Source organism: Gadus morhua, chromosome 4 (genome assembly GCF_902167405.1).
Source record: "Gadus morhua chromosome 4, gadMor3.0, whole genome shotgun sequence".
NCBI classification, from domain to species: Eukaryota; Metazoa; Chordata; class Actinopteri; order Gadiformes; family Gadidae; genus Gadus; species Gadus morhua.
Window position 1 is genome coordinate 22,581,526 of NC_044051.1, and position 67,395 is coordinate 22,648,920.

Below are 67,395 nucleotides of genomic sequence, written 5' to 3' on the forward strand. Positions count from 1 at the left end.
ACCATCAGGCTCGGCTTCCTCCGCCTTCACAGGCTACGCACCTGGCACGTGCCCTGCTACCATGGCTATTGCAGTCCCCGCGTTAGCCCCCGCAGCGTATTCTCTCTCACAGCTCTACCAGTCCAGCTTCAGGATGCGGCTCCCTCGGTCGGGTTAGGGGGTTTCTTCCAAGGGCAATGGTTTGCTGAGAGATGGCCAGTCGAAGCTGGCACGTTTGCCCTCGGGTCGAGTCGTCTGCGCTGTTCGAGCTTTACCCTATCGTAGCAGCTAGCGTTCTGTGGGGCAAAGCATGGCGGCGTTAACGTATAACCATGTTTCGCGATAACAAAGCAGCGTCAAAACGGCTGGGAAGGTGGTCTTCCACAGCATACGGATTTTACATCCGGTTGAATTCGGTGAGTTCGTTGCACACGTCGGTGTGGTACAACACAGAACTCTACGTTCGCAATCAAAGGTTCATAATTATCTTTATACCGTGTACTAAAAAATGTGTAAGTTTCTCTTCATAACGCCACCTCAAGCGTTTTATTAGCCGTTTTCTGTTATTACTTTTTGCTGGAGAAGGAGGGGTGGGCAGCTGAAAGGAGTCGTAGCGAGACATGTTGTTTCGGCCTGGCATTCGAGAGGGCCTAGTGCACTGTTCGGTTAACTTCTTGTGTCTGAGGTTTTTCACTTTAACATGAATGAAGTTGATGGGTTTTAGGCACTGTGGTAACTGAATATCACTAAGGTTTTTATTGACGAAGTGACTTTTAGATTGGTTCAGCTGCTGCTCACTAACTCTCACGTTCCTCACAGGTACATTATGGTATAATTTTAAATTATTATTTATAGTCTTATTGTTAATAGCTTCAGTCGCGTTGGTATTTAATTTTTCATTTGCTCGTTTAGCTATGTATGACAGTTAACAATGTTGGTGTATTACAATTATTTACGCGTGTAGGCCACTCCAACTCTCGATATTTCAAATGGATTAGTGTGCTCTCTCAGAGCTGGGAGATTTCATCCTTATTTTAACATATTACTCGAGACGGTGTTTCTCACAGCGTTCTCGGGTTCATGCGTTCATGCGTCCATGCATACATGTCTCCTACTCAGACTTTTCCCCTACACGGGGTATTTAATTTTTCATTTGCTTGTTTAGCTATGTATGACAGTTAACAATTTTGGTGTATTACAATTATTTATGTGTGTTGGCCACTCCAACTCACACTCGATATTTTGAATAGATTAGTGTGCTCTCTGGGAGATTTCATCCTTATTTTAACACATTACTCGAGACGGTGTTTCTCACAGCGTTCTACGGGTTCATTCGTTCTACGGGTTCATGCGTTCTACGGGTTCATGCGTTCTACGGCGTTCTACGGCGTTCTACGGGTTTACGCGTTCTACGGGTTTACGCGTTCTACGGGTTTACGCGTTCTACGGGTTTACGGGTTTACGCGTTCTACGGGTTTACGCGTTTATGCGTTCTTGCGTTCATGTGCAAATGCGTACACGTCTCCTACTCAGACTTTTTCCCCTACACGGGGCCTGACTTTCGCCGATGTCACCTTCTCTTTCTTGCAAGGCATTTTTCCATCTAAAAGCGATAGCCTAGGCGCAGCTGTTACTATTATCATTTCAAGAATCAACGACTCTCTGTCCTTACGCTTCCATGTTCCTTTATCTCAAGCTTCGGCAATGCACGTCCCCGAATCACCTGTTTATTTGCGGCCTGCCAATGCCTCAAGGGTGGTTCAGAGTCCATCTTGCGACGGTGGTAGAAGGGTGCGGCCTACCATCTCCCCTCTACACTCAGTGGCGCCACCATGGGGTGGCGAGGGGTGGCTACTGCCACCCCAAAATCATTCTTTGCCACCCCATTTGCCACCCCTAAGACAATTTTTATTATGCATATTTATTTAAAATATATAATGTAGTCTAGATTATATTATAATGTAGTCCCCCCCCCCCCCCCCGGCCAACAATCGCTGCCCGGGATGTTTATAGATTTGCTGTGGCCCCCATTGGCCACCCCTGGAATAATCTTCTGGAGGCGCCACTGTCTACACTGGCCACTCCTCCCGGATTGGAGCGGCAACCACAGCCGCTGAACAAGGGTTGCCGGTCGCGTCTATCAAACGGCTGGGAAGGCGGTCTTCCACAGCTTACGAATCCTACATCCGGTTGAATTCATGGTTCTTCCTCCAAGCGCACACGATGCTCTAACGTCGGTTAAGGCAGGTTTATCACGTTTGCTACTACAGCTGTTTTTGGCGGCCTGTTTCCATTCTAGTTTTAGTCTTGGTGTCAAGGTGTCATTTTTGTTTTTATTAGTTTAGTCACGTTCATACTCTTTCCAGTGATATCGAAATTCCGTTTAGGTATTATCAAAGATACAAGTGCGTAGATTTGTTAAATAAGGTAAACGGTCGAAAATTGATGTCGTTATGTCTCTACAGTTGAAGTTCCAGTTGGACAAAATAACGTATTACAGTTTATCGCCTAGTTTAGGTCAACGGAAATGAAGACATTTTAGCAGTCTTATTTTGTAAAACACTTTCAGTCTCGTTTGTATTCGCCAACAACATTGCACTACGTATTTAATTATAGTTATTGTCATATGACCAGCATTGTTCTCCTCACGCGATAAAGGTTTGTTGATGACGACATTTAGTCATAATTTTCGGTGTCAAAAGCAACACTATTTGCAACTACTGGTGGTGGTGGTGGTGGTTATCAGGTACTAAACTCATAAAGCAAAATTTGGCTATATAACTCAAGGTTAACCTGCAGCAACCCCGGCAAGTTTGACCACGTCGGTGGATCATCTAGAAAACACTCTTGAGTTCGGTGTCACGTTGGTGGCATATCATGGAAAAAATAAAACTCAAGGTTCGCAGCGGCGACCCCGGTGAGTGCGTTGGCCAAAGCGCAGCGGTAACAACTCGGGCACTCGTAACTATGACCACGTCGGTGGCACGTTATCTATTACTCATGGTTGACTGCAGTAACCCCGGTGAGTGCGTTGACCATGTCAACGCACAATTGGGGCACAACTCAGGCACTCGTGAGTTTGTTGCACACGTCGGTGCGGTACAACACAGTACTCAACGTCCTACATCCGGTCGAGTTCAAGGTTCTTTCTTCAAGCGCACACGATGCTCTCTAACGTCGGTTAAGACAGGTTTTACACGTTTGCAACCATAGCTGTTTTTGGCGGCCTGTTCCTTTCTAGTGTTAGTCTAGTCTTGTGTCAAGCTGTCATTTTAGTTTTTATTAGTTTTAGTTACATTCATACTCTTTCCAGTGTTATCGTAATTCCATTTAGATATTATCGAAGTTACAAGTGCGTAGTTTTGTTAAATAAGGTAAACGGTTGAAAATTGATGTTATGTCTGGAACAGTTGAAGTTCCAGTTGAACAAAATAACGTTATAAGTCTTTATCACCTAGTTTAGGTCAACGAAAATGAAGACATTTTAGCAGTCTTATTTTCGTAAAACACTTTTTAGTCTTGTTTTATTCGCCAACTATATTGTACTATGCTTTTAATCACAGCTATTGTCACACGCCCAGCATCCACGTTGCGTCCAGTCTCGTTTTTCTAACGCGATAAAGGCTTGTTGATGACGACTTAGTCATAATTTTCATTGCCAAAAGCAACACTATTCTGGCGGCCTGTTTCCATTCCAGGGTTATTCTAGTCTTAGTGTCTAGCTGTTTTAGTCTATTCGTTTTAGTTACGTCTATATTCTTTCTAGTGTTATCGAAATATATTGCACTATGTATTTAACTACAGTTATTGTCACACGCCCAGCATGCACGTTGCGTCCTGTTTGTTGTTTGTTTGTTTGTTTGTTTTTCTTTCTCACGCGATAAAGGTTCGTGATGACGATATTTTGTCATTATTTTCGTTGCTAAAAGCGACATTATTTGCAACTACTGGTGGTGGTGGTTATCAGGTACTAAATTCATAAAGCAAAATTCGGTTTCATAACTCAGGTTAACCTGCAGCAACCCCGGCGAGTGTGACCACGTCGGTGGATCATCTAGAAAACACTCTTGAGTTCGCTGTCACGTCAGTGGCGTAAAATAGGAAAATAAAACTCAAGGTTGCAGCGGCAACCCCGGTGAGTGCGTGACCACGTCGGTGGCACATCAAGGGCACTCGTGAGTATGACCACGTCGGTGGCACGTTATCTAGTACTCATGGTTTGACTGCAGTAACCCCGGTGAGTGCGTTGCCCACGTCGGTGGGAACAACTCAAGCACCCGTGAGTTCGTTGCGCACGTCGGTGCGGTACAACACAGAACTCTACGTTCGTTGCAGCAAATCCGGTGAGTGCGTTGCCCACGTCGGTGGGAACAACTCAAGCACTCGTGAGTTCGTTGCGCACGTCGGTGCGGTACAACACAGAACTCCACGTTCGCTGCAGCAACCCTGGTAGTGCGTTGACCACGTCGGTGGGCACTACTCAGGCACATGCAAATTTAATTACCACGTCGGTGGCATAATATCAAAAGCTCAAGTGCAGGGCACTCGGAGTTCATTGACCACGTCGGTGTTTAACACGGAAGTTCACAATATTTGCTGCAGCAACACCGGTGAGTGCGTGACCACGTCGGTGGCACAGCAAGGGCACTCGTGATTTCGTTGACCACGTCGGTGTTCAACACGGAACTTCACAATATTTGCTGCAGCAACACCGGTGAGTGCGTGACCACGTCGGCGGCACATCAAGGGCACTCGTGAGTTCGTTGACCCCATCGGTGTTTCAACGCGAAAGCACTCAGGTCACGCAGCGACCCCGGAGAGTGAATCGACCACGGCAGTTGGTACAGCACGAAAGCACTCGTGGCTCGCTGCGTAACAGCTGCAGAGTGCTCTAAATTTTAATTGATCTCGCTGAGGTATTTTAAGTCGACTGCTTTTACGTGATTCATCGATCTCGCTGACGGTTTTAAGCTTATCGTTTTATGGTATGTATGATTGACTCTTAATATGTCGTATATTGGGTATGCCTTTTATCTTCCAGAAGCAGTATAGATCCTTGTCCACTTCTTCTACGCGGGTATGTATGGTCTCATTACCCCCTTTCGCTATTCTATTTTTGGGGTCGGCTCCGCCCCTGCCAGTCCCGGCAGGACATGCCGAGTTATCTCCTACTTCTGGCGAAGGCCTACGTCCTCTCTTTTGGGGAAGGCTCCGCCCCTGCTAGTCCTGGCAGGATACGCCGAGTCCGCACGTCACCCTGGATCAGTGACGAGGCTCATGCCAAAGATTTACCATGCAAAATATTCCCATGTCGTTATTTAAATAAATCCTGTTCATACTTATCGGTGATCGAGTCTTTATGGGAGAAATGTTAAGCTTGCTGGTAGTTCTACCAGGAGGACTCAAATCACGCGCGGCTGGCCACCAATCACCTGCCTACACCTGCTCTATAAAGAGTAGTCTAACATATGTCTTTGCTGCTCAGGTCTTCGTTCGACGCACCTCCATCCACCCCACCACCACCAGGTCGGCCTCAGTCTACTTGTCCAGGGGAAGGCTCCGCCCCTGCTAGTCCTGGCAGGATACGCCGAGTCCGCACGTCACCCTGGATCAGTGACGAGGCTTATGCCAAAGATTTACCATGCAAAATATTCCCATGTCGTTATTTAAATAAATCCTGTTCATACTTATCGGTGATCGAGTCTTTATGGGAGAACAAACCGTTTGAAAATTTAGCAAGTTATGGTTATTTAAAAAGTACATGTACATGTACCACTACCAACAGCAGCTGACTGTGGCAAGTTGGCCGCCAGTGCGGACGTTCGACTCCATTGGCCAGCAGAATATGCATATATGAGTTTTTTAAATGACATTTTCTCAAAATTCGGTCTATAGCTCACTTCAAAGTGCTGACATAATGCAATTTGCAAAGGCCAAAATATGCATATGTGAGTTTTTCAAAAGACATTTTCTCAAATTCTATACAGTAAAATCACATGGTTCCTTGTGCACAAGTAGTCTGTACAACAGTTAGTATGTTCATATCAGTCAGTGCCTGAACTTGTGTGAAATTCGGTCTATAGCTCACTTCAAAGTGCTGACATAATGCATAATTAGCAAAGGCGAAAATATGCATAGGCTATGTGAGTTTTTTTTATATATATATAGCTATATAATTGGGCTTAAAATAAAGTATTTCTGTACACCTTATTGTTGTTAAAAAATCCTTTTGGCGTTAAAGGCGACGCAATGAAAAATTTGGGTGCACCTAAATTTTCTGCTGGTGCACCTAAAAAAAATAAGTTAGGCGCACCAGTGCAACCAATGCAAAATGTTAGTCTGGAGCCCTGTCGGTGTATACAATGAGGGGTTTCTGACCTGTACATAGATTAACATCAAAATGTTGTAGTTCTAGAATGAGAGCTAATAGCTCTTTCTCAATTGTTGAATAGTTTATCTGATGCCGGTTGAACTTCTTGGAAAAGTATGCAACAGGATGCTCAACATTGTCATTCTCACCATGTTATAACAACACAGCCCCAGCGGCATCATCACTAGCATCTACGGCCACTGAAAATGGTTGACTAAAATCAGGAGACTGGAGTACAGGGTAATTACATAACATGGACTTCAGTTTGTCAAATGCCTTTTGGCCAGATTCGTTGCAGACAAAATTCTCTCTCTTCTTGAGCAAGTTTGTTAATGGTAAGGGCTTTCTTATCAGTGGGAACAGCAAAAGCCATAATTGTCTGATCTTTAACATCAACAGGCACCACCTGACCTAGGTCAATAACGTGTCCAAGATAAGTTACATGGGTACATCCAAATTCGCTCTTGGACAAATTAACTGTTAAGTTCTGAGGGAAGAGTTCCTTCCTTTCGTGTCTGAGGGATTTGTTTCTCCAAGTGAAAATGTGTAAGCACTGGTATTGGGCAAATCTTTGATCACAGAATGAATCATTATTTGGAATGTTGCTGGCGAATTCTTCATTCCACATGGAAGAACATTGTATTCGTACAGCCCAGAAGGTGTGACGAAAGCAGAGATTTCTCTGCCACGTTCAGTTATTGGAACACACCAATAACCTTTTAACAGATCAATCTTAGTGAGAAACTTTCACTACCCTACTTTGTCAACACAATCATCAACCCTTGGGATTGGAAAAGCATCAGTCTTGCTACCAGCATTAACTTTTCTATAGTCAGTACAAAATCTTGTGCTGCCATCAGGCTTTGGTACAAGCACACATGTCGAACTCCAATTGGATAGTGATGGCTGAATGATGCCGTGCTTTAACATGTAAACCAATTCCTCTTCAGCTAACTTACATTTCTTAGGACTAATCCTATATGGATGTTGTTTGATTAGTTGAGTGTCACTTAGGTCAACATCATGGACTGCTACATGGGTTCTCTTAGGAACGTCAGGAAACAAATCTTGATACTTAAGTACCAAGTCCCTCATTTGAGCTTGTTGCCAAGGCTCTAAATGTGACATTTTCACATCAAGGTTCTGCAAAACCTCAGAATTGGACAATTTACAAGGAATGACTTCAGGTTTGATGGAGGGTTTCTCCTCCTGACAATGATCATCTACAGAACTCGCATCCTGGCTAACAACTGAGACAGCCTGTACAGCTCTGTCATGGTAGCGTTTCAACATGTTGATGTGGCACAACTGTCTTGACTTTCTCCTATCTGGAGTTGTCACAATGTAATTGAGGTCATTAACCATATAATAGATTTCATAGGGACCATGAAATATAGCCTGCAGGGGATTGGACTGCAGGGGGGACCAAACAAGGACTTTTTCTCCCGGCTTAAATGTCCTTGTCCTAGCCTTGCAGACATACCAAGTTCTCATCTTCTCTTTAGTTGCCACAAGATTATCCTTGGCTAGCGCACAGGCTCTATATAACCCTAACCCTAAAATTCAGGACATAATCCAACAGATTGACATGAGTCTCTTTGTTAGTCCACTGCTCACTCAGCAGGGCCAACGGTCCTCTTACCTGGTGTCCAAAAACCAGCTCAAAAGGGCTGAAGCCCAGGGAATCTTCAATTGACTCCCTAGCCGCAAACAACAACAAATGAACTCCTTCATCCCAGTCCTTCTCATTCTCATAGCAGTACGTCTGAATCATGGTTTTCTGAGTGGCGTGGAATCTTTCCAACGACCCTTGTCTCTCAGGATGATAGGCACTTGAAGTGATCTGTCTAATTCCTACCTGATAAACAACCTGCTGAAACAATCCGGTGGTGAAATTACTACCCTGATCGGATTGGATCTCCTTAGGCAGACCAAACAAAGTGAAAAACTTAATCAAGGCCCTAGAAATAGTAACGGCTTTGATATTTCTAAGTGGAATTGCTTCAGGGAACCACGTTGAAGCACACATGATAGTCAGCATGTACTTATTTCCAGTTCTCGTTCTAGGTAAAGGTCCTACACAATCCACAATAACCCTGGAGAAAGGTTCACCAAAGGCTGGGATAGGTTTCAACGGTGCCACAGGAGGGTCTAACTGGTGTTTACCCACCACTTGACAAGTGTGGCATGTGCGACAGAAGGTTGCAACATCTTTGCGCAAACCTGGCAAGAAGAATTGCTTCATTATCTTGAAAACAGTCTTGTTAACACCAAGATGACCACCTAGAGGTAAACTATGTGCCATAGTAAGTATGTCCTTCCTGTAAACTTTAGGTACAACAACCTGATTGACGACTGCCATATCTTCATTGGCAGGAATATCAGGGGGATGCCATTTTCGCATCAAAACCCAATCTTTAAGGTAATAACCAACTGGTAGACAATTTCGTCATCTGGGAGAGCTTTTTCTCTCAATTCAGCAATCTCAGGATCACTGCTTACTCAGTGATCAACTGCTTTCTTGACAAAGATAAATCATCAGACACTTGTAAATCATTCCCAGCGTCTTGTGGTGACCTACTACTGTCCTTCTCAAAGACTGTACTAAGAAAAGTATCTGACAACTCATCAAAACCTGAACTCTTACTAGAGCCACTATCTGACCCCTGCTCTGAATGATCATGGTCTTGATTCAACAAAGTGCTAGATTGCAGAGTCCTCCTCTTCTTTTGCCTTTTTGACCATAGCTCGAGTCACTGCACATGAAGGGAAAATCTCAATGTCTAAATTAGACTCATCTTCAGTGCTCGGCTTAGAGGTTAACTGAACCGAGGGGACGACTTTTCCACCAGCTAGGTCGTTGCCGAGTAAAAGAGAAATACCTTTGATAGGGAAGCTGGACATTAGCCCCACTTTAACTTGTCCTGTTACTAAGTCTGACTTCAGAAAAACAGAGTGCAGAGGCACAGTCACAATTCTCCCCTCAATACCCTGAACAAGAATGAAGTCACCCATTTCAGTGTCTTCATTTCCACAGGAGGGCAATGCACGTCCCCGAATCACCTGTTTATTTGCGGCCTGCCAATGCCTCAAGGGTGGTTCAGAGTCCATCTTGCGACGGTGGTAGAAGGGTGCGGCCTACCATCTCCCCTCTACACTCAGTGGCGCCACCATGGGGTGGCGAGGGGTGGCTACTGCCACCCCAAAATCATTCTTTGCCACCCCATTTGCCACCCCTAAGACAATTTTTATTATGCATATTTATTTAAAATATATAATGTAGTCTAGATTATATTATAATGTAGTCCCCCCCCCCCCCCCCCGGCCAACAATCGCTGCCCGGGATGTTTATAGATTTGCTGTGGCCCCCATTGGCCACCCCTGGAATAATCTTCTGGAGGCGCCACTGTCTACACTGGCCACTCCTCCCGGATTGGAGCGGCAACCACAGCCGCTGAACAAGGGTTGCCGGTCGCGTCTATCAAACGGCTGGGAAGGCGGTCTTCCACAGCTTACGAATCCTACATCCGGTTGAATTCATGGTTCTTCCTCCAAGCGCACACGATGCTCTAACGTCGGTTAAGGCAGGTTTATCACGTTTGCTACTACAGCTGTTTTTGGCGGCCTGTTTCCATTCTAGTTTTAGTCTTGGTGTCAAGGTGTCATTTTTGTTTTTATTAGTTTAGTCACGTTCATACTCTTTCCAGTGATATCGAAATTCCGTTTAGGTATTATCAAAGATACAAGTGCGTAGATTTGTTAAATAAGGTAAACGGTCGAAAATTGATGTCGTTATGTCTCTACAGTTGAAGTTCCAGTTGGACAAAATAACGTATTACAGTTTATCGCCTAGTTTAGGTCAACGGAAATGAAGACATTTTAGCAGTCTTATTTTGTAAAACACTTTCAGTCTCGTTTGTATTCGCCAACAACATTGCACTACGTATTTAATTATAGTTATTGTCATATGACCAGCATTGTTCTCCTCACGCGATAAAGGTTTGTTGATGACGACATTTAGTCATAATTTTCGGTGTCAAAAGCAACACTATTTGCAACTACTGGTGGTGGTGGTGGTGGTTATCAGGTACTAAACTCATAAAGCAAAATTTGGCTATATAACTCAAGGTTAACCTGCAGCAACCCCGGCAAGTTTGACCACGTCGGTGGATCATCTAGAAAACACTCTTGAGTTCGGTGTCACGTTGGTGGCATATCATGGAAAAAATAAAACTCAAGGTTCGCAGCGGCGACCCCGGTGAGTGCGTTGGCCAAAGCGCAGCGGTAACAACTCGGGCACTCGTAACTATGACCACGTCGGTGGCACGTTATCTATTACTCATGGTTGACTGCAGTAACCCCGGTGAGTGCGTTGACCATGTCAACGCACAATTGGGGCACAACTCAGGCACTCGTGAGTTTGTTGCACACGTCGGTGCGGTACAACACAGTACTCAACGTCCTACATCCGGTCGAGTTCAAGGTTCTTTCTTCAAGCGCACACGATGCTCTCTAACGTCGGTTAAGACAGGTTTTACACATTTGCAACCATAGCTGTTTTTGGCGGCCTGTTCCTTTCTAGTGTTAGTCTAGTCTTGTGTCAAGCTGTCATTTTAGTTTTTATTAGTTTTAGTTACATTCATACTCTTTCCAGTGTTATCGTAATTCCATTTAGATATTATCGAAGTTACAAGTGCGTAGTTTTGTTAAATAAGGTAAACGGTTGAAAATTGATGTTATGTCTGGAACAGTTGAAGTTCCAGTTGAACAAAATAACGTTATAAGTCTTTATCACCTAGTTTAGGTCAACGAAAATGAAGACATTTTAGCAGTCTTATTTTCGTAAAACACTTTTTAGTCTTGTTTTATTCGCCAACTATATTGTACTATGCTTTTAATCACAGCTATTGTCACACGCCCAGCATCCACGTTGCGTCCAGTCTCGTTTTTCTAACGCGATAAAGGCTTGTTGATGACGACTTAGTCATAATTTTCATTGCCAAAAGCAACACTATTCTGGCGGCCTGTTTCCATTCCAGGGTTATTCTAGTCTTAGTGTCTAGCTGTTTTAGTCTATTCGTTTTAGTTACGTCTATATTCTTTCTAGTGTTATCGAAATATATTGCACTATGTATTTAACTACAGTTATTGTCACACGCCCAGCATGCACGTTGCGTCCTGTTTGTTGTTTGTTTGTTTGTTTGTTTTTCTTTCTCACGCGATAAAGGTTCGTGATGACGATATTTTGTCATTATTTTCGTTGCTAAAAGCGACATTATTTGCAACTACTGGTGGTGGTGGTTATCAGGTACTAAATTCATAAAGCAAAATTCGGTTTCATAACTCAGGTTAACCTGCAGCAACCCCGGCGAGTGTGACCACGTCGGTGGATCATCTAGAAAACACTCTTGAGTTCGCTGTCACGTCAGTGGCGTAAAATAGGAAAATAAAACTCAAGGTTGCAGCGGCAACCCCGGTGAGTGCGTGACCACGTCGGTGGCACATCAAGGGCACTCGTGAGTATGACCACGTCGGTGGCACGTTATCTAGTACTCATGGTTTGACTGCAGTAACCCCGGTGAGTGCGTTGCCCACGTCGGTGGGAACAACTCAAGCACCCGTGAGTTCGTTGCGCACGTCGGTGCGGTACAACACAGAACTCTACGTTCGTTGCAGCAAATCCGGTGAGTGCGTTGCCCACGTCGGTGGGAACAACTCAAGCACTCGTGAGTTCGTTGCGCACGTCGGTGCGGTACAACACAGAACTCCACGTTCGCTGCAGCAACCCTGGTAGTGCGTTGACCACGTCGGTGGGCACTACTCAGGCACATGCAAATTTAATTACCACGTCGGTGGCATAATATCAAAAGCTCAAGTGCAGGGCACTCGGAGTTCATTGACCACGTCGGTGTTTAACACGGAAGTTCACAATATTTGCTGCAGCAACACCGGTGAGTGCGTGACCACGTCGGTGGCACAGCAAGGGCACTCGTGATTTCGTTGACCACGTCGGTGTTCAACACGGAACTTCACAATATTTGCTGCAGCAACACCGGTGAGTGCGTGACCACGTCGGCGGCACATCAAGGGCACTCGTGAGTTCGTTGACCACATCGGTGTTTCAACGCGAAAGCACTCAGGTCACGCAGCGACCCCGGAGAGTGAATCGACCACGGCAGTTGGTACAGCACGAAAGCACTCGTGGCTCGCTGCGTAACAGCTGCAGAGTGCTCTAAATTTTAATTGATCTCGCTGAGGTATTTTAAGTCGACTGCTTTTACGTGATTCATCGATCTCGCTGACGGTTTTAAGCTTATCGTTTTATGGTATGTATGATTGACTCTTAATATGTCGTATATTGGGTATGCCTTTTATCTTCCAGAAGCAGTATAGATCCTTGTCCACTTCTTCTACGCGGGTATGTATGGTCTCATTACCCCCTTTCGCTATTCTATTTTTGGGGTCGGCTCCGCCCCTGCCAGTCCCGGCAGGACATGCCGAGTTATCTCCTACTTCTGGCGAAGGCCTACGTCCTCTCTTTTGGGGAAGGCTCCGCCCCTGCTAGTCCTGGCAGGATACGCCGAGTCCGCACGTCACCCTGGATCAGTGACGAGGCTCATGCCAAAGATTTACCATGCAAAATATTCCCATGTCGTTATTTAAATAAATCCTGTTCATACTTATCGGTGATCGAGTCTTTATGGGAGAAATGTTAAGCTTGCTGGTAGTTCTACCAGGAGGACTCAAATCACGCGCGGCTGGCCACCAATCACCTGCCTACACCTGCTCTATAAAGAGTAGTCTAACATATGTCTTTGCTGCTCAGGTCTTCGTTCGACGCACCTCCACTCCATCCACCCCACCACCACCAGGTCGGCCTCAGTCTACTTGTCCAGGGGAAGGCTCCGCCCCTGCTAGTCCTGCAGGCGACATGCCGCGTATCTCCTACTTCTGGCGAAGGCCTACGTCCTCTCTTTTGGGGAAGGCTCCGCCCCTGCTAGTCCTGGCAGGATACGCCGAGTCCCGCACGTCACCCTGGATCAGTGACGAGGCTCATGCCAAAGATTTACCATGCAAAATATTCCCATGTCGTTATTTAAATAAATCCTGTTCATACTTATCGGTGATCGAGTCTTTATGGGAGAAATGTTAAGCTTGCTGGTAGTTCTACCAGGAGGACTCAAATCACGCGCGGCTGGCCACCAATCACCTGCCTACACCTGCTCTATAAAGAGTAGTCTAACATATGTCTTTGCTGCTCAGGTCTTCGTTCGACGCACCTCCATCCACCCCACCACCACCAGGTCGGCCTCAGTCTACTTGTCCAGGGGAAGGCTCCGCCCCTGCTAGTCCTGGCAGGATACGCCGAGTCCGCACGTCACCCTGGATCAGTGACGAGGCTTATGCCAAAGATTTACCATGCAAAATATTCCCATGTCGTTATTTAAATAAATCCTGTTCATACTTATCGGTGATCGAGTCTTTATGGGAGAACAAACCGTTTGAAAATTTAGCAAGTTATGGTTATTTAAAAAGTACATGTACATGTACCACTACCAACAGCAGCTGACTGTGGCAAGTTGGCCGCCAGTGCGGACGTTCGACTCCATTGGCCAGCAGAATATGCATATATGAGTTTTTTAAATGACATTTTCTCAAAATTCGGTCTATAGCTCACTTCAAAGTGCTGACATAATGCAATTTGCAAAGGCCAAAATATGCATATGTGAGTTTTTCAAAAGACATTTTCTCAAATTCTATACAGTAAAATCACATGGTTCCTTGTGCACAAGTAGTCTGTACAACAGTTAGTATGTTCATATCAGTCAGTGCCTGAACTTGTGTGAAATTCGGTCTATAGCTCACTTCAAAGTGCTGACATAATGCATAATTAGCAAAGGCGAAAATATGCATAGGCTATGTGAGTTTTTTTTATATATATATAGCTATATAATTGGGCTTAAAATAAAGTATTTCTGTACACCTTATTGTTGTTAAAAAATCCTTTTGGCGTTAAAGGCGACGCAATGAAAAATTTGGGTGCACCTAAATTTTCTGCTGGTGCACCTAAAAAAAATAAGTTAGGCGCACCAGTGCAACCAATGCAAAATGTTAGTCTGGAGCCCTGTCGGTGTATACAATGAGGGGTTTCTGACCTGTACATAGATTAACATCAAAATGTTGTAGTTCTAGAATGAGAGCTAATAGCTCTTTCTCAATTGTTGAATAGTTTATCTGATGCCGGTTGAACTTCTTGGAAAAGTATGCAACAGGATGCTCAACATTGTCATTCTCACCATGTTATAACAACACAGCCCCAGCGGCATCATCACTAGCATCTACGGCCACTGAAAATGGTTGACTAAAATCAGGAGACTGGAGTACAGGGTAATTACATAACATGGACTTCAGTTTGTCAAATGCCTTTTGGCCAGATTCGTTGCAGACAAAATTCTCTCTCTTCTTGAGCAAGTTTGTTAATGGTAAGGGCTTTCTTATCAGTGGGAACAGCAAAAGCCATAATTGTCTGATCTTTAACATCAACAGGCACCACCTGACCTAGGTCAATAACGTGTCCAAGATAAGTTACATGGGTACATCCAAATTCGCTCTTGGACAAATTAACTGTTAAGTTCTGAGGGAAGAGTTCCTTCCTTTCGTGTCTGAGGGATTTGTTTCTCCAAGTGAAAATGTGTAAGCACTGGTATTGGGCAAATCTTTGATCACAGAATGAATCATTATTTGGAATGTTGCTGGCGAATTCTTCATTCCACATGGAAGAACATTGTATTCGTACAGCCCAGAAGGTGTGACGAAAGCAGAGATTTCTCTGCCACGTTCAGTTATTGGAACACACCAATAACCTTTTAACAGATCAATCTTAGTGAGAAACTTTCACTACCCTACTTTGTCAACACAATCATCAACCCTTGGGATTGGAAAAGCATCAGTCTTGCTACCAGCATTAACTTTTCTATAGTCAGTACAAAATCTTGTGCTGCCATCAGGCTTTGGTACAAGCACACATGTCGAACTCCAATTGGATAGTGATGGCTGAATGATGCCGTGCTTTAACATGTAAACCAATTCCTCTTCAGCTAACTTACATTTCTTAGGACTAATCCTATATGGATGTTGTTTGATTAGTTGAGTGTCACTTAGGTCAACATCATGGACTGCTACATGGGTTCTCTTAGGAACGTCAGGAAACAAATCTTGATACTTAAGTACCAAGTCCCTCATTTGAGCTTGTTGCCAAGGCTCTAAATGTGACATTTTCACATCAAGGTTCTGCAAAACCTCAGAATTGGACAATTTACAAGGAATGACTTCAGGTTTGATGGAGGGTTTCTCCTCCTGACAATGATCATCTACAGAACTCGCATCCTGGCTAACAACTGAGACAGCCTGTACAGCTCTGTCATGGTAGCGTTTCAACATGTTGATGTGGCACAACTGTCTTGACTTTCTCCTATCTGGAGTTGTCACAATGTAATTGAGGTCATTAACCATATAATAGATTTCATAGGGACCATGAAATATAGCCTGCAGGGGATTGGACTGCAGGGGGGACCAAACAAGGACTTTTTCTCCCGGCTTAAATGTCCTTGTCCTAGCCTTGCAGACATACCAAGTTCTCATCTTCTCTTTAGTTGCCACAAGATTATCCTTGGCTAGCGCACAGGCTCTATATAACCCTAACCCTAAAATTCAGGACATAATCCAACAGATTGACATGAGTCTCTTTGTTAGTCCACTGCTCACTCAGCAGGGCCAACGGTCCTCTTACCTGGTGTCCAAAAACCAGCTCAAAAGGGCTGAAGCCCAGGGAATCTTCAATTGACTCCCTAGCCGCAAACAACAACAAATGAACTCCTTCATCCCAGTCCTTCTCATTCTCATAGCAGTACGTCTGAATCATGGTTTTCTGAGTGGCGTGGAATCTTTCCAACGACCCTTGTCTCTCAGGATGATAGGCACTTGAAGTGATCTGTCTAATTCCTACCTGATAAACAACCTGCTGAAACAATCCGGTGGTGAAATTACTACCCTGATCGGATTGGATCTCCTTAGGCAGACCAAACAAAGTGAAAAACTTAATCAAGGCCCTAGAAATAGTAACGGCTTTGATATTTCTAAGTGGAATTGCTTCAGGGAACCACGTTGAAGCACACATGATAGTCAGCATGTACTTATTTCCAGTTCTCGTTCTAGGTAAAGGTCCTACACAATCCACAATAACCCTGGAGAAAGGTTCACCAAAGGCTGGGATAGGTTTCAACGGTGCCACAGGAGGGTCTAACTGGTGTTTACCCACCACTTGACAAGTGTGGCATGTGCGACAGAAGGTTGCAACATCTTTGCGCAAACCTGGCAAGAAGAATTGCTTCATTATCTTGAAAACAGTCTTGTTAACACCAAGATGACCACCTAGAGGTAAACTATGTGCCATAGTAAGTATGTCCTTCCTGTAAACTTTAGGTACAACAACCTGATTGACGACTGCCATATCTTCATTGGCAGGAATATCAGGGGGATGCCATTTTCGCATCAAAACCCAATCTTTAAGGTAATAACCAACTGGTAGACAATTTCGTCATCTGGGAGAGCTTTTTCTCTCAATTCAGCAATCTCAGGATCACTGCTTACTCAGTGATCAACTGCTTTCTTGACAAAGATAAATCATCAGACACTTGTAAATCATTCCCAGCGTCTTGTGGTGACCTACTACTGTCCTTCTCAAAGACTGTACTAAGAAAAGTATCTGACAACTCATCAAAACCTGAACTCTTACTAGAGCCACTATCTGACCCCTGCTCTGAATGATCATGGTCTTGATTCAACAAAGTGCTAGATTGCAGAGTCCTCCTCTTCTTTTGCCTTTTTGACCATAGCTCGAGTCACTGCACATGAAGGGAAAATCTCAATGTCTAAATTAGACTCATCTTCAGTGCTCGGCTTAGAGGTTAACTGAACCGAGGGGACGACTTTTCCACCAGCTAGGTCGTTGCCGAGTAAAAGAGAAATACCTTTGATAGGGAAGCTGGACATTAGCCCCACTTTAACTTGTCCTGTTACTAAGTCTGACTTCAGAAAAACAGAGTGCAGAGGCACAGTCACAATTCTCCCCTCAATACCCTGAACAAGAATGAAGTCACCCATTTCAGTGTCTTCATTTCCACAGGAGGGCAATGCACGTCCCCGAATCACCTGTTTATTTGCGGCCTGCCAATGCCTCAAGGGTGGTTCAGAGTCCATCTTGCGACGGTGGTAGAAGGGTGCGGCCTACCATCTCCCCTCTACACTCAGTGGCGCCACCATGGGGTGGCGAGGGGTGGCTACTGCCACCCCAAAATCATTCTTTGCCACCCCATTTGCCACCCCTAAGACAATTTTTATTATGCATATTTATTTAAAATATATAATGTAGTCTAGATTATATTATAATGTAGTCCCCCCCCCCCCCCCCGGCCAACAATCGCTGCCCGGGATGTTTATAGATTTGCTGTGGCCCCCATTGGCCACCCCTGGAATAATCTTCTGGAGGCGCCACTGTCTACACTGGCCACTCCTCCCGGATTGGAGCGGCAACCACAGCCGCTGAACAAGGGTTGCCGGTCGCGTCTATCAAACGGCTGGGAAGGCGGTCTTCCACAGCTTACGAATCCTACATCCGGTTGAATTCATGGTTCTTCCTCCAAGCGCACACGATGCTCTAACGTCGGTTAAGGCAGGTTTATCACGTTTGCTACTACAGCTGTTTTTGGCGGCCTGTTTCCATTCTAGTTTTAGTCTTGGTGTCAAGGTGTCATTTTTGTTTTTATTAGTTTAGTCACGTTCATACTCTTTCCAGTGATATCGAAATTCCGTTTAGGTATTATCAAAGATACAAGTGCGTAGATTTGTTAAATAAGGTAAACGGTCGAAAATTGATGTCGTTATGTCTCTACAGTTGAAGTTCCAGTTGGACAAAATAACGTATTACAGTTTATCGCCTAGTTTAGGTCAACGGAAATGAAGACATTTTAGCAGTCTTATTTTGTAAAACACTTTCAGTCTCGTTTGTATTCGCCAACAACATTGCACTACGTATTTAATTATAGTTATTGTCATATGACCAGCATTGTTCTCCTCACGCGATAAAGGTTTGTTGATGACGACATTTAGTCATAATTTTCGGTGTCAAAAGCAACACTATTTGCAACTACTGGTGGTGGTGGTGGTGGTTATCAGGTACTAAACTCATAAAGCAAAATTTGGCTATATAACTCAAGGTTAACCTGCAGCAACCCCGGCAAGTTTGACCACGTCGGTGGATCATCTAGAAAACACTCTTGAGTTCGGTGTCACGTTGGTGGCATATCATGGAAAAAATAAAACTCAAGGTTCGCAGCGGCGACCCCGGTGAGTGCGTTGGCCAAAGCGCAGCGGTAACAACTCGGGCACTCGTAACTATGACCACGTCGGTGGCACGTTATCTATTACTCATGGTTGACTGCAGTAACCCCGGTGAGTGCGTTGACCATGTCAACGCACAATTGGGGCACAACTCAGGCACTCGTGAGTTTGTTGCACACGTCGGTGCGGTACAACACAGTACTCAACGTCCTACATCCGGTCGAGTTCAAGGTTCTTTCTTCAAGCGCACACGATGCTCTCTAACGTCGGTTAAGACAGGTTTTACACGTTTGCAACCATAGCTGTTTTTGGCGGCCTGTTCCTTTCTAGTGTTAGTCTAGTCTTGTGTCAAGCTGTCATTTTAGTTTTTATTAGTTTTAGTTACATTCATACTCTTTCCAGTGTTATCGTAATTCCATTTAGATATTATCGAAGTTACAAGTGCGTAGTTTTGTTAAATAAGGTAAACGGTTGAAAATTGATGTTATGTCTGGAACAGTTGAAGTTCCAGTTGAACAAAATAACGTTATAAGTCTTTATCACCTAGTTTAGGTCAACGAAAATGAAGACATTTTAGCAGTCTTATTTTCGTAAAACACTTTTTAGTCTTGTTTTATTCGCCAACTATATTGTACTATGCTTTTAATCACAGCTATTGTCACACGCCCAGCATCCACGTTGCGTCCAGTCTCGTTTTTCTAACGCGATAAAGGCTTGTTGATGACGACTTAGTCATAATTTTCATTGCCAAAAGCAACACTATTCTGGCGGCCTGTTTCCATTCCAGGGTTATTCTAGTCTTAGTGTCTAGCTGTTTTAGTCTATTCGTTTTAGTTACGTCTATATTCTTTCTAGTGTTATCGAAATATATTGCACTATGTATTTAACTACAGTTATTGTCACACGCCCAGCATGCACGTTGCGTCCTGTTTGTTGTTTGTTTGTTTGTTTGTTTTTCTTTCTCACGCGATAAAGGTTCGTGATGACGATATTTTGTCATTATTTTCGTTGCTAAAAGCGACATTATTTGCAACTACTGGTGGTGGTGGTTATCAGGTACTAAATTCATAAAGCAAAATTCGGTTTCATAACTCAGGTTAACCTGCAGCAACCCCGGCGAGTGTGACCACGTCGGTGGATCATCTAGAAAACACTCTTGAGTTCGCTGTCACGTCAGTGGCGTAAAATAGGAAAATAAAACTCAAGGTTGCAGCGGCAACCCCGGTGAGTGCGTGACCACGTCGGTGGCACATCAAGGGCACTCGTGAGTATGACCACGTCGGTGGCACGTTATCTAGTACTCATGGTTTGACTGCAGTAACCCCGGTGAGTGCGTTGCCCACGTCGGTGGGAACAACTCAAGCACCCGTGAGTTCGTTGCGCACGTCGGTGCGGTACAACACAGAACTCTACGTTCGTTGCAGCAAATCCGGTGAGTGCGTTGCCCACGTCGGTGGGAACAACTCAAGCACTCGTGAGTTCGTTGCGCACGTCGGTGCGGTACAACACAGAACTCCACGTTCGCTGCAGCAACCCTGGTAGTGCGTTGACCACGTCGGTGGGCACTACTCAGGCACATGCAAATTTAATTACCACGTCGGTGGCATAATATCAAAAGCTCAAGTGCAGGGCACTCGGAGTTCATTGACCACGTCGGTGTTTAACACGGAAGTTCACAATATTTGCTGCAGCAACACCGGTGAGTGCGTGACCACGTCGGTGGCACAGCAAGGGCACTCGTGATTTCGTTGACCACGTCGGTGTTCAACACGGAACTTCACAATATTTGCTGCAGCAACACCGGTGAGTGCGTGACCACGTCGGCGGCACATCAAGGGCACTCGTGAGTTCGTTGACCACATCGGTGTTTCAACGCGAAAGCACTCAGGTCACGCAGCGACCCCGGAGAGTGAATCGACCACGGCAGTTGGTACAGCACGAAAGCACTCGTGGCTCGCTGCGTAACAGCTGCAGAGTGCTCTAAATTTTAATTGATCTCGCTGAGGTATTTTAAGTCGACTGCTTTTACGTGATTCATCGATCTCGCTGACGGTTTTAAGCTTATCGTTTTATGGTATGTATGATTGACTCTTAATATGTCGTATATTGGGTATGCCTTTTATCTTCCAGAAGCAGTATAGATCCTTGTCCACTTCTTCTACGCGGGTATGTATGGTCTCATTACCCCCTTTCGCTATTCTATTTTTGGGGTCGGCTCCGCCCCTGCCAGTCCCGGCAGGACATGCCGAGTTATCTCCTACTTCTGGCGAAGGCCTACGTCCTCTCTTTTGGGGAAGGCTCCGCCCCTGCTAGTCCTGGCAGGATACGCCGAGTCCGCACGTCACCCTGGATCAGTGACGAGGCTCATGCCAAAGATTTACCATGCAAAATATTCCCATGTCGTTATTTAAATAAATCCTGTTCATACTTATCGGTGATCGAGTCTTTATGGGAGAAATGTTAAGCTTGCTGGTAGTTCTACCAGGAGGACTCAAATCACGCGCGGCTGGCCACCAATCACCTGCCTACACCTGCTCTATAAAGAGTAGTCTAACATATGTCTTTGCTGCTCAGGTCTTCGTTCGACGCACCTCCATCCACCCCACCACCACCAGGTCGGCCTCAGTCTACTTGTCCAGGGGAAGGCTCCGCCCCTGCTAGTCCTGGCAGGATACGCCGAGTCCGCACGTCACCCTGGATCAGTGACGAGGCTTATGCCAAAGATTTACCATGCAAAATATTCCCATGTCGTTATTTAAATAAATCCTGTTCATACTTATCGGTGATCGAGTCTTTATGGGAGAACAAACCGTTTGAAAATTTAGCAAGTTATGGTTATTTAAAAAGTACATGTACATGTACCACTACCAACAGCAGCTGACTGTGGCAAGTTGGCCGCCAGTGCGGACGTTCGACTCCATTGGCCAGCAGAATATGCATATATGAGTTTTTTAAATGACATTTTCTCAAAATTCGGTCTATAGCTCACTTCAAAGTGCTGACATAATGCAATTTGCAAAGGCCAAAATATGCATATGTGAGTTTTTCAAAAGACATTTTCTCAAATTCTATACAGTAAAATCACATGGTTCCTTGTGCACAAGTAGTCTGTACAACAGTTAGTATGTTCATATCAGTCAGTGCCTGAACTTGTGTGAAATTCGGTCTATAGCTCACTTCAAAGTGCTGACATAATGCATAATTAGCAAAGGCGAAAATATGCATAGGCTATGTGAGTTTTTTTTATATATATATAGCTATATAATTGGGCTTAAAATAAAGTATTTCTGTACACCTTATTGTTGTTAAAAAATCCTTTTGGCGTTAAAGGCGACGCAATGAAAAATTTGGGTGCACCTAAATTTTCTGCTGGTGCACCTAAAAAAAATAAGTTAGGCGCACCAGTGCAACCAATGCAAAATGTTAGTCTGGAGCCCTGTCGGTGTATACAATGAGGGGTTTCTGACCTGTACATAGATTAACATCAAAATGTTGTAGTTCTAGAATGAGAGCTAATAGCTCTTTCTCAATTGTTGAATAGTTTATCTGATGCCGGTTGAACTTCTTGGAAAAGTATGCAACAGGATGCTCAACATTGTCATTCTCACCATGTTATAACAACACAGCCCCAGCGGCATCATCACTAGCATCTACGGCCACTGAAAATGGTTGACTAAAATCAGGAGACTGGAGTACAGGGTAATTACATAACATGGACTTCAGTTTGTCAAATGCCTTTTGGCCAGATTCGTTGCAGACAAAATTCTCTCTCTTCTTGAGCAAGTTTGTTAATGGTAAGGGCTTTCTTATCAGTGGGAACAGCAAAAGCCATAATTGTCTGATCTTTAACATCAACAGGCACCACCTGACCTAGGTCAATAACGTGTCCAAGATAAGTTACATGGGTACATCCAAATTCGCTCTTGGACAAATTAACTGTTAAGTTCTGAGGGAAGAGTTCCTTCCTTTCGTGTCTGAGGGATTTGTTTCTCCAAGTGAAAATGTGTAAGCACTGGTATTGGGCAAATCTTTGATCACAGAATGAATCATTATTTGGAATGTTGCTGGCGAATTCTTCATTCCACATGGAAGAACATTGTATTCGTACAGCCCAGAAGGTGTGACGAAAGCAGAGATTTCTCTGCCACGTTCAGTTATTGGAACACACCAATAACCTTTTAACAGATCAATCTTAGTGAGAAACTTTCACTACCCTACTTTGTCAACACAATCATCAACCCTTGGGATTGGAAAAGCATCAGTCTTGCTACCAGCATTAACTTTTCTATAGTCAGTACAAAATCTTGTGCTGCCATCAGGCTTTGGTACAAGCACACATGTCGAACTCCAATTGGATAGTGATGGCTGAATGATGCCGTGCTTTAACATGTAAACCAATTCCTCTTCAGCTAACTTACATTTCTTAGGACTAATCCTATATGGATGTTGTTTGATTAGTTGAGTGTCACTTAGGTCAACATCATGGACTGCTACATGGGTTCTCTTAGGAACGTCAGGAAACAAATCTTGATACTTAAGTACCAAGTCCCTCATTTGAGCTTGTTGCCAAGGCTCTAAATGTGACATTTTCACATCAAGGTTCTGCAAAACCTCAGAATTGGACAATTTACAAGGAATGACTTCAGGTTTGATGGAGGGTTTCTCCTCCTGACAATGATCATCTACAGAACTCGCATCCTGGCTAACAACTGAGACAGCCTGTACAGCTCTGTCATGGTAGCGTTTCAACATGTTGATGTGGCACAACTGTCTTGACTTTCTCCTATCTGGAGTTGTCACAATGTAATTGAGGTCATTAACCATATAATAGATTTCATAGGGACCATGAAATATAGCCTGCAGGGGATTGGACTGCAGGGGGGACCAAACAAGGACTTTTTCTCCCGGCTTAAATGTCCTTGTCCTAGCCTTGCAGACATACCAAGTTCTCATCTTCTCTTTAGTTGCCACAAGATTATCCTTGGCTAGCGCACAGGCTCTATATAACCCTAACCCTAAAATTCAGGACATAATCCAACAGATTGACATGAGTCTCTTTGTTAGTCCACTGCTCACTCAGCAGGGCCAACGGTCCTCTTACCTGGTGTCCAAAAACCAGCTCAAAAGGGCTGAAGCCCAGGGAATCTTCAATTGACTCCCTAGCCGCAAACAACAACAAATGAACTCCTTCATCCCAGTCCTTCTCATTCTCATAGCAGTACGTCTGAATCATGGTTTTCTGAGTGGCGTGGAATCTTTCCAACGACCCTTGTCTCTCAGGATGATAGGCACTTGAAGTGATCTGTCTAATTCCTACCTGATAAACAACCTGCTGAAACAATCCGGTGGTGAAATTACTACCCTGATCGGATTGGATCTCCTTAGGCAGACCAAACAAAGTGAAAAACTTAATCAAGGCCCTAGAAATAGTAACGGCTTTGATATTTCTAAGTGGAATTGCTTCAGGGAACCACGTTGAAGCACACATGATAGTCAGCATGTACTTATTTCCAGTTCTCGTTCTAGGTAAAGGTCCTACACAATCCACAATAACCCTGGAGAAAGGTTCACCAAAGGCTGGGATAGGTTTCAACGGTGCCACAGGAGGGTCTAACTGGTGTTTACCCACCACTTGACAAGTGTGGCATGTGCGACAGAAGGTTGCAACATCTTTGCGCAAACCTGGCAAGAAGAATTGCTTCATTATCTTGAAAACAGTCTTGTTAACACCAAGATGACCACCTAGAGGTAAACTATGTGCCATAGTAAGTATGTCCTTCCTGTAAACTTTAGGTACAACAACCTGATTGACGACTGCCATATCTTCATTGGCAGGAATATCAGGGGGATGCCATTTTCGCATCAAAACCCAATCTTTAAGGTAATAACCAACTGGTAGACAATTTCGTCATCTGGGAGAGCTTTTTCTCTCAATTCAGCAATCTCAGGATCACTGCTTACTCAGTGATCAACTGCTTTCTTGACAAAGATAAATCATCAGACACTTGTAAATCATTCCCAGCGTCTTGTGGTGACCTACTACTGTCCTTCTCAAAGACTGTACTAAGAAAAGTATCTGACAACTCATCAAAACCTGAACTCTTACTAGAGCCACTATCTGACCCCTGCTCTGAATGATCATGGTCTTGATTCAACAAAGTGCTAGATTGCAGAGTCCTCCTCTTCTTTTGCCTTTTTGACCATAGCTCGAGTCACTGCACATGAAGGGAAAATCTCAATGTCTAAATTAGACTCATCTTCAGTGCTCGGCTTAGAGGTTAACTGAACCGAGGGGACGACTTTTCCACCAGCTAGGTCGTTGCCGAGTAAAAGAGAAATACCTTTGATAGGGAAGCTGGACATTAGCCCCACTTTAACTTGTCCTGTTACTAAGTCTGACTTCAGAAAAACAGAGTGCAGAGGCACAGTCACAATTCTCCCCTCAATACCCTGAACAAGAATGAAGTCACCCATTTCAGTGTCTTCATTTCCACAGGAGGGCAATGCCTCTCTCAACAAAAGCGACTGGGAAGCCCCAGTATCGCAGAGAATTTGAATGGGTTGAGGAGCAGAATTTTCACTTGGAGAAACAAATCCCTCAGACACGTAAGGAAGGAACTCTTCCCTCAGAAGATCAGACGACTCCGTTTTTTTAGCATTGTCAGGACAAAATGATGCCATTGAACCGCACTCAATAGACATTTCTGTCAAAGACTTCACCAAAGCGTTAGGCGAAGCCTCTTTTACCCGCTAAGAGTTAGGCACTCAGACAAAACATGACCTGGTTTCTTACAATAATGACACGTAGGACCCGTGGGCACCTCCTTCTTGGTGTCACTAAACTTGTTCTTGATATAAGCACTTCTCTCTTTAACATCCATTGCATGTGCTAAATATGGTTTACAACCATTCTTCTTAGGTGGATATATCCTATCATGAGACCCAAACTTAGATTTGTGAGTGAGTGAATACTCATCTGCAAACCTAGCATCTTTGTGTGGACGCATCTTTCTCATCAAGATAAGACTTAATATCATCCTTAACACACCGCTTAAATTATTCAACCATCATTGACAGCTCTAGATGCACACCAACGCTCAAAGAATACCTCTTTATCATGAGCAAATTCAACATACGTCTGGCTATCAGCCTTTCTGAGACCACGAAATTTCTGCCTATATGCCTCTGGAACCAGCTCGCAAGCTGTCAAAATGGCTTGCTTAACCACATCATATCTTGAGGCATCATCAACATCATATCTTGAGGCATCATCAACAGACAAAGCTGAATAGACTCAATGTGCTTTTCCTTTTATAACACTTTGTAGCATCAAGGACCAATATTCTGTATGCCCTTATTCTGTATTTTTTCTCTTTCCAGTTCAATTCTTTCTCGTTCAATCAACATTTGTTCTTTTTCCACTCTATCATGTCTTTCTCTATCCTCTCTGTCTCTCTCCAATTTCCATTTATCCAGTTCAAACTGTCTTTCGTTGTCTCTTTCATTAGCACATTATTTTTCTCTTTCATTCTCCAACTGAATCAGTCGTATTTTTAACTCAGTTTCAGAGCTAGGCGTAGGTTGATGCTCACCATCAATGTCTACAAACTGAGCTAAGTTTGCACACAGACTCATCATAAAAATGTTGTGCTATCAATTTAGCAATCTGAGCTTTTGTTTAGCTTACATTAATCTTAACTAGGTTTAGATTAATGTAAGCTAATGTAAGATTTAGCAACTTCCAATAGGTCAGCTTTTCTCAAATCCTGCAGGCCCTTAACAGGAGGTAATTCCAAAAACTCTTGCACTGCTGCTGCCATGATAATGAAATAAATCAGTCCGATTCCAATTGCCTTTTCAAAATTTCTTAGTACCTATGACTCATCAAAACCGGTTCAGATCCCGGACGAGCCCCCAATTTTGTTACGCGTTAAAATGGCAGCAAAGGCAGGCAGAGAGTCATGGATGAGTTTCGAATATTTATCTGAAAAACGTCAGCATCAAGGTTTTCATTACCATGTTGTTTTTTCAGGTTTTCTGTGCCCGGCCGTGGATCCGTGGCCCACCGACGGGCCCACCGTCTGGGCCTGGCTCCAGATGGGGGCCCCAGGCTTCCTCCGGGCAGGGTCCCTCCTCCTATCTCTTTCTCTCCTGTCCTTTCATGGAGTCTTTGTGAACCATTCTTAGTCTGGCCCCTCACCTGAGACCACTTTGCCATGGGAGACCCTACCAGGAGACCAAGGCTCCAGACAACACAGCCCATAGGTTCACAGGGACACGTAATCCTCTCCACCATGATAAGGTGACGGTTCCAGTAGAGGTAGCCTTCACCCTGATTTTTCTAGCCCCTAACCCTGATTATTCTAGCCCTAACCCTGATTATTCTAGCCCTTACCCTTATTACTCTAGCTCTTACCCCGATTATTCTATCTCTTACCCTGACTATTCTAGCCCTAACCCTGATTTTTCTAGTCCTAACTGTATTCTAACACATACCCTGATTATTCAAGCCCTTACCCTGATTATTCTAGCCCTTACCCTGATTATTCTAGCCCTAACCATATTCTAACACTAACCTCTATCTCTCATCTAACAACCTTCTTGACCCTCACCAGTCAGGCTTCAAGAAGGCACACTCCACCGAGACGGCTCTCCTCGCGGTGACTGAGTCCCTCCGTGCTGCCAGAGCCTCGTCCCTCTCATCTGTTCTCATTCTCCTCGACATGTCTGTAGCATTTGACACGGTGAACCACCAGATCCTTTTGCCGAACTTGGCATCGCTGAATCTGCTCTTTCCTGGTTCATATCCTACCTGACGAACCGCACCTATCAAGTGACATGGAATGGCTCCTTGTCCAAACCTTGCACGCTTGAAACTGGTGTCCCTCAAGGCTCTGTACTGGGGCCTCTTCTGTTCTCCCTCTATACCAGGTCTCTGGGCTCGGTAATTGCATCACACGGCATTTCCTGTCACTGCTATGCTGACGACACTCAGCTATTTCTCTCTTTCCCCTCATCTGATAAAACCCTGATTGCAACACGCATATCGGAATGTCTGGCGGACGTCAGCACCTGGACAACTGCCCATCACCTGAGGCTTAACCTCAACAAAACCGAGCTCCTCCAAATTCCAGGGAAAGATTGCCCACACATGGACTTACTGGTCACCGTCGAGAACATCACTGTATCTCCCTCTCCAACTGCCAGAAACCTCGGTGTGGTATTGGACAATCAATTATCCTGCACTGCAAACATCACTGCGGTCGCCCGATCCTGCAGATTTGCACTTTACAACATCCGTAAAATCCGGCCCTTCCTCACAAGGGAAGCAGCTCAGCTTCTAGTCCAATCACTGGTCATCTCCCGCCTCGACTACTGCAACTCACTCCTGGCTGGACTTCCTGCCTCTGCGATTAAACCTTTGCAGCGCATCCAGAATGCGGCAGCGCGCCTCGTGTTCAATCTACCGAAGTTCTCCCATGTGACCCCCCTCTTCCGGGACCTCCACTGGCTCCCTGTAGTAGCTCGCATCAAATTTAAGACGATGGTACTGGCATACAAGGAAGTCGATGGAACTGCCCCTGCCTACCTCCAATCATTGCTAAAGCCACACACCCCAGCTCGATCCCTCCGCTCAACTACCTCAGCTGGACGTCTGGAACCGCCATCGCTAAGAGCTAGCAAAGGCCGTTCAGCAAAGTCACAACTTTTCTCGGTTTTGGGATCTCACTGGTGGAACGAGCCCCCTGCCACTCTCAGGACCGCAGAGTCGCTCACTATCTTCCGAAAAAGACTCAAGACTCACCTGTTCAGAGTCCACCTCGACTCTGCATAGCCACCCTCCCCCTTCTGGCCACCACACACTGTATTGTATTGTATTGTATTATAGTACTTAACTGTGTAGCAACTGCAGTAGCTGCTATCATGGCTGTAACACGGGGAATTGATTAGCCTAGCGATTGTGGTACTTGCACTTGGTTCTATGAACATCCTTTCTGTACCGACAGCGATATATTGATGCACTTCTTATGACAAATGTACTTATTGTAAGTCGCTTTGGATAAAAGCGTCTGCTAAATGCCCTAAATGTAAATGTAAACCCTGTGTATTCTAGCCCTTACCCTGATGATTCTAGACCTAACCCTGATTATTCTTACCCTAACCCTGATTATTCTAACACTTACCATGAATATTCTAGCCCTAAACCTGATTAATCTAGCCCTTACCCTGATGATTCTAGACCTGACCCTGATTATTCTAGCCCTTACCCTGATTATTCTAGCCCTGACCCTGGTTATTCCAGCCCTTACCCTGATTATTCTGGCCCTAACCGTATTCTGACCCCTTTAATCCAACCAAACCAAATGTTTCACACACTAAACATTTTAGTTAGGTTAATAATTTCAGCCATATTGTTTCTACTGTAGATAAACCTTATAATATATAGTAATTATGCATGTTTTATATAACCCGGACATTTAACTGGTTATTTTGAGTTTATTTATAAACCTTTGATTGCCTACCTTATAATTCCATGATCTGCTCTGAACACAAACAATAGAAATTCGGCCCAGCAGAAATCTATTACCGATCTCTTCTCTTATCCATCCATTATCCATCCCTTATCCATCCCTTGTAGAGATCTCAATCTCTGTCCCACCAAATCATGATGGGTCCTCCAGGTGTATCCTTGAGTTCGTGCTCAGGTTCTTGGGGAGATCAAGGCCAATTTGCTTTATTAATAAAGTTGCACTCTTGTATAATTTTCTGGAACCTGTTAACCCCTTGCTGTTGGTTTCCAATATTTGTTGGAAAACGTAAATAATAACATTAATTTAAGGAGAGAAAATAAATATATATTTCTATGCATGATTTACTTTTACCATATCTAAGAATTCAAGCCGTTTTAGGGAAGAAAAAGTGCATAAAAGTGGTCCTCCTAAACTTTTAGGACACAACAGAAGCTGCAGCGATGAGGCCCTCAAACAAAACACAAGGCTACAGAGGGGTGTGTCCCCTCTGTAGCCCTGTGGAACACAGGTGGGCAGTGTTTCCACAGACCAATTAAACAACATACAGGCCCCAAAGGCAGAGAGCGGCTATAGAAAGAGGGACATCAAGAGAAAGCACACCTTTCAAAGTACACTGCAGCTTCCGGATGCGCGTGCGTGCGCACACACACACACACACACACACACACACACACACACACACACACACACACACACACACACACACACACACACACACACACACACACACACGCCAGGTACTGCCCTCTGGGATAGTTTTGACCAAACAGAAGGTGACACACAGTTGACAAGGAAGTGATTCCTGTTTCATGGAAAGACATTTAAGATGTTATAAGACATATAACATAGTTGTCCGATAACATTACATGTTATAGGACTGAATTTAAATACAACATACAAGCTCTAACGATTGAATTAATTTGTTATTTACCATTGATTACATCCGCATATATTTCTTCTTTCAGATGAAATATCATTCATGAGCAAGTAAAAGGCAGGCCTCTTGCACAGAATTAGGTTGGTCGAACCCACAACTTTTAATAGAGTCAAATACCCAAACCACTATTGATTGACTTATACAGCTATGAATGTTAAAGCTATGTAAACGTTGTTCTTTTAGACAGACATTAGTTCAGAGTGGTTCAGAGTCTGAGTACCAAATCAAAGATTGGTTTAAGATTCAGAAGATAAGATTGAAAAGATTTCCGTATTGCACAAAACATTCCCTCTCGGCCCCATCGAGAGGAACATTAAGAGTCTTCTTACCACCATTGCTATTAGCTTGGTCTACAAGAAGATCTTTGCATCATAAAAGCTGTGTGTGTGTGTGTGTGTGTGTGTGTGTGTGTGTGTGTGTGTGTGTGTGTGTGTGTGTGTGTGTGTGTGTGTGTGTGTGTGTGTGTGTGTGTGTGTGTTTGCAGAGCAAAGTCAGGCCATGCGTTACAAAATGCCCTGAAGCACAGGGACTCAGCTTTACCTTGGTCCTATGAGTGGCTCCTTGGGTACAAAGCAAGTGTTTGTGAAGGTTGTGGAGGGAAGCCTCTAATCTATAGGAATCTAAATAGCCATGTCATGTTTGGGATGCAGGTCCGCCTGGTACGTTGAATGCAGCATTCTAGTCTATTCTAGTTAGAAGTCTAGCCATGTACAGTAAAAGAAACACTCTAAGATTGACTTTGGAGGTGAAGAATGAACCCAGCCCACTTTGTATTGGGCGATGAATAGATTATGTTTCTTTGAAATGTGTTATCTAACCCTAAATATAAAAGCAGATGAGGAGGACATAGGATGACCAAGCTGGGAGGACCCTCAATTGTTTTTATTTTCCAGAATAATAAAAACATTGATTAAACTCAACTACTGTAGCTCTTCAAAGTCTTACAGCCGAACATAGTTAAACATTCACACAAACCATGTCCTGTTCACATTTACCACTGGAGAAGGCAAAAAAAACTTGAGCCACATTGATCAAATATTATAACTCAGGGTGTGAAGGAAATCGGGTAGCCTACTTTATCCTCTTTAACACTTTGGAGCATTAAGCATAACATCAAGAGTAAAATGTAATCTATTCAATCTACAGTATATTCCTTCCTTTCAAATGACCAAGTGTGTCAAGCGAAACGTTTGAAAGTATGCTCAAGAGACATTCTCTAGAACAAGGGGGACCAGAGACAGAGGCCAGGGTGGAAAATGCAGCCTCAGTAAAAAGAGGTAATACTGAAAAGATAGCAGAAGACATTTCAAGGGCCCTCTATTCTAAAGCATCAGCGACTGCAAGACCAGCAGTCACAAGTCACAAGTCAGTCACTAAAGGTCTTATGAAAGAAGTATTATTGTTAAATCAATGTGGTATATCAGTCAGTTGATCAGTGGCGTCATCGGTGAATGGATGAGAATTAAGTGGTTTAGGGGTGTGTCTAAAAAATCAAACAAACCAAATCCAGACTAAGAACATAATGCAAAGAGGAGGACCACCATGTTGCCCAGCAGGGTGGACCCCTGAGAGAACAGGGAAAGAATGAGCTGGCCGGGGGACATCTCTTAAACCCTGCTCAGCACCAGGAGGGTCGACCCCCAATGTGAAACATAGGGTAAGAAGTATTGAAGAAGGTTCAACCATGGCAGACACACGTCTATAGCATTCGCGGCTAAAATGACGTGACCTAACGTAAATGCAGTCAGATTCCTCAAGTCCTCATGCATTCTCCTTCACATCTTTGACATCATGACATTTTCCGGCTAGGTATCTTAAAAGTGGTGAGCAGGAGCGTCGCTAGCAATTGAAAACATTCGGGGCTGTAGCCCAGAAGGTAGTCATTTTAAAAGGGGGTTCGGGGGTTTTTCCCCCGGGAAAATTTGAAAACCGGGCTGATGAAATATGCAATTGTTACGTAGTTTGAGAAGGAAAGGAAAGACCAATCGTCATGTTTGAGTGACTCACGTCGGGGCAGGCCTTCTGAGTATGTTAACGTTTACGTTAAGGATAGGAAAGTGCACCACCGACACTAGCAGCCAAGATGAGACATTAGAAAAGCCTGTAGCCAAATAAACACTGTCATGCATCTACCCAATGAATTCAACCGGTTTGAATTCACTGCGGGTCTCCTGAATCTGTGCAAGCAGCACTAAACAGCAATTTCGACCTGATGCGCTATGCATAGAGAATACAATTTGCAACATTTTGCAACAAATGATTCTAAATCCGGCCATAAATATACACGTCAGAATTTTGCGGTTTTCACTGGCTACAATATTGTATCTGTCAGTTGTCAAATTTGCTGAAAAAAATATGAAACTTCAATAATTGTTCATAGTCAACTTATGTAGTCGGGAAAACACGGCACACGCAAAGTACATCCATGGAATCAGCCGTTCAAAGCCAGTCTGCATGATTGGTCACGTCAAAGGCATATTCATTTATATCTCATTTATATTTAGTTCTTTTCCACTAGAATTTCAGTGGGGATGTAGCTCAGTGGTAGAGCGCATGCTTTGCATGTATGAGGCCCCGGGTTCAATCCCCGGCATCTCCAAATGACAATTTTCATTAAAAAACATTCATTGATAAAACAAACAATAAATTCACGGATTTATTTCATGAACTTGAAAAAACAAGGCACACGCTAACTACATGCATGGAATCCGCCGTTCAAAGCCAGTCTGCATGAATGTATGACAACTGGATGGCAGGGGTTGCGGACAAGGCATACACCGCAGGGGGGAACATGAGAGTCCCAGCTCGCCGCAAACTAGTAGCCTGGGTGCTTTAAGCGTGGAACAAGCTGGATACGGAGCGGGGGTAAAACGATAGTTATGTTATTATAACTCTAGTTCTATGATTGTAGGCGTAGCCGTCTAGGCTTTGCCTTATGTGCTTGTCCCGTGCGCGCGGTTGCGCTGAAAATTCAAACTATGCACCATCAGCGTGGGCACCGGCCACATTTCCCACGGTATCGTGCCTCTATATAACGCGGTGTATACCGTCGCTCATCCTCCACGCTTTTCTTTCAGCATTTGGAGGGTAAAGCAGGTGGGAAACTAGACGGCTACGCCTACAATCATAGAACTAGAGTTATAATAACATAACTATCGTTCTATTTCATGTAGGTGAAAAGCCTTAAGCACAATATCCCTCGACCGAAAATAACTATTAATGTTCTTCGGGTGGAACGCAGGATTAGGTCTGAGCAACGCGAAAGGAGCTGTCCTTGTTTAGCAACAAGCAGCTCGGGCTGACAGACAGAGCGGTTAGCTCACAGGCCCGCTTGGCAGAAACCAAGGCCAGCTTGGCAGAAACCACCTGTGCGCATGCGCTGTCTGCAGGCTGTAGCCACAGCGCGCGGACCCGTCTCCTCACCTCCCACAAACTGTTGAAGGGAGGTAGAGGGGATAATGTGGGGAACCAGGAGACCGGTACAAGCGGCCGTATCCACGGGCTCGTGCAACGAGTATCTGATCCGTCCACGAGGCTCCAAGGGACGCCGCTTCTTAGAAGCAGGTGAACCAGAGGCCATGTGAACACGCCGTCCGACCGCCACCCTACAGCCACCGGGCTGAGAGGGGGAAAGAGGCAACATGGAGGAACGCACCACAAGCGTAGGTAGGAGCAAGCTTCCGGAACTTCCCGGTCCGTGGCGCTGCTCTCCCCGTCTGCGGCGGCTGTGGCTGCTGCTGCACCGGGGCTGGAGTCGGAGGCGGCCCCCTGGAACGCTGGGACCGGCCTGGACCACGCTTCCTCCCAGCCTGCTGATGGGAGGAGCCCGTGAGAATCGCCCTGAACCGGGAACGATTCTCACGGACTGACTGCTGGTGCGCGAGCACCTCGGAGAACCCGGGACCAAATAGGCCATCCGGCGCTAGTGGACCCTGGACGAGGCTGGCCCGCGGATTGAGAGGCACAAACGATCGGTGGCGGTCGGGGGGCAGCGGCTTTTCGTTAGGGCGCCATCCGGCGCCCAGACAGAGAAGCGCTGCCAGGGGAGGCTCCAGGCGAGGGATCCCCCTCGCCTGAGTATCGGCCCACCCCTCCACGTTGGTGAAATCCGTGTAGGATCTTACCGGAGCCTTCAGGGTCGAAGGTTCCCCACCTGCAGCAGTAAACAAGTGCTGCACAGGCGGGAACAAGGGGCACTGGGTAACCCGCCGGGAAGAAGATGGGGTGCCCTGCATATCGTCAGATACAGGGGCGAGAGGCGGGGACGGCATGGGAATCCCCTTGATGGCCGCCGCCTCACCCATGATCTCCCCGAAGAGATCGGCCATCCGGCGCGGTCTCTCGTGTTGTACGACGGTGGCGGTTGTAACCCGAGAGCGGGAAAAACCGGACGCCGAGTCGCCGAAGACGTCGTCCATGGAGGCGTCGTTGATGATGCCATCGTCGTCGTCGGGGCCGGCCCTGAACAGGTCGATGGCGTCAGCCAGGTCCACCGCAGGGGAAAAGAAGAGATGCCTGGAGAGGATCCCCTCTTCAGGCAGCTCCCGGCAGGCGACGCAGGAGACGGGGGCCGCCATAGCAGCCGCGGCGTGGTCGGCGCCGAGGCACCGAAAGCACGCCAAGTGCCCGTCACCCGGTGCCAGGGAGGCGGGACAGGAGGCGCATAGGAGTCCTGAAAAGGACCTAGCTCCAGGAGCGCTCTCAGGGGGCCCTGAAAAGGGCCGTTTGTCCGCGGCCTCGCCCGAGCCGCTGCCACCGGCTTGGGAGATCCGTGTTGAAGTTTTCATCTTCTTCCTTATAGTAGTTCTCAATTTCTCGCTGATAAGCACAAGTGCTGAAAGAAAAGGGAGGATGAGCGACGGTATAAACCGCGTTATATAGAGACACGATACCGTGGGAAATGTGGGCGGTTCCCACGCTGATTGGTGCATAGTTTGAATTTTCAGCGCGCGCACACGAGCGCACGGGACAAGCCCATAAGGCGAAGCCTAGACGGCGTAGCCTACATGAAATAGAACTGTGTGTGTGTGTGTGTGTGTGTGTGTGTGTGTGTGTGTGTGTCACTCTGTTCGAGCCTGCACGAGAGTTCAATGTTGACATTAGCTGTTACGTCTTTCTGACCAATCGCAGTTCAAGGCCGACCTGGGCTGTATCACTTCGGGAGGGGGCGCTCAGTTCCTCCCCTCTAGACAAAATGGACTTGGTTGCGACGTTGAAAGATTGTATGTGTTGTGTGTGTGTGAGTGAATGAGAGGTTGTGGTTGCACGGCTCAGGCTACCGGACGGCTCTGCAAGGAACTTTTATAAACGCAACATTGTTATCCCGCAGTAATCATGCCGGCGGCCCCGAAACGTTAACGGCCCACAGGGAATTCTCCGAACTCGCCCGATTACCAGTGTGTGTGTGTGTGTGTGTGTGTGTGTGTTTGTTTTAGCAAGCGTGCAGGCGTTATTGGATTGCCAGGTAACCTATGGTTTCCACTTACCAGCCAACTAACAGGCTACTAATATTCATACTGGTTTGAATAACACGTTTGATAGTATTTCCCATTTTTGCTGAGCAAGAGTTTTGTTCGAATGTTCAGTGATTGAAACAAATAAAAGGTCATGCACCTACCCGATGTCAAGTGGACCAGGTTGAATTCACTGCGGGTCTCTCTTCTTATATCCATCTTACCAAAGATATTTTATTAATGTCCTTCTCAATACTCTGATCTCACTAAAAGTCTAGCAGAACGAAACATAAATATCAACGAGATGTGCTATGCATAGAGAAGAAAGAATACCGACGTTGAATTTGCAATATTTTGCAACAAATTATTCTAAATCTGCCCATATTTGGACACGTCAGAATTTTGCGGGTTTCACTGGCTCTAATGTTGCATCTGTGGCTTGTAATGCAACGAAAAGAAGTAAACTCTACGGACTATTTTCATCATTATTATTATTATTATTATTATCATTATTATTTTGAAGGCGCAGCGATCCGGGGCTATTCCAAAAAGATCCGGGGCTATAGCCTCGAATAGCCAGGTTTAACGACGCGCGCATCGGAGGTAATGTTTTTGACTTATCCGCTGGAGCTATTGAAAGATTTCCATCTGCTCGGCTTAAAGAGATTACATGGAATTTTCTGTCTTAAAGAGATTATACCCTTAATCAAAACAATAACAAAAGTCTTCTTTCGATGATGTTGTGTAGTAGCGTGGGCTCACCAGAGTTGCTTTCTTCACCATTTCCGGTGAAGATCGATCTGACGTGACTCAGCAACTTTACAGACAAGGTAATGGATGAACGTTTTATTCACGTTATGGTTAATCACATTTATTCACAAAATTTCATTTATTTGTAATGAAATAGCCGCAACTAACATTAAAGTAACGTTTGCGCCAACTTTCCAAGTATAGATGAGTCGATTACGCAAATAGCTGTAGATAATGTTGATGGAGAATTAAGCGGTGGGGGAATACAAGTGACTTAGCTCAACTCTGTTTAACGTGGTCCATACAATCCAAAATAATAATCTGCGTATCATAGCACATAGTAGTCAGCTAGATCCATATTAAAAACAATTAAATAAGGTATTTATTGTATTAATTTCTTTAAAATCTGTTTTAAATTATACATAGCTACAAACAGGCTGTCTAGCTAATTGTGTTTAACTACCCTGCACTGGAGGATATATTCATGGTCTCAAACCAAACCTTTGATTTAATTTCATAAGCACAAAACCATACTATGTGTGATGAAAATCTAATTTTAATCCTTTGTCGTATCGTCATTTCAGGCTAGTATAACTCTCAGAGGTCACTGTTAAACACATGGTTTATTCTGAGACCAAAGGTCAACGAGCTTCGAAATCGGGAGGTGGTAAGAACTACAGGTTTTAGCGATAGTTATGATATTATAACTCTAGTTCTATGATTGTAAGGATTCTAGGATTGTAATTACGGGATAAGCCCATAAGGCGTAGCCGCCTAGGCTACGCCTTATGGGCTTATCCCGTGTGCGTGCTTGCGCGCACTGAAAATTTTCAACTATGCACCAATCAACGTGGGCAACGCCCACATTCCCACGGCACAGTGTATATAAGGCGGAGCAAACCGCCGCCCATCCTCCAAGCTATTCTTTCAGCATTTGGAGGGTACAGCAGGTGGGAAACTAGAGGGCCCCAATCCGTCCTTCATGGAATCCATGAAAGTGAAGGGAAAAACCAGAGTAATACGTTTTCCATTAGGTCCGCTGCCACTGGGGGCGGCGCTACGGAGTTCAACTCTCCAATAAGGAGCTTCTCTCGTCCGTTTCTTATTTTTAAAAAACGGCGGGAGTGCCATACTGCGGCGAGCCAATAGGAACCTCTCTACTCCGCTTTCCATTTGAAAAACGAAGGGAGAGAAATACTGGCATTCAAGTCCAACTCACCAACCGACGATGCCGCTTAAAGGAACATGCCTTCATTCCTAAGCCGTAGAAGGGGCAACCGGACTCCAACACAGAGTTGCCGAGTGAGCCCCTGGACATGTCTAACATGTAGAAACGAACAACCCCCGCTTCCTCCCGGGCCTGCTGGTGGGAGGAGCCCGTGAGAATCGCCCCGAACCGGGAACGATTCTCACGGACGGCCTGCTGGTGATCGAGCACCTCCGAGAACCGGGGGCCAAATAGTCCATCCGGAGCTAATGGGCCCTGGACAAGGCTGGCCCGCTCTCGTTCCGGAACCGCGGTGTGAGAGAGCCATATGGCCCTCTGGATCATTGTGGCCCATGCCATATGCCGGCCGGCCGAAATGGCTACCGGCTGGCACAGCTGAAGGATGGTGCTGGAGAAGCGGGAAACCGTCAGCCATCTCGCGGCCTCCTCCGGGCAGTAAGCCTCCCTGCCAGCCGACAAGGAGACCAGGGCAGAGGAGAGCAGGGCGTTGTTGACCGCCGTCGCAGACTGCGAGGCACAGACGAACACCCTGTCCGTCAGGCCGGTAATCTGCTTCTGGAGGCGGTCGGGGGGCAGCGGCATCTCGTTAGGACGCCATCCGGCGCCCGGACAGAGAAGCGCTGCCAGGGAAGGCTCCAGGCAAGGGATCCCCCTCGCCTGAGTATCAGCCCACCCTTCCACGTCGGTGAAGTCAGTGAAGGCCCTCACCGGGGCCTTCAGAGTAGAGGGGTCCCCAACCGCAGCGGTGAAAAGGTGCTGAACCGGTGGGAACAGGGGGCACTGGGTAACTGGCATAGGGATGCCCTTGATGGCCGCCGCCTCACCCATGATCTCGCCGAAGAGATCAGCCATCCGGCGCGGTCTCTCCATCGGGACGATAGTGGCTTCAGCGGAAGCCCCGGAGCGGAGAACTCGGACGCAGTGCCAGGAAAGACGTCATCCAAGGAGGCGACGTCGTCAACCTAGAAGCGCTCGCCGACGTCCTGGGCATCCGGAACTTGGGCCCCGAAGATGTCGATGGCCTCAGCGAGATCCACCGACGGGGAGAACAAGAGGTGCCTGGAGAGGAGCCCCTCTTCAGGCAGCGAGCGGCAGGCGGCGCAGTAGGCGGGGGCAACCAAGGCAGCCGTGGCGTGTTCAGCCCCGAGGCACCTGAAACACGCCCGGTGTCCGTCACCCGGAGCCAGGGAGGCGGGACAGGAGGCGCACTGAGGCCCTGAAAAGGGCCCGCCAGCTCTTACAGGAGCGCTCTCCAGAGGCCCTGAAAGGGGCCGTTGGTCCGTGGCCTCACCCACGCCGCTGCCATCGGTCATCTTAAGGTTGGAAGTCATATCTTCGTTTTTTCCGTTGATCAGTACAAATCGCTGAAAGAAAAGGGAGGATGGGTGGCCGTTTACGCCGCTTTATATACACGTTGCCGTGGGAATGTGGGCAGTGCCCACGATGAGTGGTGCATAGTTGACATTTTTTCAGTGCGCGCAAGCACGCGCACGGGACAAGCCCATAAGGCGAAGCCTAGACATAGCCTACATGAAATAGAACTTGTAGGCGTAAGGTAAACCTTCGGTCTGTCTTGGATTGGGCAAAAATGGCAGAGGCAATGTTTGTAGTGTCTGACTTATCTTTAATCCCATAAAAATGTCCAGTTTTTGTGAGTGCTTCTGCTGACATGTGAATACTGTATGTATACTGTATGTAACATTTATGTAAACTGTATACTGTATGGAAGACTTATAGCTCCTCATTGAATGTACCAATGTCAACGGTTGATGAGACCTGGAATCCCCCCCTATAGCAGGTGGCAAGAGCCATCACAGGGAAACATGAGCGTGTCGGCCACAGGAAAAAGGAAGAGCAAGCGGTGCGGCAAGAGGAAGAACGGTGCGTAGAGGAAGAGGGACGGCATCACTGGATTCATGGCAGCACTGTTATAATTACTGTTAGCAACATCACTCCTGTTATCTTCTTTAGAGATACCTTCATTTTTTAAGAAATGAATGATTAGCAAATTTATAATTATTAATTTATAATTATATAATTGTTGCTTTAATAAATATGTAATGTTCCATGCAGAATTGCATATTCAAATGTTAGTTGAGTATGAGTATTTATAAAAAATAATCTATATTGTTTTCAAATAAATTGTTTTCAAGTAAAACATTTGCGTAAAATTGGTGCATTTACAGGCAGTGTTGTGTGGTTGCAAATGGGTATAAAATAAGAGTTGGGGGGATTATGTGTGAAAAGCAGCTCATTCAGCTCACCGTTAATTTTGGGAAACCGGGGTTCGGAGGAACGAGGTTGTAGGTTATGATCAGTTCTCGTCTCTTGTAGTGTAGAGCTGGCCCCTGAGAGGTCAAAGATATTGCAATCAGATGAGTAGGAATAACCATCATTTACCATCTCAGAAAATGAAAGACAATGGCCATACCAGTTTTTAATCAGACAGAACACTAGCATATCAATCTATAACAGTCTGCTGATATATATGTAGTACACATCAGAAATAATATCTTACCATCTGTTGGATGCTGAAGGACTTAAGTGTGTAGCCTAGCCTATGGTTTATTTTAAACAACCAACATCATATTCCCTTCAAATAATACAACAGTTTAAAGTCACCTTTCATCCAGGTGAGTGATTCGATTTCTGACATGGCGAGGTGATATTCTAATAATTCTGTATTTTCTACCTATCTGATGTTAAGTCACTGGAGGATGCTAAGGTGGAGGACCTCAACAGGCTTTCGAGATCTCTTAATAGGAGTTGGCAACTGTACAATGTGAAGAAAGAATATATACATTTAGCATGTGCCACGAACTGACAAGACATTGTTAGTTCTTAATTATCCCTTGCGTTAAAGTGCAACTTTCAAGTTAATTGTATAACTTAATTAATACAGAATCTTGTATGAAAATGTCAATTTAAAATAACACCCACAGAAGAAAGTGTACCTATTCTAAGCTAGGCTCCCAAAAACCGCCCCTTTCCTCGTGAACGCTCCTATGACGTAACGACAGGCAAACATTGGTGCTGCTAGACCTGTTCTCAGTGTGGGTTTAGTAGTCGGAGTGTTGGTAAGAGAGAAAAGAGCTTGTCGTTATCGTTGTAGTTGAGTAGGTTTGAGTTGTCAAAATGGCTAATTCTTGTGTTTGTTTTGGATGCAACAACTCAAACTTGTCTGGCCATCGGTTCCACCAATTTCCAAACAAGAAAGACAACCATTTCCGTGCTTGGATACGTTTCGTCCAGGCAAAGAGAAGCAACTTCGCTGCCTCCTCGGTGACGAGACACACAGTGTTGTGTGAAAAACACTTCACACCGGACAACTACAACCAAGTAGATCTGATGGAATTGCGCCTTGGATTTTGACGAAGAGAGTGGGTTAGGCTGGCAAATGGAGCTGTGCCATCTGTGCATGCAAGTTTACCACCAACATCTGGCGGGAGTGAGTCTAGCACTAGCAGAGAATCTGCGCACAGTAAGTCTTACAATACATATACTGTAAAAAATGTTGCATCGAAATGTAGCCGCCCTGCATGTACATTTTCCAAAAGTATTTTTTCTTGACGTTATAATGGATTAGTCTTGGCATTACTTTTGTTGACTGTAATGATGATAGTGAAGTTAGCATCATGAAGGCAGGAGAGCCCGCCTATAATGTCATAGTGTTAGAGAAAGATATTGTGTACTGGATGAATGTGTAACAGTGAACAACTATTAACATGAATCTCTTTCATCTAAACTGTTCAGGTAAAGCCTCAGATGGTGGATGTAGGGACTCAAACCGAAAGGTTTGAGATACGAAGATCGAGTCCACTGGCCAGTCCTGAACAAAGTGATGATGAATGGTCATTTTCTGATATAAACCATTCTGGTGATATGTTATATTCCAGAGGAAGACATGTTGAGCGAGTCCTCTGAGGAGGAACCAGAAGAGCTGGAATCTCTCAGCGACCCAAAGTAAAAACCTTTTATCAATGGGAACTGTTTGTGTATCAAAAAATGTCATAGTCAAAGTTAATGTGTTTTTTCCTTTTCTTGTTTTCAGTGCTGTTGAGTTCATTGTTTGCCAGAGGCAATTGCTGTCTTTGTTCACTGTTTGCCCTGCATGCTGTAGGGAAACCCAGGGACACATAATGCACCCGGAAGGAATCTTCATAAAAGTCAAGCAGGTAATGTCTTATTTGTCAATGGTCGGTGAGGAGCTGAATTATAGTCTGTGATTGTACAGTATGTATATTAATTATTTGTGTCGTAACTATACAGGTATTTCGCTGCCTTTTATGTTAAAGCTGCTTGAGTCTTGAATCTTCTCTCATATTTCAGGCCTGCGGAACTTGTGGATATGAGCTTTACTGGCAGAACCAAGAGAATGTGCATCGAAACATGCCTGTCTGCAACCTTTTACTCAGCGATGCCATCCACTTCTCAGGTTGCATGGCTAATCAGAACATCAAGATGCTTAAGCTGTTTGGACTGCAGTGCATAAGTCCCGGCACTTTTTTCCGTCATCAGCGCTATCACACTATCCCTACCATCATGCAGGGCTGGAGGAATGAGCAGAGGGGGATCATCAGGGAGTTAAAGGAGACTGGGGGTGGATTGATCCTGTCTGGAGACTGCAGGTAGTAGGATCCAGCTCCTGTTACTGACATAGAACAGGTTAATGTGTTGTTGCATAACCTCTACATTTGCATTAACCTCTAACCTCTGTTTTTGACGTTCTTAGATCAGAATCTGTTTGTCTGCTCTGGAACAGGTGTAAAGAAAAGCACTGGATGCTGCTGCCAAATGCCGCGTTTCCACTGCAGGGTGCGGTACTGTTAGCAAAGGTGTGGTACGGGTTGCGTTTTCACCGCCAAAAGTGGGCGTGACCCGGACTTAGCCGTACTCGTTTTGCCCTTGTTTTTTAGTACTCCTCCGTTGGGGTACTGAAAACGATACGAGAAACCTGAAAGGGTACCGGAAAATTCTAGCTACACAGCCCCTCCCGTTGATTGGTGGACAGAATCGTCACTTCCGGGCGACGTGGGGATAAAAACAAGCAAACAGTAGCCTCGAGGTATTATTCGTTACAATGAACATGTCGCGTAAAACGCTTGCTTGGGCGAACAAGGAGATGGAGACGTTCCTCGGGATTCTTGGGGAGGAAGACGTGCAGAGGGAGCTTGATGGAGCAGTGAGGAACGAGAAGGTTTCTGCTCTGTTTATGGTCGAATGGCGATTGCGGGGTACGAGAAGAACACTGAGCAGTGTCGGCAGAAATGCAAAAAGCTCCGGGCCGAGTATCCGAAGGTGAACGACCACAACAACCGCAGAGGCGTCGACAGGAAGATGTGGAAGTGGTTTAACATCATGGACGCAACGCAATCTACGGACACCGACCGGCGAGTAGAGGAAGAGAGGGGGCCATCAACACGGCCACCTCTCTGCTCGAGTCCATGTTGGAGCCTACCGGTAAGATTTGCTAGATAACTGCTACTGTGAGCTCTGTGCTCTGTTGGTAATACTTAACAGTGACTTGATAATTGCTAGATATGCACATTAAGGTTTTAAGAAACCTTAATTTCACAGCATTAAATCGAATTGTTTGCTGTGTTGGGTTGCTGGCTAGTAAACTGGCGGCCCTTTGTTAGAAATGACTTACCATTCTGGTGATTAAGTCTTTTGTTTAAAGTCAATTGTTAAGTAGGCTATTGTTGCAGTTGGCCTGACTGAGACTTTAATTTGTACAACTTCCAGGTGAGGAACCTCGCTACCAGGAAGTGCCTGACTCGGCCTTCCCAGAGGACGAAGACATGGGGTCAAGCCGTTGTGTGAGCCCAACGCCACCACCAAGGACATCTACACCAGTCCCAGCGGAGAGTGCTGCTCTTTGCAACACCACCAACCCCACCTATCCACGGCCTTTTGCCTTTGGTAAGTCCTAGCAATCACGTTGCTACACATGTTTACAAAATTGCGTTGTTTTACAGCTTGAGATGATGAAAGTTGAGCCACATCTAACCACACCTACATTGCCACATTTTAGTAATCGGAATTGGAGTGCAATTATGCATTGTGTGTACCTGCATATCAGTACAATGAGAAGTTGATCAAACAATTTGTATGAAGTCCACTATTCCTTTCTGTTACAGCCAAAAGAAGTAGGGCCAGTGATGTTTGAGCTTCCCCCAAATGCGCTGTTTTGGTGTCTGTAGTTATAATGCAAATGAGGAGGAGCGAGGAGGAGGAGGGTGGGCCACTGAGCAGCTTGCAGCCACGGTACCATGCGCTCTGTTTACAGTGGATGTATCGCAATGGCGAAGCGCACACAGCCATTAGCCGTGTTCTGTAAATATTCTAGAACACATTGGAGTCCTGGAGCTCTATATCTAAATATTATCATATTGCCTAGGCAAGGCAAGGCAAGGCAACTTTATTTATATAGCACTTTTCATACACAAGGCAGACTCAAAGTGCTTCACATATAAACATTGTTATACAATAAAATAAAATAATCTATAAGTAAAAGAAAACATATGCAAAGAAATGAGTAAAATAGAAAGTTAAAAAGGCTTTTTAGTAAGTAAAATTAAAAATGCAATGTATTTAAGAAAGTGAGAAAATTAAATTGAAAGTTATTTAAGATCAGATCAACAGACTCTCTGGAACCCAAGTCGGGACCACAACCCGACCTTAAGGACAATCTATTACAATATTCTAGGACTCTAGCCCAGAACCAAAGGCAAACAACAAACAACAAACAAATTCAAAAGAGTTTCATATGGCGTATATTCAGTGATTAAGCGCTTAATCACTAATACAGGTTTTCACTTCGTCAAGCTCTTAATGACACAACTTCATTACTCAGCAAATGTCATGTATTTTTCTGGTAAAAATAGAAAATAAAGGGAAAGTTAAAAAGGCATTTTAGTAAAATAAAGGTAAAGTATTTAAGATTTAGCAGAAAGCGAAAGCAAACATAAAAGTCTTCAATCTTAGTTTTAAAGGTGCTCAGAGTTGGGGCAAGTCTTAAATCCTCAGGGAGTTTATTCCAGCTATTTGTTGCATAGTAACTAAATCCTGCTTTCCCATGTTTCGTGTTTACTCTGGGGATAATTAACAGATTGGTCTCAGAAGATCTTAGTGTTCTAGAAGGCTTATGTAGTGGAAGCATATCAGTTAAATATTTTGGGCCTAAACCATGTAGGGATTTATAGGTTAGCAACATGATTTTAAAATCAATTCTCTGACCTACAGGAAGCCAATGTAACGATTTAAGAATTGGTGTAATATGTTCAAATTTTTTGGTCTTTGTTAAAACTCTAGCAGCAGCATTCTGAACAAGCTGAAGCTTCCTTAGAGTTTGTTTTGGGAGACCTGTAAGGAGACCATTGCAGTAATCAAGCTTACTAGTGATAAAGGCATGTACAAGTTTTTGTAAGTCTTCGGTGGACATGAGCCCTCTAAGTCTTGCTACATTTTTAAGGTGATAATATGCAGATTTTGTAACTGATTTGATGTGACTTTCGAAATGTAAATCAGAATCCATGATAACCCCTAGGTTTCTGGCTTTGATTGAGGTTTCCAGGGACAGAGAGTGAAGGTGTTGGGTTACTTTAAGCCTTTCCGTTTTAGCACCAAATACAATTATCTCTGTTTTATCCTCATTTAGCTGAAGGAAATTTCGGCACATCCAGTCTTTCACTTGCTCAATGCACTGGCACAGCAGATCTATGGGCCGATAGTCATTTGGTGATAGCGATACATAGATTTGCGTGTCATCAGCATAGCAATGATGGTCAATATTGTTATTATGCATGATTTGCCCTAGTGGGAGCATGTAGATGTTGAATAAAGAGGGTCCTAAGATCGAACCTTGTGGGACTCCACACATCACGTTGGTTGATTCTGATACAAAGTCGCCGATGGAAACAAAGTAGTTCCTATTTTGTAGGTAGGATCTGAACCAATTTAAGACTGTGCCTGAAAGCCCCACCCAGTTTTCTAACCTGTCCAAAAGTATTGTATGGTCTACAGTGTCAAATGCAGCACTGAGGTCTAGTAGCATTAGTATTGAGGTTTTGCCAGAGTCTGTGTTAAGACGGATGTCGTTTACAACTTTAATGAGGGCGGTCTCAGTGCTGTGCAGGGGTCGAAATCCTGATTGGAAGGTGTCATAACAACCAGTTGATGCCAGGAAGTGATTAAGTTGCTGGAGGACAACTTTCTCAATGATTTTACTTATGAAGGGCAGATTTGATATTGGTCTGTAGTTGTTAATAATAGAGGTATCTAGGCTCCGCTTTTTTAAAAGGGGTTTAATAACAGCAGTTTTCAGGGCTTTTGGGAAGTTGCCTGACTGGAGAGAGTTGTTAACTATCTGCAATATGTCTATTGCTAGGCAGTCAAAAACATTCTTAAAGAGGTTGGTAGGTAAAGAATCAAGGCAACAGGTGGATGGCTTTAGTTGTGTAACAGTTTCCAGAAGAGTTTTAGAGTCAATAACATTAGAGCATGCCATCCCTGCCACGTTACTTTTGCCTGAACAGGGTGGTAGTCCAACATTTTTGTTTGAAGTGGAGATATTGATGGCGCGTCTGATGCCTTCAATTTTATCAGTATAAAAAGCTGCAAACTCATTGCATTTCTGCGTGGAATGGAGATCAGGTGGAATTTGTGTTGGGGGGTTGGTCAGTCTGTCAACAGTTGCAAATAGGGTTTTTGCATTATTATTATTGGATTTAATGATATTGGAGAAAAATGTTTCTCTAGCACTTTTTAAGTCTGAATTGTAGGCACGGAGGCTCTCTTTGTAGATATCATGGTGAATATGAAGTTTTGTTTTACGCCAGATGCGTTCAACCTTCCTGCATTCTTTTTTCTGTGCTGTTACAGAAGCAGCTTTTCTCCAGGGTGCCTTTTGCTTTCCAGAAATCGTTTTAACCTTGTAAGGTGCAATGACATCCATGACTTTCAAAATGTTCAAATTAAAGTTTTCTACAAGATCATCAGCAGAACATGGGTTGAGAGGTGGTAGTAAGGAGATGGCAGGGGTTAATCTAAACCGGGAAAGAGGGGCGCTGCGCCTCCTTGTTTCAACCCAGCGCCTCCTTGTCGAAAATTTTAAATTACTTAAAATCTCCCGGAATGGAGAGCGAGCGAGCAAGACCGCGCACAGGAGACAGACGTGCTCCTAACCGCGTTCGCATCTGTGTAGCGAGCGCGCAGCACAACAGAGAGGGATCTAGAAACTGTGCATGAGGCAGTGTGCACGTGAGGCGCCTCCTGATTGGCCTGGATCGGTAAGTCAACCAAGTGTTTTTAAAATGTCGTGCCGCGGGGTGAAGAAAAGCAAGGATTGTCTGGGGCAGAAGAAGATCACGTCGTTTTACTGTCAGGAACCTAAGAGAGATGGCGGAAGCGAGATCGGCTCCATTGAAGGAGCGATTGAAGGAGCAATCGTCGGCGAGGGATCCAGGGCGTTACTGGAAGACTCAACCGCACCCAGCGAAAGCGTGTTTGGGGAATCGGTGACTATTGACAGCCAGATGACTGGAGAAGATGAAGGAAACTAATGTTCCTTTGAAAGGCAAGAAGAGAAAAAGATGGAGTTCAAGCAAAGTTTCAAGTAAGTTATTACCACTTGATCTTTTTCTGGCAAGAAAAAAAACGCGCGGGAAGTCCATTAGCTTTGTAGAACTTTACAGCTCGAAGGCTGTTATCCCGCTTATCTTCCGTTAACAACATCCAAAAATGTTTTTATTATTATTAATTAGGGGTGTAACGGTACACAAAAATCTCGGTTCGGTACGTACCTCGGTTTTGAGGTCACGGTTCGGTTAATTTTCGGTAAAGTAAGAAATCAAAATGCTAAATATAAATGTGCTTCAAAACATGTGCTTCAAGTTGTTCATAACACACTTTTGTGCTTTTTACAATAGGAACATTAGGCAATACAAAGCTAGAATTCTGTTCAAAAATATAAAGATTCTCAAATGTAGAAATAAAAATAAATAACATTGGCTCACTGTTTTTTTTTTTAAATGTATTATCTAATGTGCAACAATGAACAATTGCAACACTAAACAGTTTCAAGTTGTTGCTCAGATTAATTTTTACTCCCACCCCCCTAATCTTTAGCCCTGATGACTTTCACTCAATCTTTATTTTTTTTGCCAGAAAAATCCGCTTATCCACATTATTTGCAGGATAATAATACCCAAAATTTGAGTGTACATACGTTGTACCCTACATGTTACTTCCGTATACCACAATGCAATGCGGTCGTGTTTTTCGGAGGAGAAGAAGAAGCTGAATAACCGCGAAACCGAATACATTTAATGATGGAGACTCCAGCTTTGTTTAGAAATGTCAACAATTTATTTGGGATTTAACATAGAATATTTAACATTCAAAATGAATGTTAAATATCCAGCTTTCCTTGTGAGTGCCCGGTTTGTTTACATGATGTGGTTGCATCTGTCTGCGTCACAGAAATACACGGTGCATTTACTGACGCAAATGACGTTTAGAAATGTTCAGCGTAGTGTCCGAATTCTCGTTTGTTCGTTCGCCAAATAGTGCACTATATCATGAACACTATATAGGGAATAGTGAGTGAGTGAATAGGGAACGGTTTCGAACACAGCTACAGTGTGCGCAACTGCATGTGCGGCCGCAGCGTGTTCCACACATGCGGTCCTCTACTTAATATGTCCGTATGGAAACTCGTTCGGTACGCCTCCGTACCGAACCGAGCACCCCGTACCGAAACGGTTCAATACAAATACATGTACCGTTACAACCCTATTATTAATATTATTATTTAGAATTTCCTTTATCTTTAGGAAACTTAATATGCATAATAACCTGATGAATTCTTGATTTGAAGCCTAGTGCTCCCGTTAGAGAAGTCCTTCAAAAAAGAAAAAAACCGTTACGTTGGTTGTCAATGGTAACCATTCAAGAGCATTGATATGGAACGGCTACTGGGACTACGTCCAAGGTGTCCGGCTATACGAACTTAATGTACACCACATTAGCCAATCAGAAAACAATATTTCGTTCCAGAGGGAGATAACCAGTAGTATGGGTTTTATCAGTGATTGTTATTCTTTTTCTCTTCAATGTTTATCATTTCTGAGTGTTTATAAGTTTCAAATAATGGTAGGTTTCTATTAACCACCATGTACTGAAAGAATTCACCAAGACCCAGGGTCAACATCAAGGCAATCAACATTTCTCTATTCCTCATGTTGTTGTTTTTTAACCCGAATTTGTAGACAACATTTCTAATTTTCCCTCAAAATAAAAATTTCAGGAAGAAGAATTCAGGCCATCTAGTGGGATACCAGGACGAGTGGGCAAAACAGCCTTACACCTGGCTGTACCCAGTTAACAACCGAACTGGAATGATGTGCACTGTGTGCAAGAGGCACAGACAGCGTCAGAGGAACGGAGAGTACATCTGGAGTGTTGTTCCATGCACCAGCCTCCGGAAGGACCATGTGCTACGTCATCATAAATCGGAACAACATACCGGAGCCTCCCTTAAAGATCAGAAACGCTTGGCTGCGGAGGTGAACGGGGGAATCAAGCAGGCCATGGCAGATATGGTGAGGATCAAATTGATATTCAAGCTGTTTTAAACATTCCCAACTTCAAAACCAAAATTAATCGACCCATCATTATTAAGGTTTTCACCGCTTTTACTTATACTGATCCTCCAGGTTTCCATGAACCGAGAGGCCATCAAAGCAGCAATGAAGCTCGTCTATCACCTAGCCAAGAAAGAAATTCCCCACACTACGAACTTCAGAGAAATGATCAAGTTTGCCGGATCAGAGTTAGGTAAGGGCAAATTTAGCTTATATGTGGAAATAAATAATTGACCTGCTGACCAATGCCACCTACACAATCACTACCATCGCCAATGAGTTCCTGGCAGTTATTGCAGCCATGGTTGAGGAGGAGACACTGGCGACGGTCAGGGACAGCCCCTTTTTGGGGCTCATGTGTGATGAGACGGTGGACATATCCACCACCAATGAACTTGTTCTCTACTGCAGGTATGTTACAGTTGAAGCAAATGTTTGGTAATAAATTGCTATGATGTAATTGTAAAATATGTGGCGTGTGACATCTAAACAACTATGTATGTAATATCTGATTATTCTTCCCTTTTTGCCTATGCCTGCTGCAGGTGCATAGATGGTGACGGCAACCTGCAGGTGAAATTCCTGCAGGTCATGCCACTTAAGGATGGCAAAGCTGTCACCATCAAGGATGCCATCACAGGGTACTTGGGAGAGAAGAACCTGTCCCTGCAGAAGGTGGCAGGGTTTGGCTCGGATGGAGCTGCCTGTATGATAGGTGAGTTTGTGGTCTCTACATTAGATTTAATACATCCTGCATTCCCTTATCTATCTTAATCACTTATCACAAAATAAGAAGGAAAGGTAATACAATCCTATTGTTCTAAATATTCCTTTCCAGGACGAAAAGGCGGTGTGGCCACGCTACTGAAACAGGACAATGAAAAGATTGTCAACATTCACTGTGTGGCCCATCGCCTTGCCCTGGCTGTTGGCCAAGCTGGAAGTCAGGTGAAGTACATCGGAGAGACCTTCAAGCCCAACCTGTACACGCTATACCTGTACTACGATGGCAGTGCTGTTCGAAGTGAAGGCCTGAAAGAGATTCAGGTACAGTGTTAGTGGTAGTTACTTTGTTTCATGAAAAAGAGAGAAACATGTATTGTCATCTTTTGTTAGAATTAGGTTTTTGGCCACTAAGCTATCTGTAAAAAAAATACTTGACTTTGTAATATTTGCATTTCTTGTTTCTCTTCCTATCTAAGGAACTGTACATTCTTAAACTATATTTGTTTTTACAGGAGGTGCTTGATGAGATTCAGCTGAAGTTAAAGCAGCCCAAAGACGTCAGGTTGCTGAGCCATGACGCCGCAACAAGTGCACTCTATCGCCTCTTGCGCAGTGTTCTTGTTCACCTGATTTCTGACATGAACAAAGGTGTTGTCATGGCAAGAGCACTGTGGGGATGGCTGCACACATACAAGGCTATCGCAACCCTGTATCTTTTGTGTGATATCCTACCGCACCTATCTGCCCTCAGCAAATGCTTTCAACAGAAGAGCCTGGACCTGACCGAAATCCAACGTGCAGTCGAGGCCAAGAAGCAGGTTGTGAGGGAGGCCAGAGATGCGCCGCTGGTAGGAGGCAGGCTGGATGAACTGGACCAGGACCTAGGTCCTGAGGGGAGACTGTACGATCTCGACATCATGGATTCCGTTCAGCAGAGGCAACAGTTCTCCCAAGTCCGTAGGGAATTCATTGACAATGTGATCGAAAACATGGAAGGACGATTCCCCAAAATGGACCTGTTAAGCGCATTCAGTGCTCTAGATCCGGCACGCTTGCCTACGAACTTGACAGGTGAGTATGGGTGGCAGAACATCACCACCCTGTCAGAGTTTTATTCTGAGGGGCCCTTCCCAATCAACCGGCAGGAACTTCGGGTTGAGTGGATTGGGTTCAGGCAACAGCTTGCAGGCTACAGAGGCCAAACACCCAAAGTGATGTGCCAGCTAGTGTCCTCCAACGTCACCCTGTCCTGCCAGTACCCTAACATCAAGGTACTGTACAACAGGATGGTGGTGATACCTGCTCACACTGCAGACTGTGAGCGGGCATTCTCTGCCTTGAAACGAGTCAAGACCAGGCTGCGGTCTACACTAACAGCTAAGAACCTCAACCACCTGCTGATGGTGCGGATCGAGGGACCAGACATAAGCCAATTCAACTTTGACCAAGCAGTGGAGCGTTGGGGGGGGCTGAGGAATAGAAAAATACTAATTTAAATAATAAAGATAAAGTGTTCTTCCAGCAGGTTCCCGAAGTACGTGTTTTTTTTTCTATATACATTACTGTATGTAATGTTCTGCATCTATGGTAACTTAGCCATTTTGAGTAATTTGGCCTTACTATACGAGTCAACATACTGGTCCTTCACAAGCCTCAGAATGATCCATTTCTACCTCAAATTTTCAAAAGCTCAGAGATGGCCTTTCTAAAAAGTACATACGATTCTTCATTGATATACCATTTTTTGACAGTATTTGATTTTGTCTGTATGTTGGGAATAAAAGATATATTAAAGAAAACACAAAAGTGGTCAGACAAGGAAGGATCAGTCACAGAGAGATCAGAAACATTGAGGCCCTTTGTGATAACCAGGTCTAGAGTGTGGCCCTTACAATGAGTAGTCTCTTTCACATGTTGGGACAGTTCAAATGTGTCCAAAATGGTAAAAAGGTTTTTTGCACAATTGTCATTCAAATCATCAGTATGAAAATTGAAGTCACCAGTTATAACTAGACAGTCAAAGTCTGTGGAGATGCTAGACAATAATTCTGTGAATTCATCGAAAAAATTTGCAGAGTATGTGGGTGGCCTGTAAATAATTAATAGGAGAACTCTGCGGGAGCATTTCAATACAGCACAAAGGTATTCGAATGATGGAAAATCACCAAATAACACCTTTTTCCCCTGAAAATCATTTTTAAATATAACAGCAACCCCTCCACCTCTTTTTCCAGATCTACATGCATCAAAAAAGTTATAGTTGGGAGGAGCTGTCTCTATCAGAACGGTTGCACTGTTATTTTGTTCCAGCCATGTTTCAGTTAAAAACATAAAATCCAGTTTAGAGGTGGTAATAAAATCATTAACTAAAAATGATTTGTTATTAAGAGACCTAACATTAAGTAGACCCATCCTGATGGTGTTGTTGATAGGCTTTAAGGTTGTTTTTGGTTTGGAGGAAATATGTATGAGATTTGTGAGGTTAGCAGTGTGTCTAAGTTTCCCTTTGTTTACTCTCTTAGTGGTTACAGCAGGAATGCAAAAGTTGCCATGTTTTGACATAGGCAACCTTGGGTTCAGCAGATTATGCGAAACGTCCTTTATACTTTGTCTACGGCTGAACCCTTTTTTGTCTCAGTAATACTCAGGACTACTATCAGTACAGGGGGCGGGGGGCTGGGGCGCCCTCCGCTTTGGTGTTATCAGCCTGTGGGAATGACCTGGCGATGCTATCATTGACACAGATGCAAGTTTGATGCCTACATATTCCTGTTTCTTAAATTCAGCTGGAAAATCGCAAAGGGAGGAGACAGTGGAGCTGGAGTTGTTGTGGCTATGGGAGAGATGAGGAAGGGGGTGGCCGTTCCTGGCCAAGCCAGCATCGGCGATGGGGGAGGGCACGGTGTCCATGGTGTCGGGCAGGCTGTTGTCTCTCTTCAAGGTCTGTGGTCTGTAATGCAGAGGAGGGGGGTGGCCGTTCCTCGTCAAGCCAGCATCAGCGATTGGGGAAGGCACAGTGTTGATGGCGTCGGGCGGGCTGTTGTCTCTCTTCAAGGTCTGTGGGCTGTCTGCTATCTGTGTGTCAGATAGTGGCAGATTAGATGTGTTGGGGAGGCTGTAGTCTCGCTTCTTCTCAACCTGTGCTCTGATTGTGGCCTGTGCGTCAGACCATGGCAAGATTGTGGCCTGTGCGTAAAGCGAGAAGAGAAGATTGTCCCTCAACAGTTTTGAGCCTAACCTGTTTGGGTGTAGGCCATCTGCTCTGAAAAGATATTTGCGCCCCCAGAATAAGTTGAAATTGTCAATAATTGTCTGGAAAGCCACAAGTAGACGACTGAATCTGTTTATTCCCCCGTCAACTGCTGGTATGGGTCCACTGATGAATGAGTTGATGTGTATTTTGTCCAGTGTATCCAATAGATCAGTGTAATCCCTCTTCAGAAGTTCTAACTGTTCTCTTTGAATATCATTAAATCCTGCATGCACAATAATCTGTGAGATTTTGGGGTTTTCCAATATGATTTTTGCTAGTTTATGGTTGATATCACTAACCATTCCATATGGGGAGTTGCATGTTTTGATCTTCTTACCGGTTATATCCTTGATGGTTGAGTCTCCTATAATCAGAGTGTCTGGTTCATCTGCTTCCTCTGAGATGGGCCCTTGTTGGACGGTGGCAGACACATGCGCAGCCCGCCTCCGTGGCGACTGGTTGTTCCATCTCTGTCCGTACCGTCTGTCCGGACACATTTCAGGGGTCAGGGGTGCACAGGTGGCCGAGGCATGCGCAGCTCGCCTCCATGGCGACTGGTTCATGTTCCGTCTCTGTCCGCACTGTCCGTCCGGACGCATCTCGGGGCTCAGGGGTGCATGGGTGGCAGGCTCGTTCGTGGACGAGCCTGCCAAGTGGAAAACACTTGCGTTACAGTGTGTGTATTCACACACACACATGTGGCGCTCGCACGGTCGTGTCTCATTGGCGGGCCAACGTCTCTGGGCGGGCCAGGCAGAGTAAGGGGAGGAGCTTAGATGCTTTATGACTTCCTAAATAAAGACATTCCAAATCAGCGCGCTTGAGCCTCCGTTTTTTCAAAGGCGAGCAGAACAGCTAGTGCTCGTTTTACACCAAACGCAAGTTTTAGCCACTGGGGGACCATAGGCAGGCTAGGGGAACTCATATTTATGTTAGAAAACCTCATAAAGTGAGATTTTCATGTCATGGCACCTTTAAGCAAAAGGTAAAAATATATACAAAACTGCAAACTGGTCAATACTTGAATCTGCATTTATATTTCAATGTTCAAATGGCGCATCACACCCTCTCTTGCCGCTTTCACACCAAAAAGAACCGAGAGCCAGTTCCGGGCTGGTGCTAGGGCCAGTTCCAAACTGGTTCCAGCCTTACCCCAGTTAAGAACCGGTTGGTTTCACACCGGCCAGAGCCAGCCATGGAGCCGGCGTGAGCAACATCATGACGTCACTGCAAACGTCTCCGCTAGTGAGCTTGGACAGAAGCATACAGCCGACATCTTTCTTTATTCTGGGTGGAAATAGTAACATAGTTACGCCATTAAATGCGTTTATGGAAACATTTTTAGCGAGAAATGTGCATTTTACTTTCATAATGTTCGCTCGGTGAATGTGAAGGATGTTTGGTTTGATAGTTATGACGAAGAGGGAACGCTCCGTTCACTTGCATGGACATGGACTCATCTAGCTGCGTTGGCGCGTTGAACCACCACACAATGATCAAGCGTCAGGTTAGGCGCACAGAAGAACCCTCGCGCCAGTTTCAAACACAACAACAACAATTTCGTCTTAGATTCAATCCGTGTATGGTTCGTTCTTTGAATATTCCGATTTAAAACAAAATCAGAAAAAAACAAAAAAGAACCATACACGGATTCACGTCCATTGTTTACTTCGGTGTTTTAAAAAATGCCGGTCTTCGTTGGTCTTCCTGTTTATGAAGGTACGGATAACTCCGCCCCCTGCCCCCGGCGTAAAAGCGGTTCTAGTTCTAGCCCAGCTCTAAAGTGGGGCCAGAGTTGAACCGGTTTTTAGGGGCCGGAGCCGGTTCTTTGGCGGTGTGAAACCAAAGCCCTGGCCCTAGCTCCGAACTGGCCCGGAACCGGCCCCGATTTTGTGGCGGTGTGAAAGGGGCATCTGACTTCCCTACCCTCCTCTTCTGCCCCCTGTGCAAGTGGCACCATAGGCTCTGCTGCCAGAGCTGCAGGTATGTCCAGTTCCGTCTGGTAGTCCTCTGCATGTTTCTCACAAAGGTTGTCGAGGGCATAGCAAGCCACAATCATTGTTTTGGCCAGTTCGATGCTGCTATCATTCCTTTTTAGAAGGCAACGCCACCTCCCCTTAAGTCTTCCAAATGCATTCTCCAACACAACACGTGCCCTGCAGACTCTTTTATTGTACAGCAGTTGTTCTGCACTCAACCGGCCGGTGTCAGGGAATGCTTTGAGGAGTCAGATCTGCAACGGATAGGCAGAGTCCCCTCGAATGTAATGACCCACATTTACCCCGGTAATGTTCCTGGCACAGGCTGGGAAAAGTCTTCCACGCTCCACTAATTCCCACATTGTGGAGGTTCTCAAAACTCGAGCGTCATGCATACACCCAGGCATTCCTGCACACACGCTCCAAAACTGTCCTTTTCCATCCACAACACCTTGAAGGATGATGGAATGCCAGCCTTTTCTATTGAAGTAGTCAACATCGCACTCCTGTGGGGCTATAATGGGTATGTGTGACCCATCAATGGAACCAACACACTGCGGAAGGCCCCACTTCTGCTCAATGTAGGCTGCCATTTCTTTGAGTTTCTCCTGGTCAGGGAAACATATCATTTCTGGAGCCAACACCTTGCAGTCAGCATTGCAGAACTGTTGCAAACATCGACAAACAGTCGTTCTGCTCACACCGAAAAGATGGCCTATGCTCCTGTATTCAGCATTGGTTGCCAGCTTCCACAGTGCGATGGCAACTATTTTCTTTAGGGCGAAAGTTTGTGTCCTGCCTCTGCAGCGCTGGACGCATCTTGTTGCAGAGTTACATGAATGTTTCTTCTGACATCCTGAAGTTATCCACCCACTATGTTGGTGAATTCCCACCAGGTAGGATTCCCAACAGGTACTGGCTCGGCTGAAAGTCCAAACTGTTGGACATCTGAAAGACACAAATAGCAAACATAATTTAATAAAAAAATGTATTGCTTGTGTTGCAGAGGTGTATTGAAACTATAAGTAATAACTAATGAAAGTACTTATAAGGAGGTGGGGTTAGCGAAGTTAGTTTGAGCCAGTTGTGCTTCACTTTTCTATCTATGTAACTTCATACCTGTACTCAACAACAATTCAGTTGGAAATATTCTACTCCTTACTAGCTCATTCATCTGATTGCTAAAGTTACATGGACAAATGCGATTTATCAACACGACAATACAGATTTTATAAAATATGGTATCGCTCCTGGTTTAAGAGAAACGTTTTGCAATTCAATGAAGGTTAGGCTGTTGTAATGAATCTATGACTGACCAACAAGACGATAAGTTTGTTAGCAACAGCACGTTTGATGAAGTACATTGTTACACACGTGAATAACTTTTTTCTTACCCGTATGCGTCGTCGCCTTTGTCTGGTCAATAGGCGGCTTTTATCGGTTGCATCCTGAATCAGCTCCAAAGATTTCTGCTTTTTTTCGGCTGCTCTTGTCCTTGTCCTTTCAGCCTCCAAACTTTCGTCAAACATTGCATTCGGAAGTTGATTAACTGCCATATGAAAAGCATAAAGGCCAGGAACTGTTGCTGGACGACTTCCATGGTAGCTCTTGGTTTAATATGTCGCGTTCAACTTTTCCATTGATTTTATTGAGCAGGCTACACTGTGTCGCGCTGCTATGATGTCACGATGTTTACCTAGCTGCTGCGGCGATCGACATCCGGCCTACCACAAAGGGTACTGTCGGCAGTGGAAACGCGACCTCGGAACTGAGCTGGGCTATACCGCCCCCTCCCTACCGCACCTTTGCGAACCGAACCGTACCGCACCCTGCAGTGGAAACGCGGCATAAAGGTCCGCCCTTCGTCAGGCTTACACAATACCCAGTTGTACTTCTTCTATCAGTAACATCACCAGCCCAATTTGCATCACTCTAAGCTTGTATACCCAGGTTCTCATCACATTTCCTGTAACACAACCCTTTATCCTTGGTGCCTCTTAATTACCTCAACACATGATTAACTGTACAAAAGTGCTGTTCAGTAGGTTCAGTAAAATACTGTGACAGTTTGCTTGCAATAAAAAACAAATTCGGTCTTGTCCAATAAATAAAACTACCCACTGCCTCTCTGTATCTTGAAACATCACTCATCAATGCAGTATCATCTGTGTAGTTCAGTTTTTGTTCACAAGGTGTTGACCTAGGTTTACAATCTTGCATGTAGAAACTTTCCAGGATTTCCTCAACATACTTTGCTTGTGACATTGTTACACAGTCGTCACTCTGGTTAAAATCAATGCCAAGAAAAAGTCTTAAGTTTGCCCATGTCCTTCATTTTAAACCTTGCTGTAAGCATGTCCTTTGTAACATTCAAAACATTTTCATCACTTGCTGCAATTATTAAGTCATCGACCCAAATTACTATGATCACCTTCTCATGTTCCCTTTGCCTTGTGTAAACACAGTGGTCGGCTTGGTTTTGTAGAAACTTGTTTGGTGTCAGATACTCAACTTGTTCCAATTTCTGCCCGATTGTTTTAGCCCATATAATGACCTCTCCAACTTGCACACCAACTCTGTGTCTGTGTGAGATTTTAACTTGTACCCTTCCGGCTGTTCCATGTAAATCTCACAGTCAATGGGTGCATTTAAATAGGCTGTCTTCACATCCATTTGGTGTAAAATCAAATTTTCCTGTGCTGCTTTCTGCATCAAAACTCTAACACTGGTAATGTTAGCTGTAGGAGAAAATGTCTCCTCATAATCAATTCCCATCTTTTGACTGTACCCCTTTGCAACATATCGGGCCTTGTACTTCTCAGATCCATCAACATTGGTTTTCATAGCATACACCCATCTACCCCCCACTGCTTTCTTACCCTCAGGCAAGTTAGTCAAGGTAAATGTGTTGTTCTCCTTAAGAGAATGCATTTCGTCATCCATTGCTTTGACCCACTCTCTTGATTTATCCGAGTTTACAGCTTCTGTAAATGAAACAGGTATGTTACATGTCACTCGATAACAGTAATCTATGTTACTCTTGGCTTGATCAGTCTCCCCCTCAGACATACATCTAGACCAGTGGTTCCCAAACTGTGGTACGCGTACCCCCAGGGGTAGGCCACGTGACACAGGGGGTACGCGAAAAAATGCAAAATAAAAAAAATAAAAAACATCGTTTGTAAAGAGCGTCATTACATGTTTAAACCGGCGGATTAATAAGCGCCTGTTCACTCACTGTCATGCATAGACATGTATAGGCTACCCTCTGGTGGTCAGTGAATTAATTGCACTGCCGAAACAAACACGTTGCCCGCCGCCCGGCTAACCGCCGTAAATGGATAAATGGCTAAAAAGGATATATTGCCCTTCCAGAGGGACATCCACTGCTGCCACCAGTCAGCTAACAGTCGAAGGTGCACTTTCCAGCGACAACAACCCACATTATTCGTCACCTTCAACGTCGTCTACCTTTGACCGGGATGCTAGCGATGCACCTGTGGCTGGTCACGCTGAGAGCATAGCCACGGACAGTGGTGAGGAGTCCGATGCAGAGCCTCCTGATGCGGGAAAGCATGCAGCGACGGGCAAAGGAACAACAACAGTCAAAAAGGCGAAAATATGATGAAAACTATATTGCTTTGGGGTTCACTAAGATTAATACTGGTGGATTTACTCGGCCACAGTGTGTTATATGTGCAAAAGTACTGTCTCACAACTCAATGAAACCGTCACTGTTGCGCAGACATTTAGAAACAAAACATGCTAATTTGAGAAATAAGCCACGGGAGTTTTTTGAGCGAGAATTGAGAGGACTTTCTACCAGTAAGACTTGCATACGGGAGACAGATACCGTTAATAGGAGCGGGCTACAAGCATCTTACATGGTGAGTTAAAGAGTGGCTAAAACTGGCAAACCACACACTATTGTCGAGGACTTAATTGTCCCTGCTGCCATGGATATGGTCGGGACGATGCTGGGGGAAAAAGCCAAAAAAACTATACAGACCATGCCTTCATCCAATAACACTGTTTCTCGGAGAATCAGTGACATGGCCGAGGACGTGTTAAAACAACTACTACGTCGTGTACGAGCCAGTGAATTTTACGCGCTACAGCTGGATGAGTCGACAGATGTAGCCGGCCTGGCACATGTCCTGGTATATGTGCGATACATTCATGAAGGGACAATTAAGGAGGACATGCTTTTCTGCAAATCTCTGGAAAAAAGGGCAACTGGAGAGGACATTTTCAAAATGCTGGACACCTTTGTGACATCAAACGGACTTATGTGGACACAATGTGTTGGTATCTGTACCGATGGCGCACGGGCCATGTCCGGGAGACACAGCGGAGTAGTAACGCGCGTGCAAGCGGTTGCTCCTGATGCCACTTGGATTCACTGCAGCATCTACCGAGAGGCTCTTGCTGTCAAGGGAATGTCTGCCAGTCTGAAAAATGTTTTGGACACAACAGTGAAAATGGTGAACTTTGTGAAGGCCAGGCCCCTGAACTCTCGCATTTTTTCTGCATTATGCAGTGAAATGGGCAGCGATCATGAGACGTTGCTACTTCATACAGAGGTGCGCTGGTTATCAAGAGGCAAAGTATTAACACGTTTCTTTGAACTCAAAGATGAACTTAAGATTTTCTTCAGTGATCACAACTTTCATTTGTCTGAGCATCTGCACGATGAAAAGTTTCTTACACGCCTGGGTTATCTGTCCGATATTTTTTCTCGTCTGAACGAACTTAATCTTGGATTACAAGGGGTTTCAGCAACCATATTCAACGTGCGAGATAAAATTGAAGCCATGATAAAAAAGTTGAACCTCTGGTTAAACTGCACGGAGAACAACAACACAGAGGTCTTTCCCACGTTGCATGAATTTTTATGTGCAAATTAACTCTGCCTGACAGACAGCATGAAACACGAGATAACCGCGCACCTCCGTGAGCTGGCTGCACAGCTGCGCAGGTATTTCCCCGAATCTGACAGCTCAGACAGTTGGATACGTCATCCGTTTACAGATGTGCCTGCTTTCTTATCAACATCTGAACAGGAAAGTCTCATTGAGATCACAACAGATGGTTCCCTGAAAATGGAATTTAATCAGAAGCCACTGTCGGATTTCTGGATCGGACTGTGCACAGAATACCCCGTGCTGGCCAAACGCGCTGTTAAGACTTTGATGCCCTTTGCCACCACGTACATGTGTGAGAGTGGATTCTCAGCTCTGACAAGTATGAAAACAAAATACAGAGCAAGACTTTGTGTGGAGAACAATTTAAGACTCAGACTTTCTCAAATTCAGCCAGATATTGCAGACCTATGCGCATCCTCTCATGCACACCCTTCTCATTAAAGCTGCGGTGAGTTTGTAATTTAGTTTCAAGCGGTTTATAATTGAATATGTTCTAGAAATGTAGAAATGTTTGGTAGATTACTTTTTTCAAAAGTGAACTGGTGTTGCACACTAAAAATGCTGGTAAGAATTGATCCATTTGGTGAAAAATAAAATAATATAGAAATGTATAGAAATATGTGTGTGTGTGTGTGTGTGTGTGTGTGTGTGTGTGTGTGTGTGTGTGTGTGTGTGTGTGTGTGTGTGTGTGTGTATGTGCGTGCGTGCGTGCGCGTGGTGATGGTGGTGGGGGGACTTACAGACAGGTTTTTTGTGTGTGCGGTAGTAGGGGGTACATGGCTAGAGGTCAGATGTCTAAAGGGGTACGTGGCTGTGAAAAGTTTGGGAACCACTGATCTAGACACATGGCAGTCTGTGTATCTGTCTGGCATTCTCCTCTCTCTAGAAGGGTATCTGCTAGACCCAGGCTCACACTTGACCTCAACCGGCTGTGGTTGATGGTGGCTCCCTTCAAGTTCATGTTCTACTGCAACACGGTGATCTGCACTTCTGGACCTGTGCTGTATGAAGTTATCATCATCAGATGTAAAATTAGTCTGTGTCTGTCGTTCTACACCTGACTTAGCTACAAACTTTACAAGTCTGCGCTTCTGCACTTTCTCACTGACAGGAAAGTAGACAATGTATGCAGGACTGTTTTTGTTGTACCCGATAAAAACACTTTTCACTCCTTGGATGAAGTTTTCGATTGTCTTGTCTATAAACAAAACACTCTGATCCGGACCTCTGCATTCTAGAAAAATTGGGCCGTCTTCCTGTCATTTTTTGGATTGGTGTCTGTCCTGTGTGTTTATTACCTATTTCTTATCACAGCAGCAGTCTGAACTGCATTAGTCCACAGTTCTTTCGGCAAAGAACTTTCGATTAGCATACATCTTGCCATGTCAAAAAATGTGCGTCAGTTGCGCTCAGCAGTCCCATTTTGATGAGGACCTGATGCTGATGTTTGATGTCTGATTGCATTTTTAATGAGCAAAGTCTGGAACCCTTTTCCTGTGAATTCAGTACCAGCTAGAGCTGTATCAGCTAGAAACTTCTCTGTAGCTAGGACTGTGTCACTTTAGTTCTTTAGGAAATACACAAACACTGTCCTGGAAAAATCATTGGTAAATGAAAGTGCATATCTGTACCCATCTCTAGACTCTGGGTGGATTGGTCCTGCCAAGTCTGTGTGTACTAGTTCTAGAGGGGTTTAGCCCTCACATCAGGGTCTCTATTTCTGGTCTGGTAAAACTTCCCCTGAGTGCACACTTCACAGTGTAGAGGTTTGTTTGTTGGACCTTTAATTACATACCGTCCACAACATCTGGTAACCTCTGAATGACATTGTAATTACAGTGCCCCAGTATCTCATGCCATGTCTGCATATCATGAAAACCCTTGCATTGATCATCACATTCATCGTCATCATTATTATTTACTGTGTACAAATAATATAGTCTATCATGCACGTGAATATGGAATTTGGTACCGTCTTTGTGGATGAGAAGGTCCTTCCCTTTCTTAAAGATCACAGTTGCTCCGCTGGCAGTAGCTGCTGTCACAGAAAGAATGTATTGTGTGAAGGATGGGATATACAGCGCCTGCTTCAGCATTACATTCAGGTGTCTTCCTTTGCTGTCCATCAGACAGACTTCTGCATCGCCTCGGCGCTCTGCCACGCCCACACACTGCGTGCCGTTCACCGGCTCCACGCAGTGTGTCTTGGCCTGGAACCTGTCATCAAACCTCTTAAACTTTGCAAGGTCTGTGACAATGTGCGAGGTTGCCCCGCAATCGACCATCAGGCCTCTCACATCGACTCCAGCTGCCCCCTCACTCATTCTGAAGGCATACTCCATGTCCTGGTCATCTGTCACCCTGGAGACCTTACGTGCGTTGTCTCGATTCCGGTGCTGTTTCCGTCTACAGGTCGTGTCCCGGTGTGTGGTGCTCTTGCAGTGACTGCACCGTAGTTTACGCTGGCAGGTTCTGGCCAGGTGTCCCTTTAGGCCGCATTTGTAGCACACCACGTCCGCTGCGTCCCTCAGCTCCCCGGTCACCTGTACCGACGGGTCTCCCTCTCTGCTGCCCCACGTTCATTACGTTGTCATCTGTTGCTGCAGCGCGCATCTTCTCTGTGTCTTCGTAGCTGCGTAACTTTGTTTTAAATTCCGCAAAAGATATTGTCTATTCACGTTGTGTGACATGGATCGCGAATGGTTTGAAGGACTCTGGAAAACCTTTCAAAACCATCGCTACCAATAATCTGTCACTTAATACCTCATCGGCATTCCTTAGCGCTGTGATCGCAGTCTCTGCCCGGATCACGTACAACATCACACTTTCACTATCTGACTTAACAAGTGAAGTTAGTTCAGTATAGAGGCTTATGATGCGTGGCTTTCCTTTACCTTGATAGTAGTCTCTTAAAATCTTTGGGGCTTCCCGCCCGTCATCAGCGGCCGCACGCATCTACATGTTCGCAAAAAATAACTTCACCCAGTGTGTCTTTTTCCAATGTATTGGTTATCATTCATAGCATTGATCAGCAGAGAAATAGTTTGCCAAAGTCGTTTGCCTTATCAATACTGGGGTTGATAAGTTACCGGACTGCAGAGTGATACAGATGATGTGAATCAGAGGCAAAAAAAACCACTTTCCTTGTCAGCGGTCAAATATGGTGGACGTGAGCAGTCCACTGCATTGAGAAGAGCCGTGTAATCAACAAAAATAATTGACAGCTGAACGTTAGGAAGGCCCATGGAAGTGAATGGAGCAGTCTACAGCATTGAGAAGAGCTGTGTAATAAGTAAGGGATGAAGAATGCCGGTCATTATCGGGAAAATAAGCCCAGACAGGGCGAACAGGACACCGACGCGCAGCGAAGGTGCTTGCTTCGCCCTGAAGGGGCTTAATTTCGATAATGACCGGCGACGTTCTATACATTATCCCGCTTATTACTCGGCTACGGGCCAAAACGAAAAAATATTTCACATGGTGTGTCTTTTTACAATTTATTTGTTACCAGCATTCGTAGTGACGTTGATCAGCAGAGAAATAGTCTGCAAAAGACGTTGACGTCGCTTTGCAACCGAAGACGCTGGGGTTGAAAAGTTACCGGACTACTTGAGGAGTGATACCAAAGACGTCATTAAAAGCAAAATGATTATATGTAAGGGATAATGTATAGAACGCCGGTCATTATCGAGAAAATAAGCCCTGACAGGGCGAACAGGACACCGATGCGTAGCAGAGGTGTCTTGCTTCTCCATGAAGGGGCGTATTTTACGATAATGACCGGCAAAGTTCTATACATCATCCCGCTTATTACACGGCTACTTGCCAAAACGAAACAATTTATTTCCAATGTATTTGTTACCAGCATTCATAGTGTTGATCAGCAGAGAAATAGTCCAGCCAAGACGTTGATGTCGTCACTTAGCAACCGACAGCGCTTGGGTTGATACATATCCCGCTTATTACATTGACAAGTTACCGGACTACGTGCGGAGTGTTACCAAAGGCAAAAAGTCATTTTGTTTACCTTGACAGCGGTCATTATTCATCCGTTGCCAATGAATTATCCAAAAATAATTGACCGCCGGAAGTTGGGAAGTGCCCATGCAAGTGAACGGAACGTTGAAAAGACCCGTGTAATAATCCATAATAATTCAACTCGATTTTTATTAAAGGTCCCATGACATGAAAATCTCACTTTGTGAGGTTTTCTAACATAAATATGAGTTCCCCTAGCCTGCCTATGGTCCCCCAGTGGCTAAAACTTGCGTTTGGTGTAAAACGAGCACTAGCTGTTCTGCTCGCCTTTGAAAAAACGGAGGCTCAAGCGCGCTGATTTGGAATGTCTGTATGCATGACGTCATCAGGAATCTCAGCTCCTCCCCTTACTCTGCCTGGCCCGCCCAGAGACGTTGGCCCGCCAATGAGACTCGACCGTGCGAGCGCCACATGTGTGTGTGTGAATACACACACTGTAACGCAAGTGTTTCTTGTCGGTTCTTTGACGTGTCTTGTATTTCCACAACGAGACTGTCGTGGGGGTTATCTGAGCCATGGTTGAGAAGGAATTGGGGGAAAGGAACTTTGGTTTGACTCGCTGAAGTACATGAACTGCGACATGCCGCGAGGCACCATCGCCCGGCAGCGGGCAGCCGGCAGCGGGCAGCGCGCGGTTCAGTCGACTTCAGGTTGATGTGAAAGTGGAAGAACCAGAGACGTCGCAGAACCCGACAAAGTAGTTTGTGATTCATAATATCGTCTGGAGGCGCACACAATATGTTATATGATATAGATATCTATGTATTATATGATATTATTTAGATATAGAGCTCCAGGACTGTAACGCAAGTGTTGTACACTTCCTTGTTATTTGGATAACCGTTCTGCTGTTGGTGTGATGGCGCATAACACGTCGGACTCTCGTCTCTGGTATTTCTACAACGAGACTCGTATTGGGGGTTATCTCATCCAAAGTTGAGAATGAATTGGGGGGAAGGAATTTTGGCTTTGACTCCCTCAAGAACATGAACCACGACAAGGAGGAGAAAGGGATCTTTGCCGGGCAGCGCTTATGCACCTCCGCCTCCGGCGGTGGTCCCTCAGCGGGGCTCAAGCGGGAGACATTCGCCGCCAACAATCCCTTTCTCCTCCATGTCGTGGTTCATGTTCTTGAGGGAGTCAAAGCCAAAGTTCCTTCCCCCCCATTCATTCTCAACCTTGGCTGAGAAACCCCCCATACGAGTCTCGTTGTAGAAATACCAGAGACGAGAGTCTGAAGTGTTATGCGCCATCACTCCAACAGCAGAACGGTTATCCAAATAACAAGGAAGTGTACAACACTTGCGTTACAGTCCTGGAGCTCTATATCTAAATAATATCATATAATACATAGATATCTATATCATATAACATATTGTGTGCGCCTCCAGACGATATTATGAATCACAAACGACTTTGTCGGGTTCTGCGACGTCTCTGGTTCTTCCACTTTCACATCAACCTGAAGTCGACTGAACCGCGCGCTGCCTGCTGCCCGCTGCCGGGCGATGGTGCCTCGCGGCATGTCGCAGTTCATGTACTTCAGCGAGTCAAACCAAAGTTCCTTTCCCCCAATTCCTTCTCAACCATGGCTCAGATAACCCCCACGACAGTCTCGTTGTGGAAATACAAGACACGTCAAAGAACCGACAAGAAACACTTGCGTTACAGTGTGTGTATTCACATTGATGTGGACGTTGAAGAACCAGGAACGTCGGAGAACCCAACGCGGTCGTTTGAGATTCATAATATCGGCTCACACAGCTTTTGGCCGTGACAATATATATTATATGATATAGATATCTGTGTAGGCGATATGATAATATTTAGATATAGAGCTCCAGGACTCCCGTGTGTTCTAGAATATTTACAGAACACGGCTAAAGGCTGTGTGCGCCTCGCCATTGCGATACATCCACTGTAAACAGAGCGCATGGTACCGTCCGTGGCTGCAAGCTGCTCAGGGCCACACCCCCACCCTCCTCCTTGACACGCCCACCGAAACAGCGCATTTGGGGGAAGCTCAATGTGCGACTGGCTCGGAGTGGCTGTAACTCTGCACCACCGCTGAATTTCGGGAACGTCTTTGAGTACTGTGTTAGTTGCCCACTAATACCTATATTAAAGAATACATAAAATAGCATGTCATGGGACCTTTACATTTTTTACAAGTGGTGGGTACAAAATGAATCTTGACAAAATCTGGTAGAGACGTGTCCCCAGCGATCCCGGCGTAATCGACGCCTTTGCCCATCATAAGAGCTGACATTAACTCCTACTGTAATCTCTCTTCACTGTCTGACTCTATTACGAAGAGATATTTACCTGTTTGTTTCGTCACTTCCGGTCACGTCCGGTCAGAGCGTTTTTTGAGAGTAATTTTACTCACAATTTCTTTAAAAAACTCTTTAAATGCACATTTATGATTAATTCTTTCACACAAATTGAGTTCCTACATTATTTATCTACACGTTCGTTCACAGGGGTCTTCAAATTGAAACATGGGCTTTAATTTTTGCTAACAGACTAACAGTTCATAACATGCCTCTGCGAAAACTTAGTGAGCCAGAGCTCACTTGGTGAAACAATTGACAAAATTGTGGTGTCTGAAGCATAATACAAATACGTTACTTGTTCAAATTGCTAAAAATATGAAGATCTGAAAATATAACTTCATTGTGCTATCACCATATACTATTGTGTACTGTTAGCATGATTATTCCGATAACGCCAAATGGGTGCTTATCTGTCTAGTAGAACGCATGTGAGATTGGCGTACCTCTGCAGTCTTAACTCGATACAAAGCCCTCCATCTTGGAAATGCCGCGGCAATATTTACCCTTGTACCTCTCCTCCTTACAGATAATCTTCTTGGCTCGTTTGATTCAACCGTACGTTTGCGCTTTACATAGGAAGCTTCGGCAACAGAAGTCGCAGCAAACTGGACTGAATAATCAAGATCCATCACGGGTGAGCAATAAAAACAGTAGTAGGCCTATCAATAGAATGGACAGCTATCTAGTAGACCAACTTCCTTCCTCACTCTGTTTCCCGTATTTCCCGGAAGTTAGGGTTATTGGCATGTTCGGACAAATTTGGGATAATGAAAGTACCCAACAAAATAAGAATATATAACATAGAAATAGTCGTCTTTAGATATTGTAATACGGAAGTCTTACAT

At 44.9% G+C, this 67,395-nt stretch overlaps 1 non-coding gene across 1 annotated transcript; it reads left to right on the top strand.

Moving 5' to 3' along the window:
• Positions 1-32,744: 32,744 nt before the first annotated feature.
• On the top strand, positions 32,745-32,816 carry trnaa-ugc (transfer RNA alanine (anticodon UGC)). Its single transcript has one exon. It is a non-coding gene; the product is annotated as a tRNA-Ala (tRNA).
• Positions 32,817-67,395: the final 34,579 nt, after the last annotated feature.